This window comes from Bos mutus, chromosome 7 (genome assembly GCF_027580195.1).
Source record: "Bos mutus isolate GX-2022 chromosome 7, NWIPB_WYAK_1.1, whole genome shotgun sequence".
Classification (NCBI taxonomy): domain Eukaryota; kingdom Metazoa; phylum Chordata; class Mammalia; order Artiodactyla; family Bovidae; genus Bos; species Bos mutus.
In genome coordinates this window covers 56495947-56564308 of record NC_091623.1, presented here as the reverse complement: position 1 = coordinate 56564308, position 68362 = coordinate 56495947, and the positions used below count along the sequence as shown (strand labels likewise).

The 68362-nt window shown below is 50.5% G+C and overlaps 5 protein-coding genes across 12 annotated transcripts; 2 read left to right on the top strand and 3 right to left on the bottom strand.

Annotated features, from left to right (window-relative positions):
- Nucleotides 1-2700: 2700 nt before the first annotated feature.
- CLEC4G (C-type lectin domain family 4 member G) lies at nt 2701-6163 on the top strand. Its single transcript, XM_005890745.3, has 9 exons — nt 2701-2809; nt 3374-3475; nt 3779-3832; nt 4019-4081; nt 4234-4338; nt 4671-4760; nt 4975-5123; nt 5246-5361; nt 5620-6163. Exons 1-9 carry the CDS (start codon nt 2755-2757, stop codon nt 5756-5758), a joined length of 873 nt encoding a protein of 290 aa, XP_005890807.1. The 5' UTR covers nt 2701-2754; the 3' UTR covers nt 5759-6163.
- A 19091-nt stretch (nt 6164-25254) lies between these two features.
- Nucleotides 25255-35678, top strand: FCER2 (Fc epsilon receptor II). Of its 2 annotated transcripts, none has more exons than XM_070373756.1 (10): nt 25255-25381; nt 25994-26113; nt 26338-26391; nt 30087-30149; nt 30613-30675; nt 30792-30854; nt 30983-31072; nt 33001-33152; nt 33268-33374; nt 33639-35678. In XM_070373756.1, exons 1-10 carry the CDS (start codon nt 25324-25326, stop codon nt 33775-33777), a joined length of 909 nt encoding a protein of 302 aa, XP_070229857.1. In that variant the 5' UTR covers nt 25255-25323; the 3' UTR covers nt 33778-35678. The 2 variants fall into 2 exon arrangements, with proteins under 2 accessions (XP_070229857.1, XP_070229856.1); XM_070373755.1 differs by having other exon boundaries at nt 32743-33152.
- Nucleotides 35679-39194: 3516 nt separating this feature from the next.
- TRAPPC5 (trafficking protein particle complex subunit 5) lies at nt 39195-41450 on the bottom strand. 7 transcript variants are annotated; one of them, XM_070374830.1, is made up of 3 exons: nt 41397-41414; nt 39944-40037; nt 39195-39804 (listed from the first exon to the last, which is right to left on the bottom strand). In XM_070374830.1, exon 3 carries the CDS (start codon nt 39793-39795, stop codon nt 39229-39231), a length of 567 nt encoding a protein of 188 aa, XP_070230931.1. In that variant the 5' UTR covers nt 39796-39804; nt 39944-40037; nt 41397-41414; the 3' UTR covers nt 39195-39228. The 7 variants fall into 7 exon arrangements, with proteins under 7 accessions (XP_070230931.1, XP_070230929.1, XP_070230928.1 ...); XM_070374828.1 differs by having other exon boundaries at nt 39944-40084; nt 41397-41412; XM_070374827.1 differs by lacking the exon at nt 41397-41414 and adding an exon at nt 40123-40257.
- Nucleotides 41451-41949: 499 nt separating this feature from the next.
- MCEMP1 (mast cell expressed membrane protein 1) lies at nt 41950-45806 on the bottom strand. Its single transcript, XM_014476710.2, has 7 exons — nt 45689-45806; nt 45309-45398; nt 44613-44741; nt 44398-44448; nt 44172-44318; nt 43794-43862; nt 41950-43670 (listed from the first exon to the last, which is right to left on the bottom strand). Exons 1-7 carry the CDS (start codon nt 45804-45806, stop codon nt 43654-43656), a joined length of 621 nt encoding a protein of 206 aa, XP_014332196.2. The 3' UTR covers nt 41950-43653.
- A 6942-nt stretch (nt 45807-52748) lies between these two features.
- RETN (resistin) lies at nt 52749-54160 on the bottom strand. The gene is made up of 4 exons (XM_005890748.2): nt 54000-54160; nt 53709-53836; nt 53292-53369; nt 52749-52992 (listed from the first exon to the last, which is right to left on the bottom strand). Exons 2-4 carry the CDS (start codon nt 53824-53826, stop codon nt 52859-52861), a joined length of 330 nt encoding a protein of 109 aa, XP_005890810.1. The 5' UTR covers nt 53827-53836; nt 54000-54160; the 3' UTR covers nt 52749-52858.
- Nucleotides 54161-68362: the final 14202 nt, after the last annotated feature.

Genomic DNA, 68362 nt, shown 5'->3' with positions numbered 1-68362 from the left:
TTCTAAGACTCTTTCTCTCCCTGAATATGGGTAATCCATTTAACTAGAGTTTTCAGTTGATCTTGGATGGCCAGTTATAGAAAGATTATAATAACAGTATCAACAGCAAAAATAAAAGCAGCTGCCTCTTATGGAACCCTGCCAGGCTGAATGTGTTACTCTGCAGGTCTCTTGAAACAGCCAGGGAGTCTTTGGGTCACCCCAGAAGCAGAGCCTAAGGATTAGAGGACTTGTAGTTTACCTGGGAGGTGGTTCTAGAAGCCCCTGGAGGAATGTGAGGATAGGAGAGGGAAGGGAAAATGCTTGTATAGGATGTGCTCAGGTGCAGGTACTGCTGTGGGCACCTGGGGCTGAATCTCACTGGGGACCTTTGGGAGTTGGTGCAGAACACACGACTCCAAGTTACACTAACGAGTGTCTTCCTTAAAAAAAAATCTTGTCTTTCCATTTTATTTGATCGTGTAATTCTCTCTCATTCCTGCCTGAGACAAGGTGAGAGAATAGGAATCAGATAACAATTTTAAACAAAAAGTGGATAAGGTTTGTTATTTCTGAGGGTTGTTGAGAGGTTGTGAGAAGGTGGAGTGTGTAAACGCATCTATGCTGCTGCTGCTGCTGCTAAGTGGCTTCAGTCGTGTCCGACTCTGTGCGACCCCATAGACGGCAGCCCACCAGGCTCCCCCGTCCCTGGAATTCTCCAGGCAAGAACACTGGAGTGGGTTGCCATTTCCTTCTCCAATGCATGAAAGTGAAAAGTGAAAGTGAAAGTGAAATCGCTCAGTCATGCCCGACTCTTAGTGACCCCATGGACTGCAGCCTACGGGGCTCCTCCATCCATGGGATTTTCCAGGCAAGAGTACTGAAGTGGGGTGCCATTGCCTTCTCCGAAATGCATCTATAAGGGGGGCTAAAATGCAGGAAGTGCTCCTTACCAAAAAAAAAATTTTTTTTCCTTTTCAGCGAAGCCCACCCAGGCCACATTACTTGCTGGTCACTGCTCCAGACTGGCACTCCAGGGCTCCTTGTCCAACTTGATTGTTCTTCCTTTTCTTTTGTAATACTTGTGATTTTTTGTTTATTTCATATTTTATTTTTAAATACTTTTAAAATTTTATAGTGGAGTACAGTTGATTCACAATGTTGTGTTAGTTTCAGTCTTACAGAAAAGTGATTCAGTTATACATGTACATAAATCTATTCTTTCACAAATTCTTTCCCCAGTTAGGTTGTTACAGAGTTCCCTGTGGTGCACAGTAGGTCTTGTTGGTTCACCATGTTAAATATAGCAGTGTGTAAATAATCACAAATTCCCTAACTATCCCTTCCCCCACCCTTCCATTCTGGTAACCATAAGCTTGCTCTTTAAGACTATGAAGCCTGTTCCTGTCTTTGCTGTGGGGGGCTGTCCTGTGCATCGTAGGATGTTGAGCCCCATCTTTGGCCTCCATTCACTAGATGCCAGGAGCACCCCCACCAATTGTGACAACCACAAATGTCTCCTGACTTTGGTCCATATCAGTGGGGGAGATGAATCGCTTGGAGTTTAGAGCCACTATACTATTCAGCTTATCTTTTGATTATGTTCATTGTTGGCTGTTCCCACATCCTGAAAGTGAAAAGTGAAAGTCGCTCAGTTGTGTCCAACTCTTTGAGACCCCATGGACTGTCCATGGAATTCTCCAGGCCAGAATACTGGAGTGGGTAGCCTTTTCCCTTCTCAAGGGGATCTTCCCGACCCAGGAATTGAACCCAGGTCTCCCGAATTGCAGGTGGATTCTTTACCAACTGAGCTATCAGGGAAGCTCCTACTGGAATGCTAACTCCAAGGGAAAAGGAATTTGCTTCTTCGGGGCATTGACGTAGCTTCAGCTCCTTGGCACGTGGTAGGCATCCAATATTAGTTGAAAGAATGAGTGACATTTGGAGGGTTTTGTGCCTGGGGATGGTGTCAAGGCTTGCCACATATTACTTCATTTCTTTATCACAGCATTCCTTGGAGGGAGGCCTTGTCATTGTCCCCCTTTACACAGAGGAGAAAAACAGGCTTCTAGAAGTTGCATATGGATACCCTATACATACACACCCAATCGTAGAGTCCAGAAGCTTAGCTGACTGCCCCTCAACAATCAGCAATGTTCTCCCTTCTGGCCAAAGAGGACTGAATGAAGCTCAGGTCAGATGCAACTTCTAGCTGGCACATGCAGCAGAGCTGAAAAGGGATGAGCAGCTGGCACAGGGTGGGGTAGAGTGGGGGGCACACCTGAAGGGGCTTTCTCAGGGACCAGAAGGGAGTGGCCTTGAACTTGACTGGGTTCAACCTGTCTCTCTCTGAAGGAAGATTGGTGCCAGACCTATAAGAGATGTAGAATGGGCTGGAAAGCAAAGCCCCAGCAGACTCTGGGGACTGTCGCTGGAGTGTGTACTTGGTGATGGTCCAGCCGGGATGAGCAGCCTGGAGATGCTGCTGCTGCAACCAGGCCCACACGCACGCACGCACACACTTCACTCTCCAGCCCTCCCTCCCCACTTCTACCCCTCCACCCCCTCCAACTCCCCACTTCCCCTCCCCACCCCTCCCTTACTCCAGCCTAGCCCAGCCCAGCCCAGAAAGGGTCCATCTCTGTGATTGGTCGGTGGTTCTCGGTACCAGGAATTGAGACCAGGAAGATGGGAAGGAAGGAAGAGGGTGGGTAGGGTGGGGGGAGGGATGGGACTACTTTTGTATCTACTCCCAGAGCTAGGCGCCTGCTCACCATGGACACTGCTGGGTACAGCAAGTGGGACGGCAGGCTGGAAGAGGTCCCCGGAGGTATGAGCAACGGGGCTGCCTCAGAGGTCCCCTTGGGTCCCTCTCTGGCCAGTGGTTTGGGGTTTGATGGGGAAGGGAGGGGCTTCCCAGGTGGCAGTAGTGGTAAAGAACCCCCCTGCCAATGCAGGAGACATAAGAGACGTGGGTTCATTCCATCCCTAGGGTGGGAAGATCCCCCAGACGAGGGCATGGCAACCCACTCCAGTATTCTTGTCTGGAGAATCCCGTGGACAGAGGAGCCTGACGAGCTACCATCCATAGGGTTGCAAAGAGTCAGACAAGAGTGAAGCGATTTGGCACACACGTATGCACACGTGGGGGAAGGGAGATGCTCAGCCACGAGAGAGCTTTTGTAGTGGGTGCAGGAAAGACACCACCCATCCTAGAGTCAGCTGGACCTGGTTTCAAATTCCAACTCTGCCGCTTAGGGGCTGTGTGACCACAGGCAACTTATTGCACCTCTCTGAATCTCAGTTACCTGGGAGAAACCCAAGTGACTGGGGCTCAGTCCTGGGAGCCCAAGGATCCAGGGAAGAGCTCAGGAGTCCGTCTGTGTTATCCCAGGGCACTTGGGACGCTGGGGACGGAGACCCCTTTTCCTGCTCTTCGCTCTCGTGGTCATCACAGTCCTGTGGGCCCTCATTCTCAGCGTCCTGTTTTCCAAGGGTGAGTGACTGGACGATGGGAGATGGCGTGTGCACCGCCCCCCTCACCCCCACCCCCACCCCCACCCCCACCCTCACCCCGCAGAGAACATAGACGTTTTCTGCGCCCCAGGGCTCACCAGCCAGATCCGGAGCCTCTGCCTGGTCTGAGTGCGAGCACCCACATGTGCGAGTCTGTGCCCCGTGCATGTGCCTGTCCGCCCATGCTGCACGTCCGTCCGCCCCCTGCTGTGCACCCCATGACCCGGGTCCCCGCACTCCCAGGGGCCGAGGGGAGAGTTTTCGAGTCCTCCTCTCTCCGCAGCGTCCACCGAGCGCGGGGCGCTGCTTGACCTCCAAGACGGGCTGAGCGCAAACGGTACGGAGAGAACAGAGGCTCTTGCCAAAGTTCGGGGGCAGAAGGGTCTCGGACCCGGGTGTCGGAGTAGTGGGCGGGAGCGCGGGGATCCCACGGTCCGCGGGGCTGGCCCTGGAGTTGGGTGGGGTCCTGGGAGTCCCCGAGGATGACCTGGCGTGCGTGCGTGCGGGCGTGGAATCGTTCCAGCCTCCAAACAGACGGCGGTGCTGGGTATCTTGGAGGAGGAGGTCCGAGCGTGCAATAGCTGCTGTGAGTGAGATGGTGGTGGTGGGCGGGGGGCGAGGGGGCGGGACTTGTGGCCGGCATTGGAGGAGGCGAGTGGGAGCGGGGGCTCGCGGCGCGTAGGGGCTGGGCGGGCTGACCTCAGGTGTCCCGCTCCCATCACCTCACCCCCTCCCCAGGCCTGAGGACGCAGGCACAGCTGCAGACAGTCAGCAAGGAGCTTACAGAGGCAAGGTCGAAGTTGTTGCAGCAGGAGAGTGCCCTGAAAGAACTGAGCGAGCGCGGTGAGGGCGGGACCATCCCTAACCCCTCACCCCTGCTGTTACCCGAACCTTGATTCACTCTGGACCCTTCTGTGCACCCCCCCACACACACCTAACCTGTGATCTTGACCATTGACCCAAATAGTGTCCCCCATCCTGACCCTGACCTGTGGACTCTAACCTTAACTGCAAGTCCTAACCCTAAGCATAACGGGCGCCCTACCCAGCTCTAACAGTCCTTGACAGTAATGTCATTCGTCACCTTGGCACTGACCACGGACGTGGATGCTGACCTTAACTAATCATGATCTTACCCTTGATCCTGACCCTAGCTATAATCTTCTCCCTCTCAGTGACCCAGAACCTGGCTGAAGCGGGGAGGGACCGTGAGAACATTCGCACTGAGCTCTTCCGGGCACTGGAGCAAGCCCGGCTTGGGAACAGTGAGCAAGCAGGGAGGGCGGCAAGGGGAGAGGATCAGTGGACTCTGCCCGGGGTTCCCTGATCCGCCTGGCCCCGCCCTTTGACCTTGGCCTGGTCTCGGAGGTTCCAATCCTGGGCCCGGGATGGGGGGGTTGTCCAACACCCCCCTCTCCAATCCACTTCGTCTGCTCCACTTGGGAGCAAATCACCTCTTTGACCCTCGCCACCCTGCAGGCTCCTGCAAGGAGTGCCCCGAGTCGTGGCTGCCGTTCCAGGGTTCCTGTTACTTCTTCTCCACGCTGCGGGCCACGTGGGTGGAGGCACAGCAGCACTGCGAGCGCTCTGGCGCGCACCTGGTGATAGTCGGAGGCCTGGAAGAGCAGGTGCGAAGCCCCGGCTGCCTGGGAGCAGGGAGAGCGCTGAGTTTACCCGAGGGGGCGTGGCCCGGGGTCGTAGGGGGCGGGGCGGGACGGATGCCGCCGGCTCAGTTTTCCCCACTGCCTAGGGTTTCCTGAGTCGGAATACGCGTGGCCGCGGTTATTGGCTGGGCCTCAGGGCCGTGCGCAAGGTGCGCAGGATCCAGGGCTACCAGTGGGTGGACGGAGTCGCGCTCAGCTTCAGGTGAGAGAAGGGACCTGGGGAGGCTGACCGTTCGGATCCTAGGGGAAATGCTTCGGCCAGGTCATAGGGTCTCCTTAGGGCTGGGCGGGCCAGACCCCAGGAACTGACTAGGGTTAAATTCTGGGCTGAGAAAGTTATACACCAAGGTGCATACTCAGGTTAATTCTCAGGATGTGAGATCCAAGTACTAAACAGGCTAGAACTCGGAAAGTCCTAGCTTTTCAGCAACACCCCCTCTCCCCTGCCAAACCACTGCAGCCACTGGAATCGGGGGGAGCCCAACGACTCTATGGGGCGCGAGGATTGTATCATGATGCTCCGCACGGGGATGTGGAACGACGCGCCATGTGACAACGAGAACGACAACTGGATCTGTGAGAAGAGGCTCAGCTGCTGACCTTGTCCCTGGCCCAGAGCCGCGCCCACTGGCACTTGTCCCATCGCCTGAGCCGCTCACCTTCCTGGCTCCGCCCACCACCGTAAATCCCTTCCCCACCCAACTCTAGCAAGAACCATGGTGCCACCCACAGTCCAAGCCAGTAACTGCACGGGGAGACTTTCGCTCCAACCTCGCTGCAACCCCTCGCCCATGCACCTCACCAAGTCTGCTCCCGCTCCAAAATCTGAGTTCCTTGGACCCGTGATCTGACCCCCATCTCCCTCCCTAACCAAGGCCCCGCGACTCAGGGATGGAGCTGTTTGATTTACTTGCTTTTTTACCCCAGGTGAGCTGCCTCAAAGATAGGGGATTTTGTGAACCTTCTTGGCAGCCCCAGGGAGCATCAATAAATGAGAAAATGAATCTTGGCTCCTGCCTCTGATCTAAGCTTTATCTCAGAGACTCTGATGTAATTCATGTGAGTGACCCTGACCTCAGGGGCCCGTGTGCATGCATGTGTGTCTGACTCCCACTTCATGAACTGTGGCCCGCCAGGTTCCTGTCATGGGATTTCCCAGGCAATATACTGGAATGGGTTGCCATCTCCTTCTTCAGGAAATCTTCCCGACCCAGGGATTGAACCCACATCTCCTGTGTCTCCTGTATTGGCAGGCGGATTCTTTACCACTAGAGCCACCTGGGAAGCCTCCAGGGCCTGATGATTCCCCTCCCCCCACACCCGAAACCCAGTGTGTAAGCTGCATTGGGCCAGGGGGGTTGTAGAGCCCTGGGGACACAGGAATGAGCCAGACCCTGTCCCTACGCTCTGGGACAATGTGACCAGTGACTGGATTGAGGAATACATGGAGGAGTCTCCTGTGTCCCCAGAAGAGGGACTCTGCTGAGATGCTGCCGTGCTGGCCCAGTTCCCTGAGGACACTGTCACCCTGTTGAGATTATAGGTAGCCTGACACAGGCCCTAACACAGAGATGGGAGAGGGGCAGCTCGGATCTGATGAGCAGACTCCTTCTGTCTCGGGCACCCCAGGTCCTGTGGGGAGTTCAGGAAATATATCCAGAAAAGATGGACTTTGGAAGAACAATGGGATTTCAACTCTGGCAATGGAGCTGGGAAGGGAGGGCTTTGCAGATAGAGGGTGTTGCTGAGCCCATTTCGAGGTTGGGGGAATGTGAGGAGCACACAGCCTGAATTTATCAACTGGGGACTTTCTATCTGAATTTACCCAGCACTCCTGTCCCGGGGACCTGGAGGCTCTCCCAGGTTTTCCAGTGGAGACAAGTCCAACTGTGCAACTGAGGGGAGTGACAGGCTAGCAGCATTTAGTTCAGTGCAAAGCTGAGTCCAGAACTAAGCTGCCCAGCCCTGAGAGCATCCACTGAACAGGAAGAGGAGGGATGAGCACCGAAACTCCCTGACCAGGGGGATCTTTCATTGTTGTAACCAGGAACCCCTCAACCTGTCTCTGAATCCTCCAAACTGCAGCCCAGAGCAAGGCACTGACCTTGCCCAGGAGCTGTCTGAACTTCTGGACAGATATCGTACCTAGCGGACTGTTGGTCAGACTGATGGATTTCCGGATAGTCAGCTAGGGAGAGTGTATGAGCGTCCTACTGCTGCTGTAACAAATGTCCACCAGCTTGGTGGCTTGAAACAATATACAGCTATTTTACACTTGTGGAGGTCAAAATTAGTTTCACTGGGATGAAATCAAGGTCACCAGGATCAGGGTCCCTCCAGAAACTCCATATGACCCAGCAATTTCACTTCTGGGTAGATATTCAAAGGAATTGAAAGTGGGTTCTTTAAAAAAATTTTGGCTGGACTAGGTCTTCGTTGCTGCACACAGGCTTTCTCTAGTTACAGTGCACAGGCTTCTTATTGGGGTGGCTTCTCTTGTTGCAGAGAACAGGCTCTAGGACTCACAGGCTTCAGTAGTCATGGTGCAAGGGCTCAATTGCTCCACAGCCTGTGGAATCTTCCCAGACCAGGGATTGAACCCATGTCTCCTGTATTGGCAGTCAGATTCTTAATCACTGAACCACCGGCAAAGTCCTGAAAGCAGGCTCTTGAAAAGATATTTGCATACCCATGTTTATGGCAGCATTATTCACAATAGCCAACCGGTAGAAGCAACCCAAGTGTGCACCAATGGATGAATGGATAAACCAAACAAGCTCATCCATACAATGGAATATTATTCAGCATTGAAAAGGGAAGGAAATTCTGACACATACTATAACAGTATGCTGTGTGAAATAAACCACTCACAAAGGACAAATACTGCTGCTTAATGGATACAGAGTTTCAGTTTTGCAGGAGAAACAATTCTGAAGATCTGTTACAGAACAATGTGAATATACTTTTTTTGGCAGCACTGGGGATCTTAGGTCCTCTAACCACAGAGGCCTAACCACCAGCCCGCCAGGGAAGTCCCCAGTGTGAATATACTTAACACTCCTGAAGTGTCCACTTAAAAATGGTTAATGTGGTATGATTACAAGGAAAGAAGAAATGTTTGGATGGAGGTAGCTCTTTTTCATCACAAAATATATTCATCCTACATATAATACATTTCATAAAATTTTATGAAACATTTCATAATGTTTTTAATAAAACGCTGAAAAATGTAAAAAATAGTGGTTAACATGGTGAATTTCATCTTATGCGTATTTCTCCACTATTTCAAAATTTTTATTTTCACTTTATTTATTTTTTTTTCCACCAAGCTGCCCACCTTGTAGGATCCTAGTTCCCCAATCAGGGATTAAACTCATGCTCCCTGCAATGGAAATGAGAAATCCCAACCACTGGACCACCAGGGAATTACCCCCAATTTTTATTTTAAATGCACTTATTCGCAAGTTAACAAGTTTTGAGGACTGTATACAACTGTGTAGCCACCACTGTATTGCAGATATAGAACATCTCCATCAGCCCCTAAAATTCCTTCTTGTCCCTTCCCTGTCAGTCCTCATCCTCTTCCTTCCCCTAGGCCACCAGGACCTGCTTTCCATCAGTATTGACTAGATTTGTCTTTCCTCAAATGCCATATAAACTGAGTCATACAGTGTAGAGTGCTGTAATTTGTTTCTTTTTTTAAAAAAATATTTATTTATTTTTGGCTTCAACGGGTCTTAGTTGGGCTTGGTGTTGGGACTCTAGTTGCAGCTCATAGGCTCAGATGCCCTGAAGCATGTGGGGTCTTAGTTCCCTGACCAGGGATTGAACCCACATCCCCTGCATTGCATGCTAGATTCTTAGCCACTGGACCACCAGGGAAATCCCTGAAGTTTGTTTCTTTTCATTGCAGATCATTTAACTATTGGCTGGCTGGACTGCCTTCTGTGTATCCAGTCACCTGTTGACAGATGTTTGGCTTGTTTCCAATATGAGACTATGAATGAAGCTGCTATGAACAATGTTTTTATGGATTTAAGTTTTCACTTCTCCTGGGCAAATACCTGGGAGTAGGTCAGATAGGTGAGGATTAACTTTATAAGAAATTGCCAAACAGTTTTCCAAAGTGGTTGCACCATTTCTGCACCCCCAATGCTCAGCAATGTCTCAAGCCTGCGGTAGCTGGAAGAGGGGTATTTTTTTAAAGATATATTTATTTGATTTTTGGTTGTGCTGGGTCTTCATTGCTGCACACAGGCTTCTCTAGTTGCGGCAAGCAGGGGCTACTCTTCATTGAGGTGCTTGGACTTCTCATTGCAGAGCACAGGGTCTAGGGTGTGCGGGCTTCAGTACTTGTGGTTCCCAGGCTCTAGAGCACAGGCTCAGTAGTTGTGGCGCACAGGGGCTTAGTTGCCTCGAAGCATGTGGAGGATCTTCTTGAACCAGACATCAAACCCGTGTCCCCTGCACTTTGCAGGTGATTTCTTAACCATTGGACCACCAGGGAAGCCTGAGGGTACTTTTGACCCAACAGAGTCTTCAGCAGTTCTAGAATCAGGTGGAGGGGCTTATCTAGAGAAAAGCAGGAGGGCCGGAAATGAGGGTGGAAACTGAAGCTGATATTGTGGGAAGGCAGGAAGCACGGGTTGACACGTGCCTGATAACACGTGTTTTCACAGGAAGATGAGACTGGGGGGCTGGGAAGCAGGCAGTGGGGGAGGGGGTCTCTGCTATTTGGAATGGCACTCACCCACTCACCCAGAGACAGATAGAAGGGTGGTTACTGCACCACAAAGGGAGGTCTTCTGGGGATGACAATAGATGGTGCTTCAGCAGACCAAGGAGGAGGTTGGCCCCAGAGAGAAGCTGGAGAGAGGAGAGATGATGGAAGAGCAAGTCTCCGTGAACAAGGAGCAATTTCATTCATTAATTTAATGCAATCATTTTCTCACCCAGAAACATTTCTTGTGCACTTATAATACATCAGGCACTGGAGTTACAGTGGAAAACAAGAGGTCAGCAGCAAGGGACATGAAGGAATCTAAAAAATCTTAGGCTGAGCAGAAGCAGCCACCCACAAAATATCAATAGTATAGACTCTATGAATCCATTTATATGAAGCTCTAGAAGAGGCAGATAATCAAGCAAATCGAGACAATGTTGATTGTAGAATCTAAGGATGGGTTTTCATTCTAAAACTCAAGCTTTCTGTATGCTTAGAAATGGTCATAATGAAATGTTGGGGTTCAGGCTGTGGCTGCTGCCCTCCTGGGGCTCACAGTCTGGCCAGGAGAGGAGGAGATGGTGAGGCGAGATAGAAGGTGGTGAGTCCACATGGGGAGATTGGAGGTGGAACATTCTGGAAACACAGTCCCCTGCTCCTTGCCCTTCTAGCCTAAGGATGCGTTAGGGCTTGTGCTGGGAAGCAGGGGGTTCAGGGCAGAAGAGAACCCTTGTGGCCACCTTCTTATCCTTTCCCAGTAGGTGTCCCTACCAACGACCCCTGTGCAACCACATGACTCACTGTCCAGGGCTGAGTCAGCAAGTCAGAGGTGACCTTGCAGCCCAGCCAGAGCTTCCTGCATGGAACAGCCCTATCCATCACCCCCCTTTCCAAGGAAGTGACCTTGGGACAGAATAGCCTGTCCTTTCCAATCTCACTCCCTGAAATTCCAGGAAACCCCCAGGAATCCCTGGGGCATCTTACCAGATTGGCTGGGGTGTCCGGGGAAGCCCCCAGGCTAGGACAGAACACACACTCCTCTGGCCCCCTTGGCAGCCCCTTGCCCATCCACCTCACCTTGCCCCATGCCCAACTCTTGCCTCTCCTATGTCCCCACACCCACTCACAGATGGCTCAAATGGATGGATTTCCCAGACACAGGCAGAAAGGCCACACTGCTTGCCTCTCAGTCCCAGGGTGAGCCTACGCACGTGACACTGCCTCCCCGAGCCTCAGTTTTTGCATCTGTCAAGTGGGAACAATAATAAAAACCCTCATCTCCTTGGGTACTGTGGTCGGTACATCCCCAAAGATGTCCCCATTCTAGTCTCTGAAACTTCTGAATAAGGAACCTTACAGAGTGAAGGGGACTTTGAGGTGAGATTAAGATCTGAAGTTGGGGAGATGATCGTGGATGACCCAGATGGGCCCAGTGTCATCACAAGAGCCTTTATAAGAGGAAAGCAGGAGCATCAGTGGGGCTTCTCAGGTGGCTCAGTAGGTAAGGAATCTGCCTGCCAATGCAGGAGTCCCAGGAGACGCAGGTTTGATGCCTGGGTCAGGAAGATCTCCTGGAGGAGGAAATGGAAACCCTCTCCAGTATTCTTGTCTGGAGAATCTCATGCACAGAGGAGTCTGTTGAGCTACAGTCCACGGGGTCAGAAAGAGTCGGACATGACTGAGAACAGCAGGAGGATCAGAGTTAGAGAAGGAGATGTGACCACCAAGGCGGAGTCAGAGAATGTGGAAAGCTGCTGCACTGTTTGGTTCACAGATGGAGGGATGGACCACAAGCCGAGGAATGTGGTGGGTGGGTGGGGCACTCTAGAGGCTGGAAAAGGTTAAGAGGATGGATTCTTTCTAGAACATCAAAAAGGCAGGACTTCCCTAGTGGTTCAGTGTTTAGGACTCTGTGCTTCCACTGCAGAGGGGCCACGGGTTCCATCCTTGGCAGGGGGCGGTGGAGGGGGGGAGTGTGGGGGTGGGTGCTATGAGGACTAAGATCCCACAGGCCCCACCACGTGGCCAAAAGAAGGAGGGCCTTTCTGTGAGTGCCTTGATTTTAGCCAGTGAGACCAGTGTTAGGCTCTGACCTCCAGAACTGCACAATAATACATGTTGTTTAAAACCAAGTGGTTTACAGTAATTCTTCACAGTAGTCATAAGAAACTCGTGCAGAGGCAATGCCTGTAAAGCACCCACTGTGTGCCTAGCCTTGAGCCACAGGCTGGGGACACTGTGGTGACAACAGGCAGAGCACCTCTCCTCCTGGAACTCCTGTTCCAACAGGGCACCATGCAAGGAACAAGCAAAGGAACAAGCAAACCAGACTCATTCACATGTTTCGGGGCAGGGGTGTTGTTGTTCACTCACTGAGTCATATCCAAATCTTCGAAATCCCATGGACTGTAGCCCACCAGTCTCCCCTGTCCTTCACTATCTCTTGGAGTTTGCTCAAACTCATGTTCATTGAATCAGTGATGCCATCCAACCAGCTCATCCTCTGTTGTCTCCTTTTCCTCTTGCATGAAATCTTTCTATCAGGGTCTTTTCCAATGAGTCGGCTCTTCGCATCAGGTGGGCAAAGTATTGGAGCTTCAGCTTCAGGATCAGTGTTCCAGTGAATATCCAGGGTTGATTTCCTTTAGGATTGACTGGTTTGATCTCCCTGCAGTCCAAGGGACTCTCAAGAGTCTTCTCCAGTACCAGAGTTCGAAAGCATCAATTCTGCAGCGCTCAGTCTTTTTTATGGTTCAACTCTCACGTCTCTACAAGACTAAAAGACCATTGAAGGGCTGAGAGGCTAGGGACCGGTGTAGCCGGGACCACTTCCCTCGGAGAGCAGAGACCTGAAGGATGAGGAACGACCAGCCCAAAGGGCTCAAAAACCAGAAAAGCGTGCTGGTGTGGCTGGAGCTGAATACAGTGGGAGCGGTGCAATGGGGAAGGTGCCAGCCGCACAGGGTCCTGCTGGCTGTGGGGAGTTTGCTCTAAGAGCCTTTGCGCTTTGAGTGTGCGTGTTGGGGAGGGGAGCTATTAATAATGGGAGATACGCAACAGCAACATGTTTCAGGAAATAACGCCAACAGGGCTCCCATTTATGGCGGACTTCTCTCTATGCGGCGGAAGACACCTTTTTTTTTTTTTTACTGCGCAGGACTTAGGCACACGAAAACCTACGTGGGGGCATTGTCCGTATTCCCACTTTACAGATGAAGAAACTCAGGTCCGCAGGGATGGGTGTGGAGCTAGGACTCCAAGGCCTTCTCTCAGCAGCTGTGGGTTGTGGGGAGGCACCTAGGGGGAGGGCGCAGTGACCAGATGTATCCAGCAGAGGGCAACACTCCTACAGACAGATCTAGGGAACCAGCCTGCCGAGCCTCCAGATGGAGTGGAAAGAACTCACCATGCTAGACAAGGTTCCTAAGGGCCTGGGGGCCTGGGGACCTAGATTTCTGGGTTCCTGAAAGTCAGGATGAGGGTTGTGGAATCCTGGATCTCCTAAAGGCAAGGGGCCTGGGTCCCTGATGATAGAGCCTGGGGTTTTCTGTTTTCTCAGCTGCCTAGAGATTTCTGTATCTCTAGGCAGCTGGGCTACTTCACTTTCACGCATTGGAGAAGAAAATGGCAGCCCACTCCAGTATTCTTGCCTGAAGAATCCCAGGGACAGGGGAGCCTGGTGGGTTGCTGTCTATGGGGTCGCACAGAGTCGGACACGATTGAAGTGACTTAGCAGCAGCAGCAGGCAGCTGGGAACTATCTGTTGTCTGGTCTGGTCCCCACACAATTCCCATCCTCTCTGAGAACCATGGGCAATGTCCCAGAGCAATCCCTGAATCTCCCAGTACAAGCCCTGGAATGCTCTCAGGATTCCCAGGATGGGCTGACTCAGCCCCCTGGTCCCAGGGAGTGTGCTGGGGCCTGGAGGGGCTGAAGGGAGTGGGCCTGGGGCCTGGGAGTCTCTCCAGAAGGAAGAATGTGGACAAATCAAGCTCTGTGTCCCCCTCACCCTGAGCTCCTCTCCAACCCTTCCCTACCCTCCCAACAACATAAAAAAACAAACCCAGCTCCAGACTCCAAGGCTCCAGGAGATAAAAATGCAGAGCCAGCCCCTCCCCATGCCACTCAGGCCTGCCCTCTTCCTGCTGACCTGTTTCCCGCCCCCCACCCCGGGATAAGGAGGAGCTACATGGCTGTGAGCTCAGGGCCCCTCCAGGAAGGGTGCCTAGGTTTCATCCTCAAAAAGCTCTGGATCCCAGAAGAGCTCATGTATTGCAGATGGACTGGTGTAAGAGGGATACAGGGGCCTCAGAGGAGGCCCCCTACCTGACCTCTGCAGGCAGGGAGGCTCCTTGCAAACAGTCACTGCAGGCCAGCTTGACGCCCTAGGAGTAGGAGCTGCCAGTGCAAAGGCCCTGAAGTGTAAGTGTGTGCCTAGGGAGTAGGGGTGGGGAGAGATGGGGCTAGAGCAGGTTAAAGCCCTTGAACTCCAGGCAGGGGAGCATGGGGAGAGGTGGCTGGAAGCAGGGGGAAGATATGGTCATGTGGCTGCCAGAAGGGGGGCTGCTGCCATTTTCTAGGGGGTAGGATGGTGATCAGAGTTGAGGTCATGGAAGAGGAGAGACCCTGAAGGGGAAAATGGCAACCCACTCCAGTATTCTTGCTGGGATAATCCCATGGACAGAGGAGCCTGGTGGGCTGCAGTCCATGGGGTCACAAAGAGTTGGACACAACTGAAGCGACCAAGCACACATGCACGCCCACAAGAGGAGAGACAGATGATGAAAAGATAAGGAATGTGGATGATGGGGGTGGGGAGGAGCAGGTGATGGTGGGCAATGTTGTGCTCAGCCCAGGGCAGGGGCGGCATCTGCGCTCACTCTGCTCATCACACCAGCTGACTTGATTTGCTCCAAAACACCCTACACCATCCAGCCCAGGGGATCCCCAGGCATGGGCAGAAGGGGAAGATGGCAGTTTCACAGGGCTGTGTGGGCTCTTCTTTGGCCTTTTCACATGCTGTTCCCTCTACTGGGAACCCCTCCCCCATCCATGAAGCTGGGGATTCTTATTTCCTTCAGGGGTCCCAGCCCAACCATTACCCACTCTGAGAGCCTTCCTGGATCACTATTTAAACAGCTCCGGGGTTTCCCTGGTGGTTCAGTGGTAGAGAATCCACCTGACAACGGAGGAGACATGGGTTTGATCCCTGGTCCAGGAAGATCTCACACGCCATGGAGCAAATAAGCCACAACTATTGAGTCTGTGCTCTAGAGCCTGGGAGCGGAAAGTACTGAGCCCACATGCTGCAGCTCTGAAGCCCTTGCGCTCTGAAGCCCCTGCTCTTCAACTAGAGAAGCCACCGCAATAAGAAGCATGCCCCACAGCTACAGAGTAGCTTCCATTTGCCGCAACTGGAGAAAAGCCTGCACAGCAATGAAGACCCAGTACTGTCAAAAATAAGTACATAAATAAAATTATAATAAATAAATAAACAGCTCCTCTGACACCCCTCCTCCTGTCTCCTTTATGACTCTTCCTGGCCTTCATCACCCTCTGACATTTGTCTGTCTCCCCTGCTAGAATGTCAGCTTCAAGGGCATAAACATTTGTCCAGTTTGTTCATGACATCAGTCCTAAGGGCCCCATTATGGTGTCCAGCATCTCACTGAGTGAATAAATGAGTGAATGAATGAATGAATGAATGAGTGCATGACAGCAATGAAATAAAAATTCACATTTTAGGGCAAAACAAGACAAATTTAAACATAAAACTTTTCCTCTGCTCTTTGGCCTCCTCCCTCGTTCTCTTGTGTGCATCAGGCACCTGCATTATGTGTGAACCAGACCCCCGCAAAGGTAGAAATAACCTGCTTCACCATAAAGATCAATTTTCTCCTCCTGCACCAGTCCCCATAAATCCTTAGACGGCGACATCCCTTCCGCAGTCTGAAAGAGGTCATGATGACCACTCGCCCTGTAGGCACAGACACCTCCAGGGAACTTTATGTACGATGCCAATAAATCATTTTGCTTCAAGGTAGAGATGGATGCAGAACAGACTGGTCAGATGACCTGGGGTGAACCTGGGCTGTACCTAATGGATAATACTTTATCCATTACATGGATGATGTATCCATTACATGGTTAATGTACCTAATGGATAAATACTTAAATACCTAAGTATTTAGCTTAAATACTTACTTATGGGAGATCCAACCAGTCCATCCTAAAGGAGATCAGTCCTGGGTGTTCATTGGAAGGACTGATGTTGAAGCTGAAACTCCAATACTTTGGCCACCTGATGTGAAGAGCTGACTTATTTGAAAAGACCCTGATGCTGGAAAAGATTGAGGGCAGGAGGAGAAGGGGATGACAGAGGATGAGATGGCTGGATGGCATCACCGACTCAATGGACATGGGTTTGGGTGGACTCCGGGAGTTGGTGATGGGCAGGGAGGCCTGGCATGTTGCGGTTCATGGGGTCGCAAAGAGTTGGACACGACTGAGTGACTGAACTGACTTACTTATGACCGTATTAATGCCACTAGCTACACGACTTGTAGTCTCCCTATTTTACCAGGTTGTTTCTTGCATTACCAAATGTGTAATCAAGCCTCAGGTAAATTTAAACATGATTAGATGACTTGAAAGACTTGATTAAATGTACAGTCCTATAAGATCAATGACTGTAACAGTGTAACTCTAGCTAGGGGAAGAAGCAACAAGAGGGAACAATTTCCTGGACCATAACAGGCTCGTAGGACAGGTGGTGCAGGGGCTTTTGGCTGCTGTTTGTCTGGTCTTTTTAAAAATATTTTTAAGGAGTTTCCTTGGTGGTTCAGTGGTAAAGAATCTATCTGCCAATGCAGGAGACACAGGTTCGATCCCTGGTCTGGGAAGATCCCACATGCCGCAGAGCAGCTAAGCCTGTGCACCACAACTATTGAACCTGAGCTCTAGGGCCCAGGAGCCACAACTGCTGAGTCTTTGAGTCACAACCATTGAAACCTACACAGCCACACTCCACAAGAGAAGCCACCGCATTGAGAGGCTTGTGCGCCGCAATGACAGAGTAGCCCCCAATCTCTGCAACTAGAGAGAAGTCCATGCAGCAACAAAGACCCAACACAGCCAAAAGTAAAGAAAATTATTTTTAACTCTTTTTAAAATTTATTGTTGTGTCATGTGGGCTCAGTAGTTGCAGTGAGCAGGGTTAGTTGCCCCATGGCATGTGAAATCTTAGTTCCCAGACCAGGGATTGAACCCGTGTCCCCTGTATTGCCAAGTGGAGTCTTAACCACTGGACCACGAGGGAAGTCCCTTTTGGCCATTGTTAACAGTCCACTAATAGCACATGGAGTGGCTCTATCATGAAATCCTTGCCTGACCTGTGTGTGTGTGCTTAGTTGCTTCAGTTGTATCTGACTCTTTGCAACCCCATGGACTGTAGGCCACCAGGCTCCTCTGTCCGTGGGGATTATCCAGGCAAGAATACTGGAGTGGGTTGCCATGCCCTCCTCCAGGGGATCTTCCTGCAGACCCCGGGATGAACATTTCTAGCGCCATGGGACAAACTGGTCACAAAATACCTCCCGAACTCGGTCAAAATTGAGACCAAAAGGGAGGGGATTGTAAAACAAAGAATGTTGCACATTCTTGATTCTACAAGAAGCAAGTCATTAGCCACTGCAATCGCTGACCTATGGCAAGAAACCCAGAGTGAAAATCAGAACGAGGCACTTTGTGCTCTGGGAAAATTGACAGAACTGGCCTTCAGATAGTTAGACAGTTCAGGAGACAATGTTATGAACTCAGTTCCTTGTATTTGCCCATCCTCAGGGAAGCACTAAAACCATTAAGGAAGATACCTGTTTCTTGTGAATAGCAGCAACCTTCTATCAAGATGAGTGCTCAAATATGAAATGGGGGAAAAATATGTATAACCGAGTCATTGTGCTGTACAGCAGAATCAACACAACCTTGTAAATCAACTACACTTCAATGAAAGTTTTTTTTAAAAGGTGAGGGACTTCCCTGGTGGTCCAGTAGTTAAGATTCCAGGCTTCTAATGCAGGGCTTGGAGAAGGCAGTGGCACCCCACTCCAGTACTCTTGCCTGGAAAATCCCATAGATGGAGGAGCCTGGTAGGCTGCAGTCCATGGGGTCGCTAAGAGTCAGATATGACTGAGCGACTTCACTTTCACTTTTCACTTTCATGCATTGGAGAAGGAAATGGCAACCCACTCCAGTGTTCTTGCCTGGAGAATCCCAGGGACGGGGGAGCTGGTGGGCTGCTGTCTATGGGGTCGCACAGAGTCGGACACGACTGAAGTGACTTAGCAGTAGCAGCAATGCAGGGTTGCAAGTTTGATCCCTGGTCGGGGAACTAAGATGCCACACACCACATGGCATGACCAAAAGTAAAAATTAAAAAAAAATTTTTAAAGATGAATACTCAATTGTATGAACCCCTCTTCTCCCAAATCACATCTATACCAGCGTCCCCCTTTATTTCTTTCGAACAGCCCTCAGAGATGAGAGACTGTCTCCTGGGTTATCATCCTCAGGTTGGCTCTAATCAAATTTTCCATTTCTTTCTTAGATTGATTGTTCATGAGTGTTTTCATCGCATGAACAAATGATTCACAAGGGATGCACAGGGCTGAACAGAGAGATGGTGGAAGTAGAAAGGATGGGGAGTGATTTAAGCCAGATGTTGGTACAGAGGTGGAGGGAGAGGTCCTGAGGGTAAACTGAGCCCTGCAGCGGGGAGGAAGGCTGAGACTCGCAGAAGGGCTGCTGCTGAAAGGGCCTGCTTCTGTCCATCAAACCCTCTATTGAAACAGTTCTGCAGAAGCCCAGCAGAGGGCGCGCGCGCATGTGTATGTGGTGTGTGTGTGTGGTTTGGTGGTGTCCTGTGGTCTGTATCTTTGTGTGTGAGTTGTATAGATGCCTCTAGGCTGTGTCTGTGTGTCTGTGGTACATGTGTGGTTTTGTGTTGTGTAGGTATCTGTGGTTGGATTGTGTTGTTTGTCACTGTGTGTGAGTCTTTGTGTTTTGTTTTCGTGTTGTGTCTTATGTGTGTGTGTTGTGTGAGTGTGTTTGGTTCATTTGGGTAGTGACTGTCTGTTTTGTTTTTGTGCTGTGTCTGTGTGTGTGTTGTGTGGGTGTTTGTGGTTCATTTGCGTAGTGGCTGTCGGTCTGTGGTGTGCCTGTGTGACTCTGCAAGTGATGTTACAACACTTCATGCCTCTATGTGTCTCCATTGTTGGGGGCCCCTACACCCCACATCCCTCACCCCAGTGAGTCACTCAGAATCAACCCCAGTTCTTCAGAATTCCTACTTCCCCACAGCGCTGGGAGCCTGCCTGCAAGAGGCTATGACGAGACCTGTGGTCCTGCCAGGGAGGGGCTGATTGGTGCCCCTGGGCTTCCAGGAGTCCAGTGCCCTCCTCCGTAGGGAAAACTGAGACCTATGGGGTCTGTGTGTAAGTCACACAGCCAAGGTCAGGCGAGGCTGCAGGGCCCCTGGCCCCTCTCTGGGACCTGGGGCCTCTGGGAAAGGATGGTGTGGGTTTCCCCTGACTGCGAGAGCATCCACTCATGACTTTGAGGCGGCAAAGCCCTGGGGAGCAACTGGCAGCATGAAACATTTAGACAAAAGTCCAGCAGCAGGGTCTGCTTCTCCAGGGGTGGTCTCCTCCGAAGCCCCCTCCCTTCCCCCCAGGTTTCTGAGTCCTCCTGTCTAAACCAGCTCTTCCTCCGCCTAGCCCGCACCCTGCTCTCCACCACCTGAAATTGTCCTGTGGATTGATGAATTTTAAACTTTGTTTTTGTGCTGCAGCAGGGATGAACCTTGGGGACCTTCCACTCAGTGAAGTGAGCCAGAGGCTAAAAGAAAAATACTGATTGATTCCACTTCTAGGAGGTCCCTAGAGTAGTCAGATCCATAGAGACAGGAAGTGGAGTGGTGGGGCCAGGGGCTGGGGGAGGGGAGTTCGTGTGTAAGGGGGACAGAGTTTCAGTTTGGGAAGGTGAAAACATTCTGGGATGGATGGTGAGGATAGTTGCACCCCAGCAATGGACTTAATGCCACTGAAAATGATTAAATGGTACAATTTGTGTCAAATATATTTGTATGTGTAATATAAGCAATATAACATTTGTGTATATTGTATATACAGAATTAAAACTGAAAATCTTTGTTTTCCTCTCTCAAGAGAGCTGGGACTTAATCTTGTCTGCACTGTCGCACACAGTAGGTGCTCAGTGATTGTTGAATCAATGATTGTTGAATGAATGAAAGAGGTCAGAGTTTATCTGTCCACAGTGGATGGAGAGAGAGAGAGATGGGAGACAGGGAAATACGGAAAAGTCTGAAATCAGTACTTCTCCACTGGAAATCTGCTACGAAGCAGTAGTCCTCAACTGTGGGTGATTCTGTGCCCCTCAGGGGTCATCTGGAGAAGCCTGGACATTTTTGGAAAGGAGAGGGGAGGTGCTAAGCAAGTGGCGAGTGGAGGCCAGTGCGCATGCTCAGTCGCTAAGTCGTATCCGACTTTTTGCGACCCCATGGACTGTAGCCCGGCACGCTCCTCTGTCCATGGGATTTCCCAGGCAAGCATACTGGAGTGGGTTGCCATTTCCTCCTCCAGCGGATCTTCCCAACCCAGGGATCGAACCCGTGTCTCCTGCATTAGTAGGCAGATTCTTTAACACCGAGCCACCTGGGAAGGCCAGAGCAAAGACCAGGGACGTTGCTAAATACTGGATAATGCACAAGACCGCTCCCCCACGACGAGGAATCATCTGGGTCCAACGTCAACCAGTGCAGAGAATGAGAAACCCAGCTTTAAAGACACCTCGCCTGGAAGTCCTCCTGAAGTTGGCACGCCTACTTGCCTCCCCCCCCACACACTCACACACCCTTTGCTTGCCCCTCCTCACAACATCAGAAAAAAATGGACAGGTGGGGTGAGCCCTGAGCAGTTCCAGGACGGGGTCTGGATCAAGGCCGCGAGGTTCCTGCTTTCATCACAGCTGCTTTGAGTGTCGTGCCCTGTCCCTGGTGCTGAGAGTCCTAGTGGGCGCCGCACCCAGGACCGGTTAGTGTTGGGGATGGGAGCCTCGTGGGGGACGAATCGGGGTCCAGGGGGTCCCTGTTGCGGCTGGGATCCCGCCTGAGAATTGTTTACAGTCATTGCCTAATCTCTGACCAGTTCCTACCGGAGTCCAGATTCAGGAGTGACTGGCAGCAGTGTAGGGATTCTGACCCTGAAAGAAGAACCGACACCGTCGGGTCACAGCCCACATCCGTGTGGTTTCCTGTTTATCCTCTAACGTCAGTGAGAGACGTGGGTTGTCACTGCCGAAGGGAAGAGGGAGCAGGGTCTGTGATACGGTCCCCCGCCCCCAGAGTCGGGGGCGGGGGTGTGGTGTGCCCTTCAAACATCCTCTTGTCTAAATTGAGTCTTGGTGGGGACCCAGGACCGCAGTGAGCCCTCGAGCCCCAGTGAGAACACGGAGGACCAGTGGGCACCAGTAGAGATTGGGGCAAGGTGCATCCACCTGCAGAGCTGTCAGAAGCTGGGAAACTCCAGACTCCATCACTAGCCTCTACTCCAGCTGCAGCCTGTATCCAGGACTCCATCCTGAGGCCTAGCTACAGCCCAGCAGGACTTGTTCCCAAACTTTCTCCTCCTCTTCCGGTGTCCTCACTGCCCGCCTGTCCACCCAGACACTCTTGCCGAGACTGGTCATTTTCCATAGCATCTTCTGAGCACCCGTCCCCATCTTTTTCCTATCACCAAGACCATCTCATCTCAAACCTACCTGCTTCTCTCCATCTACATAACCACTGCCCCTGGCCACTTCCTCTGGTTCCTGGACCAGGTGACAGCCCCTACCATTGTCCCCATTGCCACCTGGCCCCCATGGACGTTCCCCAGGGTCCCCACTCCCCAGGCTTCCTGCCATCTCTGGCCACCCAGTGGCTCCCTGTGACCTCTCTCTGATGCCCAGCTGATAACTCTCTCCCCAACTTAAAGTGTTTCTCCTCTGTCACTTGGCAAACCATGCCAAGGGTTCAGGCCCCCACAGTTAGCCCGGATCAAGGTTGCAAGGGACACTTGGGGGCCCAGTATGAGCAGCCTCAGGCCACCAGGGTCATTCATTCAGTAGACAAGTGCTGAAGGCTACCCATCCCCAAGCCGGGGATACAATGACAGGTGAGCAAACACAGTGCTTGCTATCTTGCAGTCCGCCTTCCAGGGACATTCCAGCCAGCCCCTTCCTGCTTGGTGGACAGCCTGGCCTAGTCGTGGTTGGGAAGTGGAACACGGTGGGCACAGGTGGACATCTTTCTGAGAGGCAGAGCATCAGGCCTGGGGCGGGGAGACAGCCCAACCAGGAGTTCAGCACAAGACGTTTCCCCACTGAGAAGCCCTGGGTTAAGGATCAGGAGATACATTTCAGGGAGGAAGAGCAGGATGCATGCGGTGTCAGGAAGTTCCCTGTCAGTACAAAGCTAGGTGCATGGTGGGGAAGGCTGCAGACTCAGGACCCACACCACCTGGGTTCAAATCCTGGCTCTGCCATTTGTGAGCTGTGTGACCTTGGAAAGTTACTTACCCTCTCTGTGCTTCCCATCTTTCATCCGTAAGACAGCATTGGTAACAAAACGGTCTGCCTCATAAGGTTGTTGGTCAGGAATGTTACATTTGTTAATGCATAAGACACAGAGGACTGTGCCCAACATGGGTTGCTACTAAAATAAACCATATAACAAAACTCTCAGTATTTGACGGGAAGGTTATCACATTATCTCATGTATGTTTCTTTTTCATCCTTCCCTCCCTCCCTCCTTCCTTATTTTCCTCTCTCCTCCCTCCCTCTCTCTCCTTCTCTCCATCTCCTTGTCTCTCTTTCTCTCTCTCCATGTCTCTCTCTCCCTCTCTCTCTCCATCCCTCTCTCTCTCCACCCCTCTCTCTCTCCATCCCCCTCTCTCTCCATTCCTCTCTCCATCTCTCTCTGTGTGTCTCTCTCCCTCTTCCCAGCATCATGATTTAGTCATTTTGGGGTTCAAATCCTGACTCTATCACTTAGCTCCTTTGGCACTCTGGGAAGGTGACTTAGTGCCTCAGAACTCAGTTTGTTCACCTGAGAGATGGAGCTCAACATAGCAGAGACCTGGCCAGGTGGCAGGGAGCTTCAGAGGAGGCCATGCGTGGACTGGGGTTATCCGGGTGGCAAGCCCATAATTAGGTCTGTGAAAATACAAGCAGTGGGTGAATCTAGTTTCAGGAGAAAGTACCTCTCTGGGTTTAAACTCCTCACCAAGCCCGTGGCTCCTGCCTCCATTGGCCCCAGCTGACCAAGAGGACAGCAACACATTCAAAACTCATGTGAGTGCACAACACATGTGATTGTGTGTCCGTGCCTCTGAGTCTGTGACTGTGTGTGTGTGTGTGTGTGTGTGTGTGTGATGGTTGTGGAAAGTGTAAAGGCTTCCTGGAAGAAACGACCTCTGGACTGAGTCTCAGGGGATGACCAGGAGGAGGACTGACTATGAAACGGATGGTGGGCAGGGGGGCAGGTGGGGATGGAATTGCCAGGTGTGTGCAGGGGCCAGGTTCAGGGAAGTGAAACCCAGTTGATTGGCATGACTGAGCAAGAAAGATGGGCTCGGCGCGTGTATGAGGGTCTGATCTTGCCGGACCCTGGGGAGCTATGAAGGCTGTAAGCAGGGGAAGGAGTCTTGTGTTAGAAAGGTGGGCTGGCACAGGACCCTGTCACGCCAGCCCTCGGCAGCACACACACACCAGGAGGTCATGTCTCCCTGGGGTGGAGCCAATAGGCTTTGAGGTCACTCACCTGGGTCACTCACCTGGGTTCATCAGTCCCGCCGCGGTGTGAGGCGGGCAGATTCCTTCCTCTCTGGGTCCCTCAGTTCACCTACTGTGCACCAGCACCTCCAATGTGCCTCCAGGGAAGCCAGTGCTGTCGCTCGCCCCCAGCTTACAGATGGGCAAACTGAGCCGTTTGTCTAGGGAGAAGCCAGGACTCAGCCTCAGGTCTGGTCAGCACGGGCTCAGGCATGTCCGGCCACAGGATGGTGACCCCTTTGGCTTCCTCCAGGATGGCGAAAGACCCAGTTTGAGCGACAGCCTGGCTGACCCCTTCTCCGTTTCTCTGAGACTCAGAGAGGGGAAGCAACTTGCCCATCGTCACCCAGCAAGGCAGGGCAGCTGGTGGACCCCAGGCTTCTCTGATGGCAAAGCCCATGCTCTTCAGCACCTAGTAGGTACTTTAGAGTCAAGAGACTTTTAAAAATGCCTTGGGCATGTTGGAAGAGAAGGAAGCTGAGGCCTGAGTGACACAGTCTGCATTTCCCAGCAGGAATTGGCACAGAATGGATGCTTGATATAGATATTTAAGACCTGAAGACCCACTGTGTGCAGCTGTGCCACAAGCCTTAAGTCCACTGTTATCTCATTTGGTCCTACCCTGGCTCATGGGTTGCCCCATTTTACAGAGGGGAAAACTGAGGCTCAGAAAGATTGAGTCTTGGGCTGAGGTTGCACTGGCAGCAACAGTAACAATAGCTGATGGTATTTTCGGTGCTTGCTATGTCCCAAAGCACTTTACACATTCACCTAGAGCACCCTATGGAGTAGAATACCTTAATTTTGTCATGTGGTGGATGAGGAAATTGGTTTTGAGGTTAAGCCACTTGCCAAGATGACTCGGGTGCACACTGATGGAACACCTGCTCTGCGCCTTATGTGTGATGGACCCCTGGGTGCCCACCTCTGGCTTCAGGCTGCTCACCCTCCACTTCAGTTGCATCCCCCACTTAACTGCAGCATTGATTTCCAGTCATCGACTAAACAAAACCAGCCAATGGTCACTGCACTCAAGTCCCAGGTGCTGGCCTGTGTGAGTGACTAGAACCTGACATCTAACCCTCACCCCCTGTTAAAACCCAGATCCCAGCCAGAACGGCCGCCACTGTGCCCGTCAAGTGGGCTGCCTTGACAGGTAGTGAGCACCCCATCACTGGGAGAATCCAAGCAGCGCTGCCATGGAGGAAAGTTCCTGCTCAGGTGAGTGAACTCTCTGAAGCTGACCCTGGCCAAATCAAGAACTCTGACCTCCTATTTTCCACCCAGGAGAGGAGCGGGGCTCCAAGGTCCCTATTTGGAATGAAGAGTGATTTTTTAGCAAAAGCCCGGCAAGGGAAGGGAGGTGAGCCCTGACTGGGGTTCGTGGCACAGAGCCAGGCAGACAAAGGAAGTTTCAGGCCACTCCCTTCCCTGACTCAACACCCTCAAGACCAAAAAAAAAAAAAAAAAAACCCAGCTCCAGCTGGGGCACGGGGGAGCCCGATAGACCAACAACCATATGAAGGGGACTCAGAACAAGTGGAATCCAACACAATGACTCCTCACAGCCGGGCTGAGGGGAGGGGACCCGGGCCTGCAATGGGGCAGCAAGGTAGAGTTCTGGGGGAGCCCGGAGGGGGTGAGGGAAGAGTTTGGATTTGGGGAAGAACTGAGACCCAGTGTCTGGTGTTTAGGGAATAGGTCTCAGGGTGAGGGCTGGGGATGGGGGTCCGGGGGGCCCGGGAAGGAGGACCCAGTCTTCCTGAGATGGTGTGGGGAGCCAGCATTGGGGGCAGACGGGTAGCTGAACCCATACAAGGGAGAAGGGGCATAGGTCGGCCAACTGAGGAGGGGGGTCTGTGGAGGACGGGGGATCTCAGCTCCTGGCCCCCAGACCCATCTCTCTGGACAGTGACATGGCGCCACGTCAGGCTTGCTGGCTGCTGGAGTGTGGGCAGAAGGAGCAGCCGTCTTTGGGCTGGACTGGCAGAGGAAGAGATTCAGAGATGCAGAGACGGACAAAGATGGGGGGTGGTGGCGATCGCTGACGGACATGAAAGCAGCATGTGGGTAAAATGTCCGGAGGAGGCTCGGGGTCCACTGAGGCCCTCTGCTCCACTGTGGGCTCTGGACAAGCTCCTAGGACTCTGGGTGATGGGACGTCCGGCCGAGCCGGAGCCTAGCCTCACCCTTCACTCCCTGTTGCTCCCCGTGTTCCTGGCAGAATTCACGAAATTTTCCAGAAGGCGGAGGCCGTGCTGCTCTAGGGGAACGCAGCTGGCCCTGCTGGCACTGGTGACGACGGCGCTATGGGCTGGGCTGCTGACTCTGCTTCTCTTGTGGCGTGAGGACACCCCTAACCCCTGAGACCCCCATCTCATGTTCCCTCCCTGACCCCCACTCTCCGATCCTGGGGAGCCCAATTTCCCTGATCTCCCACCTTGGGACACTTCCGACCCCAAACCTCCATCTCCAGCTGGCAGGTGGGGTGTGGATGGATGGGAACACCCGAAATATATCCTTTCTCTCCTCTCCTCTCCCTCATCCACCCCCTCTCCCATGCTCCAGACTGGGAAAACGCACGAAATCTAAAACAGCTGGAGGAGACCGCTGCCCTGAACGGTATGGAGGGGCTGAGTGGGGAGGCGCGGGGGAGCAGGGGGGCAGAAACCAGGCTCTTGTCTTGCTTCTGCCACTGACTAGTGTGGGATGACAGACAAAGTCTGGGCTCCAGGGTCTCTCCCAGGATCTAAGGGTCAGTCTATGCTCGCCCGAGGAGATGGGGTGGGGGATGAAAACCCAGAGACTCTTGGAGGGGAGGGTCTGAGCTGTGCCTAATGGAACTGATACCTACCTGCTCTGTACCTCAGCTTCCACACCTGTAAAACAGGCATCGTGTTAGTGCTAAGAGGCAGGAAAAAAAAAAAAAAAAGACTTTTGAAGAGCTCAGAACTGAGTCCAGTGAGCTTTTGAGAAATGCCTGCTGCTTTTGCATCTCATTCTGGGTGGCGGAAGGGTACACAGGTTCACTGGACTCTTGCCTGCACTTTCCTGAGTACGGGCAGACCTCAGACATATCAAGGGCTTGGTTCCAGAATAAAGCCAATGTCACAATAAAGGAAGTCACAGGAATATTTTGGTTTCTCAGTATATATAGAAGTTATGATTACATGATACTGTGGTCTGTTAAATGTGTAATAACATTAGGTCTAAAAAAAAGTGTACATACCTTAATGTAAAAATACCTTCTTGCTAAAAAAATTGCTGATCATCATCTGAGCCTTCAACGAGTCGTAATGTTTTTTGCTGGTGGAAGGTTTTATTCTGAGATGGCAGCAATTTAGTCCTATCTTCAGTGAAAGTGTTAGTCACTCAGTCATGTCCAACTCTTTGCAACCCCATGGACTGTAGCCGGCCAAGCTCCTCTGTCTATGGAATTCTCCAGGTAAGAATACTGGAATGGGTTGCCATTCCCTTCTCCAGGGGATCTTCCCAACCCAGGGATTGAACCTGGGTCTCCTGCTTCTTCTGCATTGCAGACAGACTCTTTACCGTCTCTACTCTTCCCACCAGGGAAGCCCATCTTCAGGTTCCCCTTCTAATTCGAGTTCTCTCGCTGTTTCCATCACATCTGTAGTGACTTCTTCCATTGAAGTCTTGAACCCTCTTTAGGGCTGGAATCAACTCCTCCCAAATTCCCACTAACGTTGATAGCTTGACTCTTCCTATGAATCACACTTGTTCTCCGTGTCGTTTGGAGTGGCGAATCCTTTCCAGGAGGTTTTCAGCGGACTTTGCCCACATCCATCAGCGGAATCACTATCTGTGGCCGCTCGGTGTGCTTAGTCGCTCATTCACGTCTGACTCTTTGTGACCCCTTGGCCTGTAGCCCGCCAGGCTCCTCTGTCCACGGGGATGACCAGGCAAGAATACTGGAGTGGGTTACCATGCCCTCCTCCAGGGGATATTCCCAACCCTCAGGGATCGAACCTAGGTCTCCTGCAAGCGGAGGATTCTTAACCATCTGGGCCACCTAGTCTTACGAAATGGCAGCTCTAGTCTTAAGAAATGTATTTCTTAAAGAATAAGACTTGAAAGTCAAAATGCCTCCTTGATCTATAGGTCATGGCGTGGATGCTGGTTAGCAGGCATGAAAGCAACATGAATCTCCTTGTCTGTCTCCATCAGATTTCTTGCGTGGCTGGATACATTGCCAACGAGCAGTCATATTTTGAAAGGATCTTTCTTCTCTAAGCAGTAGGTCTCAACTGTGGGCTTAAAATACCCAGTAAAGCGTGTTGTAAACAGGTGTGCTGTCATCCAGGCTTTGCTCCTCCATTTATAGAACATGAGCTGAGTAGATTTAGCACAGTTCTTAACGGCCCCAGGATTTTCAGAATGTTAAATGAGTACTGGCTTCAACTGAAAGTCACCAGCTGCATTAGCCCCTAACAAGAGAGTCAACCTATCCTTGGATGCTTTTAAAAAAATTATTTATTTATTGGCTGCTCTGGGTCTTCATTGCTGCACGCAGGCTTTCTCTACTTGTGGAGAGTGGGGGCTTCTCTTGTCGTGGGGCTCAGGCTCTAAGGCGTGCAAGCTCAGTGGCTGCAGTAGCTTTGTTGCTCTGAGGCATGTGGGATCTCCCTGGACCAGGGATTGGACTCATGTCCCCTGCGTTGGCAGGCTGATTATTAACCACTGGACCACAGGGAAGTTCCATCCTCTGAAGCTTTGATGCCAGGCATTGACTTTTCCTTTCTAGCTATGAAAGATGGCATGTTCTTCCAATACAAGGCTATTTCATCTACAACAAAAATCTCTTGTTTAGTGTAGCCACCTTCATGAATTAGCTAGATCTTCTGGAGAACCAGCTGAAGCTTCTACACCAGCACTGGCTACTTTCTTCTTGCTCTTTCATGTTATGGGGGCGGCCTCTTTCCTTCAACCTCATGAACCAACTTCTGCAGGCTGAACACTTTTCTTCTGCAACTTCCTCACCTCTCTCAGCTGAGAGTTAGGGCCTTGCTCTAGAGAAGGCTTTGTTGTGGTTCAGTCACTAAGTCATGTCCAACTCTTTGCAACCTCATGGACTGCAGCACACCAGACTTCCCTGTTCTTCACTATTTCCCAGACTTTGTTCAAATTCAAGTCCATTGAGTTGGTGATGCCATCTCAACCATCTCATCCTCTGCCACCCCCTTCTCCTCTTGCCCTCAATCTTTTCCAGCATCAGGGTCTTTTACAATGAGTCGGCTGTTTGCATCAGGTGGCCAAAGTATTGGAGCTTCAGCTTCAGCATCAGTCCTTCCAATGAATATTTAGGGTTGATTTACTTAGTAAATCAACTGGTTTGACCTCCTTGCAGTCCAAGGAACTCTCAAGTCTTTTCCAGCACCACAATTCAAAAGCATCAATTCTATGGCGCTCAGGCTTCTTTGGCTTTGACTTCATCAAATGTTGTGGCTGATTTGATCTTCTCTCCAGATCACGAAAACTTTCTCAGTATTAGCTATGAGGCTGTTTCACTTCCACATCATTTGTGTCTTTATTGGAGTAGCATTCTTAATTTCCTCCAAGAACATTTCCTTTGCATTCACCACTCAGCTAACTGTTCAGCACAAAAGGCTTAGCTTTTGGTCTGCTTCAGCCTGCCAGGTGCCTTCCTCACTAAACTTCATCATTCCTAGCTTTTACTTTAAAGTGAGTGACATGTGACTCTTCCTTTCACTTGAACACTTGGAGGCTGCTGTAGGGATATTCATTGACTTCATTTCAGTATTGTTGTGTCTCAGGGGATAGGGAGGCCCCAAAAGAGGGACAGAGATGGGGGAACCGCTGGTCAGTGAAGCAGTCAGAACACACAGAGCACTCATCAATTAAGTTCACCATAATGGGTGTGGTTCCTGGTACCCTAAAACCATTATCAGAGTGACACCAAAGATCACTGACCACAGACCATCATAACAGAGACAGCCAGAATGAAGACGTTTGAAAAATTGCGAGAGTCACCAAAATGTGACACTGAAACAGGAAGGGAGCAAAAGAAGCTGGGAAAATGGCATTCACAGACTTTTTCTGTGGTCGCCACAGACCTTTGTCTTGTAAAACATGCGTTAGCTGCCAAGAGAAATAAAAGCAGATCTGCTTGTACTCGTGTCCTTGGAATTAAGAACAATTTTTAATTGCTTTTAAATTAAGCAACAGCTGCGGTCATCCAGATGATGTGTTGGGGGTCTGTGCACTTGGGATGGGGTGGGGGGTGATTCACCAGCTTGCGCTCTTAGCTCAACAGGTCTTCTCTTCCCCTGCTCCAGTCTCTCAGGTGTCCAAAGACTTGGAAAGACAAAAGGGTGACCAGATGGCCCAGAAATCCCAGGGTGAGTGAGCTGAGCTTGGGGTCTAAGGAGGATGGATGAACATGTGGACACAGGGCTCCAGCCCTCCATGAGTTGCAAAATGGGCAGGTGACTCTAAGGACTCAGGCGAAGAGACCATGCTGGTGGCGGGGTTGGGGGGTGGAGAGTGGGAGAGGAGGTGTCAGGAAGGGACTACTAAGGGGTGAGTCTGAGAATTTGCTTACCACTGCCACCTCATGCGAAGAGTTGACCTATTGGAAAAGACTCTGATGCTGGGAGGGATTGGGGGCAGGAGGAGAAGGGGATGACAGAGGATGAGATGGCTGGATGGCATCACTGACTCGATGGACGTGAGTCTGAGTGAACTCCGGGAGTTGGTGATGGACAGGGAGGCCTGGCATGCTGTGATTCATGGGGTTGCAAAGAGTCCGACACGACTGAGCGACTGATCTGATCTGATCTGAGCCCCCTCCCCTGCAACCAGCTGCCCAGATGATGCAGGACATGGAACGAATCCAAACTGAACAGAAGAGAATGGAATCTCAGGGTGAGAGCTGGGGGCGGGGTGGGGTGTGGCCTTGGGTTCTAGAGCAAAGGCGGGGCTGTACAGCTCGGGGGCATCATCCCTGACACCAGTCCTGCCCCCGCCACCACCCCCATCAGAGTCTGAGCTCTCCTGGAACCTGGATGGTCTTCGAGCTGACCTGAGTGACCTGAAGTCCCGCGGTGAGCAGCTGGGGAGGAACAGGGGGTAGGGGGCAGGGAGGTATGCCTGGATCTGTGCCCCGCCCCTCCGCAAATTAAAAACAAACACCTTGACTCCTACCCCCCTACCCCTGACCCAACCACTCAAGGCTTGAATGAGATGCGTCAGGCTTTGGATTCACTGGGAAGACTCCAAGAGGAGGTGGGAAAGTTGTGGATCGAGCTACGCGCTGCCAACGGTGAGCATGCACCTCTGTGGCGGGTCGAGGGGGGGGGGATGGGGGGGGGCTTGTTGGCTCATGCAAGAGACCTTGGGTGCGACCTGTTCCAGCCTGCAGTAGAGGTGTGAGCATGACAGTGTGGATGGGTGTGTGCTCGTGTGTGTGGCTGGACCCACATGGGGACACCAGAGAAAACCCTTTCTGATTCCAGCAGCTCCCCTCCACTGACCTGGGTGGGGGGCTTCCAAGCTTTTTCCTCCTCCAGATAAAGACATTGAGCATTCACCAAAAATGGGTTCTCTTTACTGATCTCACCTCTGCCCATCTCCACTCAGGAGAGGGTCGTGGGTAGGAGGCCCTCAGCCACAGCCCTCATGGAGGACTGTCTGACCCAGCCAGGGGGCAAAAGGGGGAGTAACCTCGCAGCAGTGCAGACCAGGGGAACCGTGGGGTCTTCCCAGGGGTGACAATGAGAGAGATGATGTTGGCAGTCCCGAGGGTCATAGGGGTGGTCCCAGCAAAGTGCAGAAAGTGTTCAATCACTGTGCCTGGAACCTGGGGTGGAAGCTGGGGGTTCCTGCCTGAAGACCCACCCCCTCGCCCCTCTGGGAAGCCCCTGCTGGGTCAGAGAAGAGGAAGGATCTCTGCTCTGTGTGGAGTCCTGTCCCCTGGGACCTGGGGTGGCTGTGGGAATCCCAGCAAGAAACCCCACCGTGCCCTCCCCCCTACACCGGAACCTGGATCTCATTCGTTTTGACCCGACTCCCTCCCCCAAAATCTGGCCCCATGGCCTGGGTTCTGAGCCCAGCTCGGTGGCTGTCTCTCCATGATCATGTGACCCAGAGCCAGGGCATCATCCCCCAAAGTTATCTTGAAGGACCAGAGATGCCCTCGTCTGTTTTAACGCTGTCCCCTCTCCCCACCCCCCGCCAGAGGGCTGACTTCTGGTTACAGTCCGATGTGTGGGAAGTCTCCCCAGGGCTCTTCAGAGTTTGGTGGACCCACGGCTCCTTAGAAGAATTCCACCCAAGCTATGGAGCCCTCCATAACTTCACTCTAAGAAAATCTCATTTAAATAAGCAGAGAGTCAGTCCAGTAAGAGTGGTTTTAACCTCCCAACTGGCAGGGCTGGTGGTGATGACTGGCTGAGAGTTTCCTTGGGGTTGGGGCAAGGAAAGAAAGACCACGGTGGTCCCTGATGGAGATCGTCAGGACCCAGCCCTCCAGTCTTTTTCCTACCCCACCCCCACCACAGACTCCCCTGACCAACTAGAAGAAAATCATCTCAGTTTCCCAGAAAGTCACCAAGAGTGCTGGTTGGGGGGTGATGGCCATGATGGTGGCAAGGGCTACTGTGGGGGGCAGCTGTTGGTGGGGATGGTAGTGGGGAAAGTGATGCTGGCAGTCTTGGCCTCCTCGTGCCGTTGGCACTGGAGACAAAGATGTGGCTGGCTTGGCACTGGCTGTGGAGTTGGTGGTGGAGAGATGCTGCTGGCCATTGTGGGTACCTGTGGTGGGGGTGCTGGTGATCATGATGTTCCTGACAGTTGGTGGGGGGGGGTGTGTGCTGATGGTGGTGGTGGCTGAGGTGCCCCTGCCGTGGAGATGGTCTCACATGTACATCAACACGGGAGCTCCAGGGAAGAAGGAGACTTTCTGTTAGGCCCTGGGGTTGATCTGCTTTTCAGCCCAGCCCCCAGGAGAGATGCTGCCACCCACTTTGTCTGTGGTACCCACGGCACCCGCCATTGCGCTCTCCATGGTACCCAACACAGCATCCACCTTGGTACCCACGACAACAACATCCACTACAGCACCCACCATGGTGCCCAGCACCACAGCAACTACGACAGCACCCACCATGGTGCCCAGCACCACAGCAACTACGACAGCAACCACCATGGTGCCCACCACAGCTGCCCCCCTCAGCCTCTCCTCCACCCCAGGCTCTGTGTGCAACACGTGCCCCGAGGCATGGATCTATTTCCAAAAGAAGTGCTACTACTTCGGGGAGGGCGCCAAGAAATGGATCCAGGCCCGGTACGCCTGTGAAAATCTGCACGGGCGGCTGGTTAGCATCCACAGCCCAGAGGAGCAGGTGGGCCTGGGTTCTGCAGGGGAGGTGGCAGATTCCCACCCCGATCTCCTGTGGGGTAAGGGCGGGGGAACCCAGGCACGTCTCCCCAGCCCTCTAGCCCTATCCTCCTCCCCAGGACTTCCTGACCAAACGTGCCAACTGGAGGGGCTCCTGGATTGGCCTTCGGGACCTGGACATTGAAGGGGAGTTTATCTGGATGGACAACCAGCCCCTGGACTATAGGTGAAGATGGGGGGAATGTAGAGGAGGGGAGGGGAGCCTTTCTGTCTTGGGAGAGGAGGGTTTTGGGGGGTATGTGCCTTGGGGAGCTTCTGGATGGAACCCAAGGGAGATGGTCAGGGTTTGGATTCAGACTAGACTCGGGGGAGGGAGGGTGGTATCTCCAGGCTGCTGGGAGTTGTGATGGGAATCCAGTGATGGGGTGGGGAGGGCCCAGGGGACCCTTCCTCCTTCCTCATCCTCTGACCTGAAGCCTTTCTGCTCCAGCAACTGGCAGCCAGGGGAGCCCAACGATGCAGGCCAGGGTGAGAACTGCGTGATGATGCTGGGCTCTGGGAAGTGGAATGACGCCTTCTGTGGAAGCGAACTTCATGGCTGGGTGTGCGACCGGCTGGCCACGTGCTGAGCGTTGGCCTGCCACCTTGGCCCTGGGTGCCCCTGCCCACCCTTCAGCTGCACCCTTCTGCATCACTCCTCCACCTTGAACACAGGAACAGCCCAACCCACAGCAAGACCCTGAGAACCCCCAGCAAGCAGAAGCAGCAGGCTCATTCCCGTGTCCCCACCAACATCCCCGAGGGCCCGTCCCTTGCCTCTCAGCCCAGCGGGCCGTCACCACTGGCCTGCCCTCAAGTGCTCAGAGTTCCCAATCTGAGAATCCCCTGCCCTCCAATTTGGAGGCTAGAAGCCCCCTTCCCTTTGGGGCACAGCGCCTGGCAGCCCAGCCTTCCAGGGAGCAGCAGGAACACCTGAGACCCCAGCGTGCTCCTCCATCCCCAGCTCACCCTCTCCTGATACAGACCCATATCCTGGCCCCAGAGGACAGAGACCTCAGCTCAGGCAGCCAATGCTCCCCTACCACCCACCTGCATCATGCCCTCTCCTCGGGGCCTTGCTGGCTCTGGTCTCCAGGTGTGGAACAGGGATGCTGGGAGTTGTAGAACTTGGTGCCCGGCGCCACCTCTGAGTACCAGGAACTGAAGTGGCATGGATAGTTCCCCTGTTTTTTTTTTTTCCTACTTCATTATAAGAAGCATTTACTAGGCAGGGCCTGAAGATGAAGACTCGGGTCTGATGGAGCAGAGAACACCCCTAGACGTCTACTCAGGAATATTGCAGGGCAAGGCAGGGGACTGCCGTGAACGTGGTTCTCAGTCCAGAATAGGGCCTAGTACACAGAAGGCTGAAGAAGCTCATGGGGGAGGTGGACAGGTCACCCGGAGGCCTTTTTGGGTCCTCAGCTGCCGGCCCCACCCCCATGCAGGGTCTAGGAGGCTGGGGTAGCACCAACCCCAGATTTGACATGGTCAGCCCCACACCTCTGGGGGGCCATGGAGGGAGGCAGACTAGGATCTTAGAATGCCCCTGGTTAAGCACCTCACCTGCCCACCCCGTTTCTCGTCTAGAAAAGGAAGAGCCAGACACGCTCATGTGATTCTCGGGCCCACTTGAGAAAGAGGAGAGACCCACAATGGGCCACCCAGAATCCTAAGAGTCAAGGGCCAGGCTAAGCCCCAGCCACACGTTTGGAGCCTATAGAGGGTTCCCTGGGGCCCAGAACAGGGTGGGGACAAAGCTGACCCCTTGAGTGACACATGGGCTAGAACCCCCACTCAGCTGTTCGCTCTCCCTGGCACCACCCCGAGATTTTTCTCTCCCTCAAACCCTTCCTCAGAACTCTGGGCCAGCGCACAGCTGCCTACCCAACCTCTCCTCATGGGAACTCAGGCTTCTGCCTCCAGGCTGCTCAGGTCGACAGGGCGTCACCCTCGCCACCTTTCTCTCACCAACCCCCTCCCAAACCCATCAGAAAGAGCCAAGGCCCCAGTCAAGCCACATTCAGAATCCCCTCACCTCTCACCCCCTCCTGCTTCAGCCTTGGTGCAGGCCCCCTCCTTGCTCACCCAGGTCTTCCTCTTCACTGCCTAAGACCCCCAGAAGTTTCCTTCCAGCTCAGGGAAAAAGCCGGAGTCCCACAGGCTTCTTTCTGATCGTGTGGACCCCTCCTGCAGGCTGTATCGCCCCAGGTTCTCCTCCGCCAGCATCCTCACTGCTCCTTCAACATTTAGGCTAACTCCCACCACAGGGCCTTTGCACATGCTCCTCCCACCTCCCTCCCATTTAAAAGGACACCTCCTGACTCCCCATCCCTTCTACCCCACTGTGTTTTTGTACCAAAGCCTCTTCTCCTTTCAGCAGGTTGTGTAAGTTACTGATCTGTTTCAGATTAGCAAGGGCCTTTGTTTTGTTCTCAGCTGTGTCCCCAGAGCCTGGCACAGAGTAGGCGCTCAATAAATATCGGTTGAATTAAATTGATATGCGACTTGCTCTCGGCACCTGCTTCAGGGGGCTGTGAAACAAAGGATGCTGCCTGCCTGCCTCACCAAGGATCGGTGCTGGGTTCATCGTCACTCCACTCCCCTCCATCTGGGGGCTTCAGTCCCGAGCATCCGAAGTCAGAGCCCCTGTGATGGGAGCCTGCAGGACTGTGGCTGCTAGTTCGTTCCCTGCATCCTTCCCTTGCCCTTAACAGGTACCTGGCCCCACAATCCTTCAGCTTGTCCCAAACCTTCTCCCTTTGTCCCGAGTCCCTACCTATCCTCTGCAGGGAGCAAAAGACCCTGGGCTCTCCTCTCCCAGCTCCCAAGCTCTCCAGCATCCTATGGGGACCAACTGTATCTCCTTCCCCCGTCCTATTTCCCTAGGGCAGGGGTCCCCAGCTTCTGAGATCTAATGGCTGATAATCTGAGGTGGAGCTGGTGTAATAATCATAAAGTGCACAGTAAATTTCATGTGCTTGAATCGTCCCCAAACTCCCCTCTCCCATCCCCCATTCATGGAAAAATTGTCTTCCACAAAACAGGTCTCTGGTGCCTAAAAGGCTGGGGACTGCTGCTCTAGGGCATCCTTCATTGCTGGGCTTCTGAATGGAGCTTGTCCCGCCACCCCCACCTCCTGCCCCTCGCTCCTGCAAGCTGGCCCCTGCCCCAGTGGGCTCAGAAGCCTCTCTCTCTAGGGTCCCTGAGGACCTCGGGTTGCTCAGCCTGAAGGTTATTCTTGCGGCTCCCTCTGAAATCCCGCTTCCCAGAGCCTCTGGCTCGCCATCCTCCAGGCACCGCCACTGCCTCCTCACCCCTGGTTCAGGCTGCCACCCCAGCTAGCCTTCTCCCAGCTGCCAGGGGCTGCCTCCCCTCCCCCCAACACCCCCGCCCCACTAGCCATTTCCTGATCATCTGTGCGCTACACAGGGTTGTTGTTTCTCCTGTTGACACCCAGTACCTCCTTGGCAATGTGCTGAGCCTCATCTCTTGCTGGGGTGACTGAAGCTGCCCCCGACCAAGCCTGGCACCCCCATCCCACCCCCATCTCCCCGTCTTGTAACCCCCTCCAGTCAGTGGAAAAGCTGCACCTGCTCTGCCCTTAAAACCCTTCTCATACGCCGTGAGGGGGACCCAAGCAAAAGTGTCTGAGATTCCCTCTCAAAACACACTTGTTCAGGTCTTGGGGCTGGGAGAGAGGGGAAGTGAAATTTTGAAGAAATTTCCCCCCCAAAAGTCCAGAAGGGCTTTCCTTGGGCGGGGGGGATGGGGGAGGAAGGAGTGATCAGGGACCAAGGGTGGTGGGCACAAGGGTGCAATTCACCTGAAGTGTACTCATCGACCTTTTTGAACCAGGAAGGTGTGTCCAGGCATGGCTCACATGTTCAGAAATTAACCGCAAGCTATTTTAAGCGCCCAGATGATTTTGCAGAGAGCCTGCCCATTTCCCCTTGAGAAGCAAGTCGCTAGGGCCAGGGTTCTCAAAATGGGTCCCCTCCCCGACACACCACCCCCTACCTCCGGAGTACCAGCAGTTCCTGGGAACTTGTTAGAGATGCAAATCCCCAGCTGGGGCCCAGATCTGCAGAACTGGAAACTCTGGGGAGTGGAGGGAGGGGGTGGCCACCCCAGTGTGCACGCAGGAATCCCCTGGGGACCTCGCTAAAATGCAGACTCTGATGGTTAGTCTGGGGTGGGCCTGAGTGTCTGCATTTCCGACAGGCTCTCAAGATGTGATAGAGAAAAGGGGCTTCCCAGGTGGCTCAGTGCGTGAAGAATCCACCTGCAATGTAAGAGAGGTGGGTTTGATCCCTGGGCTGGGAAGATCCCCTGGAGGAGGGCATGGCAACCCATTCCAGTATTCTTGCCTGGAGAATCCCAGGAGGATTCTGGAGCCTGGTAGGGCTGCGGTCCATAACGTCACAAAGAGTCAGACACAACTGAAGCGACTGAGCATGCACGCATCCAAAGAGACAAAGCAGGTCATTAGATAGCTAATCCTGCTAGGGGATTGTAAGTAGAAAGATATGGGAGACCCCTGTAAATTAATGGTTACTCAAGAAAGCAGATTTGCTTAACCACAAAACTAACCAGGCTTGCGTAGCAACATAACCATGTAACAGAGGCTCGAGACTGACCCAAAACAATAAAACAATGGTGACATGAGCCCCACCTCCTGTCCAGAGAGCTCAGGAAGTTACCGATTCCTGGGACAAGCTCACTGCACACAAGAAGAACAATACTTTGCGGCCCTAGCTTGACCACATGGGGACAAGAAAGCTCCCCTGCCCACCCTGGAGAAGGAGCTGATGATAGAAGCATGACGTCTACCCAAGAAAGACAAAGGAGGTCTTCTCCCCCTCCGCACTCTTCCTTTGATTATAAAACTGCAGCTCAGTTAAATTCTCAGGGTGTGGCATTTCTCACCCACCTGCTTGTAAAGCCTTGCTAGTGTCTTGTTCTAATCAATCATTTCTTATTTATCACTGCCCCACTCACTGAATTCTGTTCTTTGCTGAGACATAAAGGACTATGGTACCGGAGTCCTTCAGAGCCCCCAAGATGACACCCAATTGGTTTCAAATGCTGATGCCAAGGCCCAGGACCACACTGGGAGTAGCAAGGGTCTAAAAACCAGTCGGGGGGAGGGGAGTTGACAAACAACTACCTTCTGCTTGTTTTCTAGATGCACAGCTACATCCGCTCCTCAACCTACTGCTGCCTACCCCTATGGGCGCAAAGTAACCGGGAGAGGCTAGGGGGTAGGGGGGCAACTGCTCACTCTCTGATCTTTTACATAAAGCAAAGCCAGCCCCTGTCTAAAGGAATCTCCCTCAGCCCGACCCCTGCCCGAACCCTAATAACCACCTCCCCACATCTCTTCTGCAGATGGATGGCCTCCAGCTGTGATTCCAGAAAGTACCAGCATTCCCCCCACACCCCAGCCAAACCAGCAGGGGGCTTCTCTTGTGGCTCAGCTGCTAAAGAATCTGCCTGCAATGAGGGAGACCTAGGTTGATCCCTGAGTTGGAAAGATCCCCTGGAGAAGGGAAAGCTTACCCACTCCAGTATTCTGGCCTGGAGAATTCCATGGACTGTGTAGTCCATAGGGGTTACAAAGACTTTGACATGACTGAGCGACTTTCACTTTTGGAGCCAAATCAGCAGCTCCTTGGTTGGGCCTGGTTTCTCTGCCCTCTGCCCCACCCCCGGCGTCCCACCCCACTTCCCCCAACCCCCAAGCTAGGTCAAATCTGCCCCCACCCCACTTCTCCATTGTATTAGGCCTCTGGCCACCCTCAGCAGTCTGAGGCAAGGCCCTGGGTCATGGTGGGGTTTGTTTTGTTTGGCAGGGCCCTGTGTGGCTTGCAGGGCCTTAGTTCCCCAACCACACTCTCAGCAGTGAAAGTGCTGAGTCCCAACTGCTGGATTGCCAGGGAAGTCCCCAGTCGAGGTGCTGAGGGGATCTCCGAGGCCCTCAAACAAGACACAAGACACACTTGGGAAGGGGGCTGTCTGCATCCTTTATCTTGAGGGGATCAGCGGCCCTCCAGGGCCCGGTCTCGGGCTATGACCGCCTCCTCGAACTTGATCATCAGCGTGGTGCCCTTGTGCCAGTGCGCCGTGACCTTGGCGGGGAAGCCGCTGTGCGTGAGCACCGCCTCCACGATGCCCGCGGTGAAGCTGGCACAGTTGAGCGTGCTGTTCTCTTTGGGCACGGAGATGTAGGTGTTGATGAGCGGCTCGCGCTCGATGATGTAGAAGGTGCGGGCGTCGTCGTTGGCCTGCTCCAGCTTGTCGGCCTCCTTGCCGAAGAGCGCCTTCCACACGGCGCCCTTGACGAAGAGCAGGGCGCCCAGCACCTTGGTTTCGCGCCGGGCACCCTTTTCGCGAGCCACCAGCGCATCGAGGACGCGGGCGCCCACCTGGCGACCCAGCGCGGCCAGGCGCGCCTGCAACTCCGCCACTGAGAAGACGCGGCTCTGGCAGTGCTGAACCAGCTCGGAGAAGAGCAGGGCAAAGGCGCTCAGGCTCACCTCGGTGCGTGGCCGGGCCAGCGCGCGTTCCAGCAGCGCCGACTTCCCGCGCGTGAAGCGCGCCTCCATGCCGCCGCCCTGCAGGGAGAAGAAACGTGGGTGTCAGAGGCGGGAAGGAGACCCCCTCCCAACCACCCCCCGTGTGTATGCCATCGCTGATTTCCCACGTGGGAAGAGATGAGAAGAAAAGGAGAATCTACCCGCGTATAAAGCATACCTCCCTTATGAGGCTTATACCCTTGTCCCGGAGAGGGCTTGGGAGCGAGGCAAGTGGAGGGCTTCCCTGGTGGCTCAGATGGTAAAGACTCTGCCTGCAATGTGGGAGACCTGAGCTCGATCCCTGAGGAGGGAAGATTCCCTAGAAAAAGGAATGGCAACCCACTCTAGTATTCTTGCCTGGAGAATCCCAAGGACAGAGGAGCCTGGCTGGCTACCATCCATGGGGTCGCAGAGTCACGACACGACTGAGCAAGTAACACTTCCATTCTCTGATAGAGAGGAGAGGTGGGAGGAGAGACACACGGAAGGAGGCACTCGAAACCACCCCAACCCGAGTTCCAGGTGATCTTTGTGCATTAAAAGCATCGCCCTGAACCCTTCAAGCCGGTGCCAGTAATGAGATGTGTGCATGGGGAGGGGACGAGGGTGAGGGGCCGTGAGAGGACACGCTCCAGCAGCAACAGCGCTGACTTCCCAGGGTGAAGTCAGAAGAGAGAAGAAAGGGGATGTGGCGAGACTCAGGGCCAGGAGGGTCTGGGGCCTTGGGGAACAAGGAAGGCACATGGAGCGAGCCAGGAGAGGATGCTGGCAACCCTTCTAAACCCGCAGCCTCGGGCACACCGAATTTGTCAGGCACGAAGCATGCCTCTTGGAGTGGACCCGCGTTGGTAAAAAGACGGGAGGGGCAGCCAGAGAAGGCGCTGAGAGCCCCACCTCCCCACCCTCGTGCTTTCCAGAAAACTAGCTGCACTGTGGGAAGCAAGACGGAGGGGGCGGACTATCGGACCCGGGGTGTTAGCGGAGCCAGGAGGGGGCGCCGTGATCCTCCCACTCCAGAGCGAGAAGCCATCAGTGGCGGGAAAGACCCGGAAGTGGGGCTGTGGGGAGAAAATCCCTAGGGGATGCTGAGATAAACACACTGGATCTGCGACGAGAATGGCCGCGGATGGGGGATGTCAAGGGCCCGGAGTAACACACACACACACACCCACACACCGTCAGGAGGGGAGCTGAGAGCCCCGACCCCCCACTACGCAGGGACGGGACCAGAGGCCGGAAGGGTCTGGGGAGGCTGAGACAGGGCCCCAGCTAGGGTCAATGTGGAGGATGAAAAGCGGACCGGAGGGAATTTTAGGAACTCCAGGACGTCCCTGCCCCGCTGCGCAGCCGCCTACATGGAGAGGGCCCAGCGCGCGACATGCGGGGTTGGTGAGCTAAGCCACGGAACGACCGGGATCCCGTGACCTCGGCGCGGGTGTGGACCAGACAACGGAACCGGGGAGGAGCCCACCCTCCTCGCGCCCCCACCCCCGGCGGATGGGACGAGGTGGGGGATGACCGGGGATTGCGAACACCGAGACCTTGGCCCAGGACCCAAAGACCCGCGGGCAGGGGTTCGGGAAATGGACTCGGCCCGGGCCGGGGAGGGGTCACGGCGGGCGGGGTCTCACCCGAACCTGCGGCCGCCGATTTGGCCGAGCTGCTTTACGGCGTCGTAAAAGGGGGGGCGTGCGCAGGCGCAGCGACGGGCGTGTGGGCAGGGCGCGCGAGGCGATTCCGGAGAGCGGCCGCAGGGGGGCGCATGTGTCCGTGGAACCCGACTTAAGGGCGCAGGTACACGGGCAGGGGCCTCGCTGGCCTTGGTTGGCCCACAATCAAGGGGACAGGGGCATGGGTCATCCCCTGCTCAGAGTGCACGTCTGATGGTAAACATGGGTCTCTGTATCAGGCACATGTGCGTCTGCTCATCTTGGGTCACACATACGCTCACCTTCCGGACAAACATGTCCATGTGCATGCCCATGGGCACAAGTTCTCTGAGGGGACGTGCGCTCCTGAATACATGCTTTATGGACAGATAACATACCGGAGCACAGTACCGTACTCAGGGGCTCATATATCCGTGAGGCCATGCACACTTAGGGAGACATTAATGTCAATATCTTGATTCTCTGTGCACCGATGTCTAACAGAAGCACGAAGACTACGTTTGGAGGAGAAAAGAAAGAGGAGTTTTATTTTTTTGCCCGGCAAAGAGGGAACGCAGCTGCCTGGAGCCTCAAGACCATTCCCCAGCCTCCAACACCATCCCCCGCCCTGGGGAATCAGGAGAACTCTAATAGGTGGGGCTTCAAGTCCGGGGGTGCGGGTTGGTGGCAAGGATCAAAATGGTGAAGGTCTTGCGTTTTTTTCTTCTTCCTGCATTATTTCAAAACAGTCAGAGCTAGTGTCAGGTGGCTCAGAAGGTAAAGAATCCGCCTGCAATGCGGGAGACCTGGGTTCAATCTCTGGGTTGGGAAGGTTCCCCTGGAGGAGGGCACGTTAACCCACTCCAGTATTCTTGCCTGGAGAATCCTCATGGACAGAGGAGCCTAGAGGGCTACGGTCCATGGGGTCGCAAAGAGTCGGACGTGACTGAGTGACTAAGTACACAGTGTCAGGCAACCCAACAATTGGGTCCATTGCTCTCCGGGTTATTGACCCGCGACCTGCTTTCTGAAATGCAGAATGCTGCAAGCGGTGATTTGCTACAGGGGAGTGTAAAACAACAGGAACAGGATGTAATTCACAGAGTGTTAGGTGCTGGGTGTAATTCACAGATTCAGAGAGTGTTAGAGGTTAGCCTTGTGAAGGACAGAGTTACAGACACTACAGATTAGTAACATTTAAAATAAAACTAGGATTAATTAACTCTTTCAGACCCGTTTATGCTACTTTTCTAGTCTGTTCATTTTTCCCTATATTTTCCTTGTTATCAGAAGAAAACCTTCATTTCTGTTTTGGTCCAAGAGCATTGCACCTCTCAGTCCACAAACATTTAGGGGCGCAGGGATTCAGTCACCCCTGGGTACAGGTTCATGGACACACAGGGATCCACTGGGTGCATTGGTTCTCACACCCCCTCCTGCCCCCAGGGCTCCTGGCATCAGGCCCACGTGTTCCCCACATGACCTTTCCCATTCTCCAAGTCTGCACACTTATGCACCCTCCCCCACCAGGTCCCAAAGCCCCCCCAGCCGCACCAAACAGACGGGAAAGCCATGTGGTCTCCCTTTGGGCTTTATCATGGTGAATCACAAAACGTGAGTGCAGAAACAAATGGACACATGCAGGGACTGCTCTGAACCCTCGGCGGCGCAATCAGGCACACTCGTGTTGACACGCACCTGTTCACGCCGGCATAGCGTGACAGGACACTCATCCACAATTACAGTGATACCTTCCCATGCACCCCACCCCCTCACACCTGCATCACACAACATTCAGCAGGACACATGCATGTGTTTACGCTGATGGTGAAATGGGTGCCTGCGACACGTGCCACCGACACCCACACCTAGAGTGACATGCCTTTGTGGTCCCCACAGCCGCACACAGTGACACGAATTACACTCACGCCATGCCACAGCCCACACGTGTGTGCCTGTGAACAGTGACCCGGAAGCACACCACACTCACCATCAACATTCACCTATAACACCTTCCTGTGCGACACATTGAAATACCCACCCTCCTTGAAGAGCTTACGCTGACACACGCACGCACATGCACACATGCAATTCCACAACACTCATTCGCAAGACATGTGATTTTCTACATGTGGGATGAAGGGCAGCTTCAGACCAGCGTGGGTCCCCATGTTCCTTCTTCATGGAAGAAGTGCTGTCTTTCCTCCACGGTGCAGCCAGGGCTCTGAGATTTTCTCACTCACTGAGGTGTGGGACCTGCAGAGTAGGGGCGGGGGTGAAGGATGGAGACCAGAGATCAGACAGATCCCATTCTTGGAAAAGAACCTGGAGCCAAATTCGGTGGACCCCCCTCATTTGCTGCCCCTGGCCCCAGCTTACTTGGTTTTGACATCTTCAGTGTATTGAGGATTTCCTGTAATGTTTTCTTGACTTCATCTATATTTGGGACTGGAGTGGTGGAGAGACAGGAAAAAGCTGAGATGGGACACTCTTAGCTTTATTGGAAGCCTTTTCCCTGCCCGACCCCCAACCCGAAAAAGATGCCACACAATCCCAAAGTACTTGGAGTTCCCAGCAGCATATACATACTCCCTGAGTGACTCGGGGTGTGTTTGTGGGGGGGTGACATCCATCACCCCTCCAAACCTTGTGCTCAGGGAGGGCAGGACCCCTGCTGTCCCCTCCCCAGATTCCCCAGCACCCAACCCAGTACTGGGCACGGAGGTATATTTGCCCCAGGGAGGTCTGCCAGGGCACCTGTGGCCAGCTGCGTCCGTTTCGGGTTCCCTTCCTGGATTCTCGTCATGACTGTGTCAATGCTTTTCTTGGCTGCCATGACACTCTGTTTCACGTTGCCCCACTGAGTCTTCTGCTCTTCCTGGTACTCTTGCACCGAAGTGGAGACTAAGGGTGTGGATTGGAGTTGTCAGAGTCACCTTCGCTCCCCCTACTCCCCCAACCCCGACCCAACTCTTCCCCTCACCGTTCCAGAGCTCCTCTTTCAAGACCACCAGCTCCCTGGACATCTCGGAATCTGTTCAGGATGTGTGGGGCAGGGGACAAGAAAACCTTAGAAAAACTTTAGAATCACCCGAGTCCTGCAGTCGGGAGCAGCACTGGCCCTCCCCAGCTTCTGGGGACCCCTCCACACTGCCCCCAGCCCCTTCCTCCACCAACTGAAAGAAACACCCCACTCACTCTTCACCAGGACCACAGCTAAGAGGACCATGCAGGACAGAGTCAAGAAGGTGTTCAGACTCATCATGGCTTTAGGCAACCAGTGGTGTCCCTGGGCAGTGTCCAAGGGTGGCCTGGGCTCGGCTGGCACTGGGAGAGAGGTAGGACAGCTCATCTCCAGGGCCCAACACCGCTGCTCAGCCCATCGGCACTGACTCTACCACCCCACAGACAGCTCTTCACCTGCACCTACTGTTCTCAATACCATCAGCAGCTGTGCCATCGAACACCCTGCCACTAGCATGCACCCCAGCCGGCAGAACTAGCAGTTGTCCCTAGCACTGTCCCCATGATGCCCTCTTATGATCCCATCACCAGCATCAATACTTGTCCTTGCCAGCACTGTCCCTGTCAACAGGTCATCAGGACCTCATCAATACTTTCATCAGCTCTGTCTAGATGATCCCGTCCCAATCCACCAGCATCACTGACACCCAGACCTTCACCAACACCTCCACCAACACAGTCACATCATCCTCTTCATCATCACCTACACAGCTACCCCCCCCACCACTATCACACAAAGCCTCGACACCACCACACCCCACACCATTGACCCTGACCTTCACACACTGTCCTTTGTCCCTGCAGTGCCCTCCCTCAGATCTCTCCCAGGGCTGTGTGATAGGGGTTGGGGGGCAGGGGGCGGCTGCTTACCCTTATTCTTGGGTGGTGAATGACTGCCTTTTGGCCGGTTCTGGTTTTTGAAGGTAAAAGTGATGTTCTCATAGTTAGGGTCATCTGCAGCTGTGGGCAAGTCATTTAGAGGCTTGAGGAAACCTGCCCGGAGATCTGGGGCAGGGGTGAGTATGGGAGAGGGAGCTCAGACATCTTGGTTTACTGAATCCTCCACACAACAGATTTCTCGGGGCAAAGATAAGGAGTAGGGAACTCTGATCTTCATCTTAGTGCGTGTGAGCCTTTGGGTTACACACACACACACATTTTTTGGGGGGAGGGAGGAGCCCTCCAACCTTCACTTTCAGCTCCTCACTCCTCCCATCCCAACCTCTCCCCTCTCGCCCGAGATGCCTAACCTTCTTTATTGCCTGAGGATCCCCGTCTCTTGTCTTTGAAGGCTACCGGCTGCATCTTGACCTGGTTTATGTATATTTCCTCAGTCTCTATGGTCCCCGGCAGCAAATTTGTCTTCATACAGCCCCACCCACAGGAAAGTGTCTGGGGAGATGAGGAAATCTCTGCGTTGAGGTAGAGGAGAGGAAGGAAAATGTAGGCTTCCTGCTTTCAGGGATCCAGGAACCCCCCACCCTTGGGGCATCCTCACCCCAACCCCGGCTCAACAGGAGTCTTAGGCATCCACCTGCCAATGCAGGAGACACAGGTTGGATCCCTGATCCGGGAAGATCTGGCAGTTAAGCCCCTGCACCACAACTATTGAGCCTGTGCTCTAGAGCCCAGGAGCCACAACTACTGGAGCCCACAAGAGAAGCGGCCGCTATGAGAAGCTCTCCCACCGCAACTGGAGAGCAGCCGCCACTCACCAATCAGAGAACATGCACAGCAACAAAGACCCAGTGCAGCCAAAAAGAACATGTTTTAAAAAGAAGATCTTGTTTTAAAAAAAGAACAGTCACAGCTTAAAAAAAAAAAAAAAAAAAGAGTCTTAGGAGACCAGAGATCTCAGGAGGGACAAGAAGAGATTCACACAGACCCAGAAACAAGATGGTCAGCAATTTGTGGTAGAGGTGTTAACTAACGCCCTGTTGGTAGATCAGATGACAAAGATTCTGCCTGCAATGCAGGAGACCTGAGTTCCATGGGGATCGTCATATTGCAATCGAAAAATGTATCAAGTCAACATATCGTACACCGTAAACTTACACAAAGTCATGGGTCAATTATATTCAATAAAAATAATTTTGAAAATAGGATAGTCAGGAACTTTACAGGAAGCTCTCCGTGTGTGTGTATGTGTGTCCACCTGGATGAACCTCGTCCTCCCATCTCTTGCTCTCATGGGAGATACTATGGCACCCCACCTTTGGGGGCAAGATCCCTAGGTCCCCACACCTACCTTCCCTCTGCCCTAGTTCCCCCCCCTTAGCTCCACCCAGAGAAGTTCTACTTCTCCAAGGCCCTTTGGAGAAGAATGGATATGAGGCAATAGGGCTAACCACTGGAAGTCCACTCCCACATCTAGGACTGAGGCCAGATGTCACCTTGACCTAACCCAGAAGCAGTTCCCCTTCCACCTGGAGACCCCCGGCAAAGGAACACTCAGAAACACATTCACACTCATCCACACATCAGCTCACCTACCCAGACCCACACACACACTTGCACACTCACACTTCTGAATACCCCCAATTGCACATCTGTACGTGTGTACATATGGCGTGGTCATTTGCATGCTTATATATATTCATGTGTGCACACTGTCTCCACTCTGTCTAGGTATCTTTAAAGCTTTCCTTGTGTCTATCTGACCTTGAAAACTGGGGATTAAAATGAGGCTAAGTATACAAGGAATTTTCTCTTTCAGTCTAGAGCACTTGCCTTCTGTTAGAAGTAAATATGATGTGAAACACATGTGGGTTTTTGGCAGATATTTTTTCCTCCTTTTTTTTTTTTGGCTGCACTGACCTAGATCTTAGTTCCTGACCGGGGATAAAAACCCATGCTCCCTGCATTGGGAGCACAGAGTCTTAACCATTGGACCACCAGGGAAGTCCCCAGCAGGGTTCTTAAAAATTGAAATGTAGTTGACTTATAATATTATGTTAGCTCCAGGTGTATAGCATAGTGGTTCAATATTTTTGTAGATTATACTCCATTTAAAGTTATTACAAAATAATGGATATATTTCCGTGTACTGTAAAATATATCCTTGTTGCTAATCTACTATATACATATTAGTTTGTATCTCTTAATCTCTTGCCCTTATATTGCCCTTCTTCTCTCGCCTCTCTCCACCGGTAACCACTAGTTTGTCCTGTCCGTGAATCTGTATCCATTTGGTTACGTACATTCCTTTAAAAATTGTTTTTAGATTCCACACACAAGTGATAACATACACTAACATGACATACAACTATTTGTATCTCTATCTGAGTTACTTCACTAAGCATGTGCCTGTGTACCTGCTCAGGTGCTTCAGCCATGTCCTATTCTTTGTGTCCCTATGGATTGTAGCACACCAAGCTCCTCTATCCACGGGATTCTCCAGGCAAGAATACTGGAGAGGGTTGCCATGCCTTCTTCCAGGGGATCTTCCTGATCCAGGGATCAAACCCATGTCTCCTGCACTGTGGGTGGATACTTTACCCACTGAGCCACCTGGGAATCCCACACTAAGCATAATACCCTCTGAGTCCATCCATGTTGCTGCAAATGGCAGAACTTTATCCTTTTTGATGGCTGAGTAATATTCCATTTTGTGTGTGTGTGTGTGTGTGTGTGTGTGTGTGTGTGTGTGTAGATACCTGAATACTTCCAGTTGCACGTCTGCTCATGTGTACATATGGCATGTCCAAAAGTCATCTCCCAGCTGTTGATCAGGGGGCAAGAGCTTTAAGGGGAATTTTAGGAGTGTATAGGTGGAGGGAGGGGGCTGTGTACAGAAACAGTACCTCAGCTCTGACAATCATCCTGAAGTTGCTTATGCAGTGGTCTGATCAGTGTCATCTTGATTGTTTTAAGTGCACTTAATCTTCAGTTCCAGGGTTGGATTGTTCCCATTTCCTTGAGGCCAGTTCTTGAAATTGTGTAAGATGTGGCAGCTTATGTCATGGCTACAGTCTGGTCATCATGTAGTTAGTTCCCCCCACCTGGGGGGTTTGGTATCGGCGAAACAGCTCCAAGCATATGACACAGTATTATCTATAGCCCTTGAGGAGGGACTAAATGTCCTTGACTTAGTTTAATGGTTTATTATTATTTTATTCTGTTTGATCATTTTTCTTTGTTTCTGCACTTTTAAATTTTCTTTGATTAAATTTATTCTTGGATAAAATTTTTCTGTAGACAAGAGACAAGCAGAGGACATGGGGGGAGGTGGCGTCTGTCCTGGGAAGGCCCATAGGGTCCCACTCTGTTACACTCCCTTTGGAAAAAATTAGATTAAAACTTTCTATGTGTGAGAAGTGAGTATGTTTTAGGTTTAAAATATGTGATTAAATTTTAAGTAACTTTGGGCTTCCCAGGTGGCGCTTGTGGTAAAGAACCTGCTTGCTAACATAGGAGATGTAAGACACACGTGTTCAACCCCTGGGTCAGGAAGATCCCCTGGAGAAGGGCATGGCAACCCATTTCAGTACTCTTGCCTGGAGAATCCCATGGACAGAGGAGCGTGGCAGGCTACAGTCCACAGGGTCACAAAGAGTAGGACACAATTGAAGTGACTTAGCATGCATGCAAGTTTGGAATTACCCCCAAGAACTGGCTGGTGAGGACAATGTTCTCTTTCCTGAAGTATTACCAATCTTGGGACTTCCTCACAGTCAAGTGATTAAGACTCTGACCTTCCACTGCAGGGGCTGTAGTAGATCCCTAGTTGGTGAACTAAAATCCCACATGCCACACAGTGCAGTATAAATAAACAAATAAATTACTGCCGGTCTTGTCTGCTCAAGGAAGATCAGTTTAACAATAATTAGATGCCAGCTCTTCTATCTCCTCTTACAAAGAAGTCAGTCGTTGAGAGACGTGGCCTCACCTCCACTGATGATACAATAGCTGAAAAAAGATGGACCAATGGGGAACTGACTCTGCTCTGATGGACAGGCATAGGGGGCGGGTCTGCAGCATTGCACATTTCCCTGACTAAAATGAGGCCAAAACCAGGGTACAGCCCTCTGGACTTGGAGAAAAAGGTAGCCCCAGAACTGAAGACCCACAAGCAACGGTGTCATGGTGGCCTAAGAGGACTCCATGGGGTTGGCTGACCCGATGCTTTCATGGGGCAACAGTCTGAATTTTCTTTAAATAATGATCTAGGTCCAGCCAATCAAAGACCAAGATGTGGCGCAGAGCGGGTGGGCAAAGGAGCCAGACTCAACCAATGAAACCCAGGCCTGGGGCTTTTGTTGGGTTAACCAGGTGAAGGGGCATTCTCTCTTTCCCACTTCTGTCAGACTGCCGGGATATAAGCCTGGAGCCTCGGCAGGGAAGAACTTGCCTAAAAGTGAGGTCAACAGTAAGGAAAGCAGACATGACAAGGAGTCGAGTCCCGGAGACATTGTCTGAAACCCTGGATTCAGTCATTCCTGAGTCTGTTGTTCTGAACCCGAGCCTCTCATTTAGGTAATCCAGAAAATGTCCTTTCATTTTAGCTCGAGAGATATATATATATATATATATATATATATATATGATAAAACTTTTAGATGAACTCTATTAAAAATAATTATATTTTAATAGAATATTATTATAATCTGTTATTATAATCTAAAATAATCTCTTAGAATTGGAATAACTTAAATTTCTAGAGTTGTACTAAACTAAATAATAAAAGTTTGTTAAATAGCTAGGTCATTTCTAAATAAAATAAGATTTTAAAACATTAATTACTAAACATTAACCTCCTCTCATTTAAAAGTTTTTTCTTACAGAAAAACTGAAGAGATTTTAAACTATTAATAAATGTATAATGTATAATATATTTATGGTATATAAATATATATTTATATATCATAAATATATATTATGATATGATATAATAAATATGGGAGAAGGCAATGGCAACCCACCCCAGTACTCTTGCCTGGCAAATCCCATAGACAGAGGAGCCTGGTGGGCTGCAGTCCATGGGGTCCCTAGGAGTCGGACATGACTGAGCGACTTCACTTTCACTTTTCACTTTCATGCACTGGAGAAGGAAATGGCAACCCACTCCAGTGTTCTTGCCTGGAGAATCCCAGGGACGGGGGAGCCTGGTGGGCTGCCATCTATGGGGTCACACAGAGTCAGACACAACTGAAGTGACTTAGCAGTAGCAGCAGATTGAGGTGGGGTCTGGGGGGCTGGCAACCAACAATCTTGGCTACTATAGGGGGCTGTTGTTCAGTCACTCAGTCGTGGCCGACTCTGCAACCCCAGGGACTGCAGCATGCCAGGCTTCCCTGTCCTTCCCTATCTCCGGGAGTTTGCTTAAACTCATATCCATTGAGTCCATGATGCCATCCAACAATCTCATCCTCTTTCGCCCCCTTCTCCTCCTGCCCTCAATCCTTCCTGGCATCAGGGTCTTTTCTAATGAGTTAGTTCTTCACATCAGGAGGCCAAAGGATTGGAGCTTCAGCTTCAGCATCAGTCCTTCCAATGAATATTCAGGGTTGATTTCCTTTAGGATTGATTGGTTTGAGATCCTTGCTGTCCAAGGGACTCTCAAGAATATTCTCCAGCACCAAAGTTCAACTCTCACAGGGGGCTGGGCAGTTAGCAAATGAGGAAAGAGACTTTTGAAGTCTACACTCTGGGACAGGAGGAAGACTGTGTTGGAACTGAGAGCTCAGAAGAGGCCCTTCTTGGGGTCCAGATACAAGGGGACAATTGTAGGTCTTAAAGACAGAGGCATTCACATGAGAGTCTGGGGACAGTGAGGGGCAGGATGGGCAAGGAACTATGCTTGCCCTCTCTGGTCCTTAACACATTTCTGACTCTGTGATCCCACTCCAACCCAAGGCCAAAGTGTTTTAAGGGGGAGGACCTAGGAGGGGAATCCCTGGATTGGCATGTAGTGGATTCCATGGGCACCAGGAGTGTTCGTGATCTCAGTTCTCGATCATTGCAACCAGTGGGGGTGGGGTGGTGTACCACCATGGGGGGTGGTTGTCAGTGGGAAAAGTCTAAATCATCCTGAAAACCAGAAACCCACCCTGTCACGCATTCTTCAGCCTCTGGAGTGTGCTGCTGGGGACTGTGCTATTTAAGTCTGGGGTCCCTCTTAAACCTGGGCACCAAGTGTTCTGAAGTCTCTGTCTGCATCTCTCAGGGACTGGATTTTAAGACTCCTGGGTTAGGGTTCTCAGGAAACTGGACCTTGAATCACCTGGATTTGTGCCCCCAGTGGTGCTGAGTATTTCTCTTCTGGGGCATTGACTCCAGACTGAGACCAACGTCATCCAGGCTGGGATGGGGACTTGATGTTGAAAGCACGAGAGTCCATCCAAGGCACACAAGAGTTCCTGTGTCCCTAGTTCCCTCCCCACAGTTGGCATGTGTGTGTCTATAGGGCGTGGCATCCTTGTGTGACCATGGTAACTGGGTTGTGTATTTTGTGTGCACAAGGCATGTGTCACTGTGTATATAGGTGTAGCATGTGTACCTAGGTGGTGTATTCACCTGTGTGTCTGGTTATTTATTCAATGGACATTTCCTGAACACCTTCAATGTGCCATTCTCTCTTCTAAGCAGGATATACCAAAGAGCCAACAAGTCCCCTACCAGTGTTGTCACATTTGAATGTTCATGAGGAATAGGAACGAATGTCCCTGTTGCAGGTGGGGAGTGAGGGATGGAGCTCAGGTCTCTGGGTACAGCGATGAATAGGGATGCACCCTGACCCTGAGGCTGCTCATGACTTGAGGCTCTGGAGCATATGTGGGGTAGGGGTTGGTGGGGGTGGGGTGGTTCCTGTCCTGTCCAGACCCAGATCCCCAAAGAGGCATCATTGTGGGGGAGAATAACCCAGCAACTTCCCAGGAGGCCTAGGACCCTCGTGTGGCCGTCAAGGTGGCCTCAAAGGTAATACTACGGGACTTCCCTGACGGTCCAGTGGTTAAGACTCCCCAGCTTCCACTGCAAAAGGCACGGGTTCCATAACTGGTTAGTCAGGGAACTAAGATCCCACATGCCGTGCAGAGAGGCCCCCCACAAAAATAGTCTAACACTGTCTTCTCCTTTGATGAAGACCATGAGCCTTGAGTGTGGATGTCATTAAAGGAAGTTAGGGCCCCATTTTCAAAAATAGAAGTTGCGGACAACAAGGGAGGAGGGCGGAACGGGGAGAAGAAAAGTTGCGGTTGCTCCCCCACCCTCTCCGGTGCTGATGCACCTTGCTCTTTTTGGAGACGCCAGCTCAGTCACCCACACCCCACAGAAGACACAGCTCAGGGCCCGGGCCCTCCCCATCATCTCAAAGAGGTTTATTTCCAGCCGGGGCCTGGCCCGGCCCCTCAGAGATATGACCCGCCCCCAAATGCCTGGCCACGCCCCCCAGACCTGCACCGCGCAAGCGCAGTCTTAGGCTACTGGATATGCAGGCGGCAGCAGCGAGCTCCAGTCCAGTCCATGCCTGCGCACTGGCAGTGGCACGTGGTCTCAGCACGTACGTCCCACGAGCCACAGGCGGAGCCACACGTGCAGCCAGTGACGGCGAAGCCTGCGAGGGGGAGCAAGGAGGAGAGAGCTTGGACCCCGAGCCAGAAGCTTTGAGTTTGGGCTTCCAGGGGGCTGGCAGCGTGGGTGGCAGGGATGCTGGGGGCCTGGACACCAGTGTCCTGAGGAAATGGGGCCTGGGAGTTGGGGGAAGGGACAAGGCCGGGAGTGCAGACCAGGATATTAAGGAATTAGAGGCTGGGACTCCGTGGTTCTAGAGAAATGGAACCTAAACACAGTGGAGCGGGGTATGGGGTGCTGAGAATAGAGCCGGGAGACTGGACAACGGAGTTCTGTACCTACCTGAAGGGCAGGTGACCAGGGACCCCCTAGAGGTGACACTCCGGCAGTCCAGGCCAATGATCCTTACTGCCCCAGGAACTGCGGGAAGGGGTGATGCAAAGTAACTGTGAGACCAAGCTGCCCCAACCCCCTTCTCATGCTGCCTAGGCCCTGGTGGTTTGGAGATGGGCAGAGGGTCAAGAAAACGCCCCTGGGGAAGGCCCAGTAGGTGGGGAACTCCCCACCTCCAAGGATTCTGTCCTGAGTGGGCGTTTTTGAGGGAGGAGGGTTTTGAGCTGTAGTTAGAGGGAGATTGGCGTTGGGTTGGGTTTGGGGTTGAGATTTGGTTGGGGTTGGGGCTGGCCTGATGTTCACTCCATGTCAGGAATCAGAGGGGCCCCTGAGGGCCTGGCTGAGGTTGGATGGGAGGGTTCTCACCTAGGGAGGTGGTGACCTCCTGGATCTTCTCACTGATGGCTTTATCTATGGGGCACAGCGACTGGCCACACACCAGCAGCCCCAGGACTGGGATGAAGAGGAAGGAGAGAGCCTTCATCCTGCGGATGCTGCAAGAAAAAAAACCAAGAAACCCCCAGCTGGGTCTACCCCTCCCCATCCTGGGGAAGCTCAGACCCACAGAGCATGTGGAATTGGGAGCTGTGGGTCTCAACTGAGGATGGGGCTGGAGACCCAGCTTTGCCCCTACAGGCAGGAGCAGCTGTCACTTACCCTCTCTGTGGACTCAGCAGGCCAAATTTTGAACACTAATTCCGTGCCCCTGCCTCCGCTCCCTCTTTAAGGCTGCCGGCTGTACAGCTTCCTGTCTTGGCTAAGACCCTTGGCATCCTGGGCCTCCCTTTCCACATCCGGGGCTAAGAGGAAGCCCCCGGGGTAGAGTCCAGGGACCTAGTAATGCCACAGACTCCGCCTACCAGAGCCTTCCCTGCCCTCATCTAGGCTGTGGGCTGGTCCGGAAGATAGTACCTGGTGGAATAACCATAGTCAGAAGAGCAGAGAGAGAAACCAGCTTATGTGGAGCGGTGGGAGGGCACACACGTGACCAGAGCCATGTCCTTGTGTAAGAAGTGCATGCTGGGCTTCCCTGGTGGTCCAATCGTTAAGGATCTGCCTTGCAATGCAGGAAACACCAGATCGATCGCTGGTCCTGGAAGATCCCACATGCCTCAAAGCAACTATGCCCGTGTGCCACAACCCCAGAACTCACATTCTGCAAATACTGAGCCCTCGAACTTAGAGCCTGTGCTCTGCAACGAGAAGCCACTCTAATGAGAAGCCCAAGCACTGCAACCAGAAAGTAACTCCCACCTCACTGCAACTAGAGAAAGTCCAAGTGCAGCAATGAAGACCCAGCCCAGCCAATAGACAAATAAATAAATGTTTTAAAAAAAAGAATTACATGCCATGTTCATTCCCAAATGCCTATCACAATAGAAAATAAAACCATGATTTATTTCTTCAAAGGAATAATGGACAACTGAAGTTGTCAAACTATGGCCCATGGGCTAGATCTAGCCCACCATCTTTCTTTTTGGCTACACCATGCATCATGTAGGGCGTAGTTCCCCAACCAGGGATGGAATACCGGTACCCTCTGCAGTGGAAGCTCGGACTCTTAATCACTGGACCACCAGGGAGCTTTGCCCACCATCTATTTTTGTACAACCCATGAGCTAAGAATGGTTTTTACATTGTTTTGGTTTGTTTTTGTTTCCAACATGGATTTTTTAAATACTGTGGTAAAACACACATAACATAAAATGTACCATTTTCAAGTGTACGGTTCATCGGCACTAAGATGGAGCAACCACCGAGGCAGACACGGGACTGTTGTGGCCAAAAGCAAAAGGATGCCAGCAGCCACGAGAAGCTGGAAGAACTCCAGAACTGATTCTTTCCTAGAGCCTTTAAAGGGAGTGTGGCTTGATTTCAGTCACACACGGTGTTGTGTAATCATCACTTCTGTCCATTTCCACAATTTTTTTTTTAATCATTCTACACTGACTTTACCCATAAACACTAACTCCCACTTCCTCTTCCTGAAGTCCCTGGTAACCTCTAATCTACTTTCTGTTCCTATGAATTTGCCTATTTATACCACAGATAAGTGGAATCCTAGGATAGTTACCCTTTTGTGCCTGACTTATTTCACTAGCATAACATTTAAACATTCATCCATGTTGTAGCATGGATCAAAACCTCATTCCTTTTTCAGGCTAATATTCAATTTTATGTACACACTGGATTTTGTGTGTCATCCATTTGTTGATGGACAGTTAGGTTGTTTCCACCTTTAAAAAAAAATGTTTCTTTTCAATGAATTTTTTTTTTTTTTGGCTGCATTGGATCTTTGTTGCTGCACACAGGCTTTCTCTAGTTTTGGTGAGCGGGGGCTACTCTCCAGTTGCGGTGAGTGGGCTTCTCACTGCAGTGGCTTCTCTTGTGGAGCATGGGCTCTAGGCACGTGGGCTTCAGTACTTGCGGCACATGGACTTCACTGCTCCATGGCATGTGGGATCTTCCCCGACCAGGGATCAAACCTGTGTCACCTGCATTAGCAGGCAGATGCTTAACCACTGGACCACTAGGGAAGTCCTGTTTCTACTTTCTGGCTATTGCCAAGGATATTGCTCTGAACTTGGGACCACAAGTTTCCTTCAAGTGACTGCTTTCAATTATTTTAGGCTTAAACCCAGGAGTGGAATTGCTGGGTCCTTAAACCCAGGAGTGGCATTGCTGGGTCCTTAAACCCAGGAGTGGAATTGCTGAGCTTCCCTGGTGGCTCAGAGGTTAAAGCGTCTGCCTGGAATGTGGGAGACCTGGGTTCAATCCCTGGGTTGGGAAGATCCCCTGGAGAAGGAAATGGCAATCCACTCTAGTACTCTTGCTTGGAAAATCCCATGGAGGGAGGAGCCTGATAGGCTACAGTCCATGGGGTTGCAAAGAGTCGGACAGGACTGAGCGACTTCACTATGGTGACTATAGCAATTCTATGTTTAACTTTTTGAGGGACTGCCAAACAGTGTTTACATTTTTAAATCATTGACAGAAACTTAATATTTAGTCCAGAGTGCACATCAAATTTTCTCAAATCACAGGCATGCCCACTTTTGAAGATACCATCTATGGCTGCTTTTACGAAGTCACTCACAGAGTTGAGACGTCATGGCAGTGTCCATAATGACCCACAAAGCCGACCGCATTTGCTGTCTGGCCCTTTACAGAGAGGGCTTCCCAGGTGGCACTAGTGGTAAAGAATCGGCCTGCCAATGCAGGAGACACAAGAGACGTGGTTTCGATCACTGGATGGAGAAGGTCCCCTGCAGTAGGAAATGGTGACCCACTCCAGTATTCTTGCCTGGAAAAGTTCCATGGACAGAAGAGCTTGGCAGGCTATGGTCCACCGGGTCACAAAGAATTGGATGTGACTGAGCACAGAAAAAAACTTTTGCCCACCCAATAGCCATGAGTGTGAATACATAATGGACATATGAATTTCAGGCAGCTACATGCAACAATCTGGGTGATTTCCACCAACCTAGTGGTGAGCAAAGGAACCCAGAGATAAAAGAGGACATATTACATCAATCCATCTATTTTAAAGGCCCAAAACTAGGACTTCCCTGCTGGTCCAGTGGTTAAGACTCACTGCTTCCAATGCAGGGGCTGTGGTTTCAATTCCTGGTCAGGTAACTAAGATCCTGCATGCTGGGATGTGCTGCCAAATAAATAAAAAGTTAAAGAACGCAAACCAAAACAAACAAACAAAAAAAACCACTAAAGCACAACTGGTCTGTGCTGTTGGGAATAAGAATGAAATTTTCCTGGAAGTAATGAATAGAGATGAGAAAGGAGCAGAAGGAAGGCTTCTGGAAAACTCGTGAAAATTTTCAGCTGTACATGTGTATTTGCACATTTTTCTTTATGCATATTATATCTCAATAAAAGTGTTGTTTTGTTTAGTTTCCAAGTCCTGTGGGACTCTTTTGTGACCCCATGAACTGTAGCCCACCAGGCTCCTCTGCCCATGGGATTTCCCAGGCAAGAATACTGGAGTGAGTTGCCATTTCCTTCTCCAGGGGATCTTTCTGACCCAGGGATCGAGCCTGAGTCTCTTGCATTGGCAGGTGGATTCTTTACCACTGAGCCACCAGTGTGTAAAATGGCTGTGTAAATACAACAGTGTTCACATGGCCAAAGTGTAGACAGTATTTATTGAGCACTTACTAGTGTGGCAAAGATGCTAAACATTGGGCATCCAGTAAGGATCAAAGGGACACTCCTGCCCTCTCAAAGTCTGCCCTGTCACAGAAAGACAGACACCAAGAGAGCACTCAGTCAGCCTCAACCTCCACCTGTCCTTTTCTCCCTGAAGCAGAGAAACCCAATTCTAGGAGGATTTCTGACACAAGAATAGAAGAATAGACCTGAATAGACATTCCTCCAAATAAGACATACAGATGGCCAATAGGTACATGAAAACATGCTCAACATCGCTATTAGAGAAACGCAAATCAGAACTACAGTGAGATATCAACTCACACCTGTCAGGATGGCCATCTTCAAAAAGACTGCAGATAAAACTTGTTGATGAGAATGTAGAGAAAAAAGACACTGTGTACACATTCGTGCAGTCACAATGCAGAACAGTGTGAAGGTGCCTCAAAAAACTAAAAGTAGAACTACTACATGATCCAGCAATTCCACTCCTGAGTATATATCAGAAGACAATGAAAACACTAGTTTGAAAGGATACGTGCACTCCTTGCTGTTCATTGTGGCATTATTTATGATAGCCCAGATATGGAAGCAACCTAAGTGCCCATCAACAGATAAGTGGATAAAGATGTGGCATATATATACACACATATATACACATATATGGCGATGGCACCCCACTCCAGTGTTCTTGCCTGGAGAATCCCAGGGACGGGGGAGCCTGGTGGGCGGCCATCTCTGGGGTCGCACAGAGTCAGACACGACTGAAGCGACTTAGCAGCAGGAGCAGCATACACATATATATGTATGATGGTATATTACTCAGCCTAGAAAATATTATGCTTAGTGAACTAAGACAGAGAGGGACAAATACTGTATGTTATCAGGACATATGCAGAATCTAAAAAATACAACATAGTAGTAAATATAACAAAAAACAAAGAGAACAAACTAGTGGTTGCCAGTGGGGAGAGGGAAGGAGGAGGGGCAAAAGAGGAGTAGGAGATTAAGGGGTACAAACTACAGTGTATAAAATAAATAAGCTACCAAGATACATATTGTACAGCAAGGGAATACAGGTGACTTCATAATAATTATAAAGGAGTATAATCTATAAAAATTTCAATTTTTTGAAATTTTACAATTTAAACTTTTTATTTACAATTTAATTTTACAATTTTACATATTTAAATTTTACAATTTACAACCATGTTGTACACCTGAAACTAAGGCAAAAGTCATTTTTTGAGTGCTCTGATTTTTTCAAACCCTTTAGTCTCAGAACTTTTCAGATAAGAGCTTTTGAAGGAAGCAAAAGAAGTGGGCAGCTCTAACTACAGGAGAGGTGAAAAACAAGGACAGTGGGTAGAAGCCCCTGGGATTCCCTGGGGACTCAGTTGAAAACCCCTAGCTCAGTAGCAGGAAAGAGGTATACATGCCCTGATAAAAGAAAGGTTCACATACGGAGGTCTGGAGAAGTCATTCTGGCTTCTACATAAGTTAGCTTGAATTTTATCCTAGCTAAAATAGCCTGCTTGTGACCTATCAAACCTACATTATATACTTGCTTTAATTATTAAAGAAACAGGCACACTGACCAGAAGTCAAGAATGTCCATGTTCAAAATAAAGATTAAATGCCTCCCTTCCTGGGACATCAATGCTGGTCCTCCTTTGGTGATAAGACTCCCTTCCCAAGCTCCAAGGCCATACTGGCTGACTATGCACATTCTGGTCTTGTTTCTTTGAAACTTTGAAGGAGTGTCTCTCTGACTTGTCTGACATTCTTTGCTCTGACAAGACACAAAGTGAAAGTCATTCAGTCGTGTCCGACTCTGCAACCCCATGGACTGTATCAGTTCAGTTCACTTCAGTCACTCTCTGACTCTTTGAAACCCCATGAACCACAGCACGCCAGGCCTCCCTGTCCATCACCAACTCCCGGAGTTCACCCAAACCCATGTACACTGAGTCGGTGATGCCATCCAGCCATCTCATCCTCTGTCGTCCCCTTCTCCTCCTGCCCTCAATCTTTCCCAGCATCAGAGTCTTTTCAAATGAGTCAGCTCTTCGCATCAGGTGGCCAAAGTATTGGAATTTCAGCTTCAACATCAGTCCTTCCAATGAACATCCAGGACTGATCTCCTTTAGGATAGACTCGTTGGATCTCTTTGCAGTCCAAGGGACTCTCAAGAGTCTTCTCCAACACCACAGTTCAAAAGCATCAATCCTTTGGCACTCAGCCTTCTTTATAGTCCAACTCTCACATCCATACATGATCACTGGAAAAACCATAGCCTTGATAGACAGACCTTTGTTGGCAAAGTAATGTCTCTGCTTTTCAATATGCTGTCTAGGTTGGTCATAACTTTCCTTCCAAGAAATAAGCATCTTTTAATTTCATGGCTGCAATCACCATCTACCATGATTTTGGAGCCCAGAAAAATAAAGTCTGACACTGTTTCCACTGTTTCCCCATCTATTTCCCATGAAATGATGGGACCAGATGCCATGATCTTCATTTTCTGAATGTTGAGCTTTAAGCCAACTTTTCCACTCTCTTTCACCTTCATCAAGAGGCTCTTTAGTTCACTTTCTGCCATAAGGGTGATGTCATCTGCATATCTGAGGTTATTGATATTTCTCCTGGCAATCTTGAGTCCAGCTTGTGCTTCCTCCAGCCCAGCGTTTCTCATGATGTTCTCTGCATATAAGTTAAATAAGCAGAGTGACGATATACAGCCTTGACGTACTCCTTTTCCTATTTGGAACCAGTCTGTTGTTCCATGTCCAGTTCTAACTGTTGCTTCCTGACCTGCGTATAGGTTTCTCAAGAGGCAGGTCAGGTGGTCTGGTATTCCCATCTTTTTCAGAATTTTCCACAGTTTATTGTGATCCACACAGTCAAAGGCTTTGGCATAGTCAATAAAACAGAAATAGATGTTTTTCTGGAATTCTCTTGCTTTTTCTATGATCCAGCGGATTTTGGCAATTTGATCTCTGGTTGCTCTGCCTTTTCTAAAACCAGCTTGAACATCTGGAAGTTCACGGTTCACATATTGCTGAAGCCTGGCTTGGAGAATTTAAAGCATTACTTTACTAGCGTGTGAGATGAGTGCAATTGTGCGGTAGTTTGAGCATTCTTTGGCACTGCCTTTCTTTGGGATTGGAATGAAAACTGACCTTTTCCAGTCCTGTGGCCACTGCTGAGTTTTCCAAATTTGCTGGCATATTGAGTGCAGCACTTTCACAGCATCATCTTTCAGGATTTGAAATAGCTCAACTCAATTCCATCACCTCCACTAGCTTTGTTCATAGTGATGCTTCCTAAGGCCCATTTGACTTCACATTCCAGGATGTCTGGCTCTAGTTGAGTGATCACACCATCGTGATTATCTGGGCCATGAAGATCTTTTTTGTACAGTTTTTCTGTGTATTCTTGCCACCTCTTCTTAATATCTTCTGCTTCTGTTAGGTCCCTACCATTTCTGTCCTTTATTGAGCCCATCTTTGCATGAAATGTTCCCTTGGTATCTCTAATTTTCTTGAAGAGATCTCTAGTCTTTCCCATTCTATTGTTTTCCTCTATTTCTTTGCATTGATTGCTGAGGAAGACTTTCTTATCTCTCCTTGCTATTCTTTGGAACCTTGCATTCACATGGGTATATCTTTCCTTTTCTCCTTTGCTTTTTGCTTCCCTTAATTTCACAGCTATTTGTAAGGCCTCCTTAGACAGCCATTTTGGTTTTTTCATTTCTTTTTCTTGGGGATGGTCTTGATTCCTGCCTCTTGTACAATGTCACGAACCTCCGTCCATAATTCATCAGGCACTCTGTCTATCAGATCTAGCCCCTTAAATCTATTTCTCATGTCCACTGTACAGTCATAAAGGATTTGATTTAGGTCATACCTGAATGGTCTAGCGGTTTTCTCCACTTTCTTCAACTTCATGGAATTCTCCAGGCCAGAATACTGGAGTGAGTATCCTTTCCCTTCTCCAGGGGGTCTTCCCAACCCAGGAACCAAACCCAGGTCTCCCTCATTGCAGGTGGATTCTTACCAGCTGAGTCACAAGGGAAGCCCAAGAATACTGGAGTGGGTGGCTTATCCCTTCTCCAGTGGATCTTCCCAACCCAGGAATTGAACGAGGGTCTCCTGCATTGCAGGTGGATTCTTTACCAACTGAGCTATGAGGGAAGCCCTGACAAGACATAAAACTGCACTGAAAAGCCATACCTCTCCGGAGCACTTCCTCAGAGTAATCTGAGAGGCTGTCTTCTGAGTTATAGTCCTCAGTTTGGCTCTAGTAAAGCCCTATTCTATTCTTATTATAGATGTTTATTGATTATTGTCATCAACAGTCCCTTAATTATCTTCTATGAAAAAATATATTTTATTTATTTATTTTATTTGGCTGCACTGGGTCTTAGTTGCAGCGTGCAGGATCTTTAGTTAGGGCACGCTAACTCTTAGTTATGGCTTATGGGATCTAATTCCCTGACTAGGGATCAAAGCCCAGCCTCCTAAATTCACAGGGGGTCTAAGCCGCTGGACCACCAGGGAAGTCCCACTTAATTCTCTTTTTAAAAAATCCTTTCATTCTCCCTGATTTCTGCCAACAAAACTGAGCTCTAGTGGCTGTAATTTTACATCTAATACTACCGAATAAAATTCTAGAACCAGGTCTTTTAAAAGCACAATAGGGCAATCACCCACCTATAATTTTTAAAAATAGATTTTGTGTGTAATTTCATAAAATAAAATATGTCTATCTTAAATGTTCAGTTGGATGCATTTTGACAAGTCTATATACCTGCATACTGCATCAATGTTTTGTTTTTCCCAAGTATTGGGTTTTATTTTTAATTGTGTGTAATTGACATACTGCAAAATTCACTCTTTTTACTGAGTTCTATGAGTTTTGACAAATGTGTACAGTTGTGTAACCATCATTACAGTTGTGTAAACCAAATATTTATAATTCAAATTATAATTGGAAAAAAAGGAGTCTCCCAAAGAGCTGAAGGTAATATGTGTCCTGAAGTCACAGAAAGGAAGGATTTTTCTGCCCCAAACGACTGTTTTTTTTTTTTGTGCTCTGCAGATCCCCTGAATATTTGCAAGTGTTACCAGCTTGTTCTTGCCTCTGTTAATATACATCTGCCCTTGAAGTAGTTTTGAACAAAGAGGCCTGTATCACTTGGAAGACTGGAAACTGTTGCCACTTCTTGTGAAACTGACTTGCATAGGCAACCCACGATTCTGACTGGTTACTCCCTTCCCGCGATTCTGACTGGTTACTGCCTTGCTACATAACTTGGCTAATGTATGTAGCAATGACAGGTAGCCCTGCCAATCAGAAATGAATCATTGACACTTGCTTCCTGTCCCACATGAATGACAGAAGATAAAAGTAAAAGTCTTGATAATTACTAGAGAAATGCAAATCAAAACCATAGTGAGATACCTCATACTGGTCAGAATGGCCATCATCAAAAAGTCTACAAACAATAAATGCTGGAGAGAGTGTGGAGAAAAGGGAGCCCCCCTATACTATTGGTGGGAATGTAAACTGGTACAGTTCCTATGGAGAACAGGATGGAGCTTCCTCAAAAAACTAAAAATAGAGTTGCCATAACAATCCAGAAATCCCAGTCCTGGGCATATATCTGGAGAAAACTAGAATTCAGAAGGATACATGCACCCCTATGTTCACAGAAACACTATTCACAATACTCCAGAAACAATCTCAATGTCTATCCATCAACAGATGACGGATAAAGAAGATGTGGAATATATATTCTGTTGACATATATATGTCAATTGAATATTACTCAGGGATAAAAAAAGGATGAAATAATGCCATTTGCAGCAACAGGGATGGACCTAGAGATTCTCATAATAGATGAAGTAAGTCAGACAAAGCAAGACAAATACTATATGATACGGCTTATACATGGAATCTTAAAAAAGATACAAATGAACTTGTTTACAAAACAGAAACAGATCCACAGACACAGAAGACAAAATTATGGCTACCAAAGGGGAAATTAGGGAAGGATAAATTAGGAGGTTAGACTTAATATACACACAGTACTATTATAAACTAGATGACCAGCAAGGACCTCCTGTATAGCACAGGGAACTGTACTCAATATTTTATAATAAGTTATAAGGTAAATGAATCTGAAATATATATGTGTGTATATACATATGTTTGGAGAAGGCAGTGGCACCTCACTCCAGTACTCTTGCCTGGAAAATCCCATGGATGGAGGAGCCTGGTAGGCTGCAGTCCATGAGGTCGCTAAGAGTTGGACACGACTGAGTGACTTCACTTTGACTTTTCACTTTCATGCATTGGAGAAGGAAATGGCAACCCACTAGTGTTCTTGCCTGGAGAATCCCAGGGACCGGGGAGCCTGGTGGGCTGCCATCTATGGGGTCACACAGAGTCAGACACGACTGAAACGACTTAGCAGCAGCAGCAGCATATACATATGTTATATATCTAACTGAATCTCTGTTCTGTACACCTGAAACTAACACAACATTGTAAATCAACTGTACTTGAATAATAAAAAATAATATAATTTTCAAAGAATAAAAGATAATGGTGTGGGGGCAGAACAGAAAGCCTGGCCAAAGCTTTCTCAGAGCCCCCACCACGTGCCCCATTTCACAGATGGGAAAACTGATGTTGGGTGAGACTGAGTCACTTTCAAAGGGAAGGTTTCAGACGCAGATTTGTTAGGTGCCAAGGTACTTAGTCTGTTTTTTGGCTGCAGCGTGGGTCTTGCAGGATCTTAGTTCCCAGACCAAGGATTGAACTCATGCCCCCTGCAGTGGAAGCGTCTTAACCACTGAACCGCCAGGGAGAACCCTCAAAGTCCTTACTTTTAACCAAGGCATTTTCCCCCCATACCATGAGGTGGGGGGAACACATGGAGGACAAAGTAAGGGGCAGCCTAGCTCTTGGGGCCCTGCTGGCCCAGGATGAGCTGTCTCTCCAGCCCCTTTGTGCTGGGCTCCCCACCCCTGCACCCACCCTGCCCAGCATATCCAAACAAGAGCAGATGCCAAGGAGTTTTAAGGATGCTGGGGTGGTGATGTCCAGCCCCCTTCCTGGGAACCCCAGCTCAGCCACTGACTAGCTGCATAGCTTTGAGAAAGTTGCTAAAACACCTCTGGGCCTCTGTTTTCCATTTTGTAAAATGGAAGTATTCTCAGTGACTACCTTACACGGCCCGGGTGATGATTGACTACTCCTCCTCCCGCAGCTTTACCAAGATAAAACTGACATGTAGCATTGCCTGGGTTTAAGGTGTATAACGTGATGATGTGACATGTGTATGTTGCAAAATGACTACCACATAAGGTTAGTTAACACCTCCATCGTCTCCCATAATTATCTTTTTGTGTGTGTGGTGAGAACACTTAAGACCTACTCTCTTAGCAACTTTCCAGTACACATACAGTGTCACTTGTAATCACCGTGCTGTATGTTAGGTCCCCAGAATTTATTAATCTTCTAACTGAAAGTCTGTCCCCTTCGAGAAACGTCTCCCCATGTCCCCATCCACCCAGCCCTTGGTCACCACTATCCTGTTCTCTGTTGCTCTGGCTCAGCTTTCTTAGATTTCACAAATAAATCTTTAAAAACAAAATCAAACTCATAGAAAGAGATTGGCGTTTGCCAGGGCCTGGGAAGTAAGAGAAATGGGTTAAGGCTTGTTGAAAGGTACAAACTTCCAGTTATAAGAGGAGTAAATTCTGTCTGGGGGTGTAATGTACAACATACGGATGATGGTTAACAATATTGCATATTGTGTATTGAAAGGTCGCTAAGAAAGGAGAATTGAAAAGCTCTTGGAAATTCCCTGGCAGTCCAGTGGTTAGGGCTCCACCCTTTTACTGCCAAAGATACTGATTCAATCCCTGATCCGGGAACTAAGATCCCAGGAGCTGGGCAGTGTGGCCAAAAAAAGACATAAAACTAAAAATTTCTCACAACACACAGGACAACTATGTGAAGAGTTGGATATACTACCTAACCTTATTGTAGTTATCGTTTTGCAAAGTATTGTCAACACAAATAATCAATAAATCATCTGTGTGCATGCCAAGTCACTTCAGTTGTACCTGACTCTTTGCAACTCTGTGGACTATAGTCTGCTGGGTTCCTCTCTCCATGGGATTCTCCAGAAAGAATACTGGAGTGGGTTTCCTACTCCAGGAATCTTCTTCACCCAGGGATCAAACCTCCATCTCTTACATCTCCTGCATTGGCAGGCAGGTTCTTTAACCACTAGTGCCACCTGGGAAGCCCAAAGCATCTCTAATAGAAATAGAAGAGGTTTTTTTTTTTTTTTTTTTTTTGCTAATGCCACCCAGCTTTTGGGATCTTAGTTCCCTGACCAGGAATCAAACTCAGGCCCATAGCTGTGAGAGTGCAGACTCCTCACTACTTGACTGGTACGGAAGTCCGAGAGAAGAGTTTTATTTGCGCCAAACGGAGGAATATAGCCCAGAAGACAGCCTCTCTGATGACTCCGAGGAACTGCCTCAGAGAAGCATGATTTTAGCTCTGTTGTATGTCTTGTTAAAATAAAGAACATCAAACAAGTCAGGGAGACACTCCTTCAAAGTTTCAAAGAAACAGACCGGCACATGCACAGCAAGTCAGTATGACCTTGGCACCTGGGAAAGGAGTCTTATTACTGAAGGAAGACCAGCGCTGGTGTCCCAGGAAGTGAAGCATTTAATTTTTATTTTGAATATGGACATTCTTGACTTCTGGTCAATGTGCCCTTTTCTTTAATAATTAAAGCCGAAGTACAATGTAGCTTTGGTAGGCTACGAACAGGCTGTTCTAGTTAGCATCAAGTTCAAGTTAACCCAGGTGGCCCAGTGGTAAAGAATTCCGCCGGCCAATATAGGAGACACAAGTTCAATCCCTGGGTCAGGAAGATCCCCTGGAGAAGGAAATGGCAACCTGCTCCAGTATTCTTTGCCTGGAAATTTTCTTGGATAGAGGAGCCTGACAGGCTACAGCCCATGGGGTCGCAAAGAGTTGCACATGACTGAGCACACATGTAGAAGCCAGAACGACTTCCCTAAACCTCAATAATGGGAAGATTTCTTTTATCCGTATATATGTATTAAATCACTACTTTGTACATCGTAAGCTTATCTCAACACAGCTAGGGGAAAAAAGTAGATTCTACAGTTACGTAAGGTCAGACAGTATTTGTCTGCTCCCTCTGACTTATTTCATCCAGTGTGTAATTTATGTGAATCTACGTAGGCAATGCATGATGAATGTTTTATAAACATCTTTTTTGTTCATTACTTCCCCAGAATTTCCCCAACTGCTGACAGGAATCAAAGCTCCGAGTGGTCACTGAAGGTGGAGGGGTCCCCAACCCAGACTTCCTCTTCCTGTCCCAACCCCTCAACACCTCAGCCCTGGGGACTCCATCTTGGCCCCACAGGAATGGAACTTTCCCACTCTTGGGGCTATTTCCACACCCCTAGGAGCCTTTTCACAATATTCTTAGCAGGGCCTGTTGGTTAATTTCTGTTTTCAGATTTTGAGCAACTTTACAGAAAAAAAAATAAGGAAGCTTGCTTTGCTTCCTTGATGTCTACTGGGTTCCTCAGAAACCCTCAGCTCCTCCCCTGAAGGCCTAGGGCACTTCTTGCTCTGCCAGTGTCCCTGGCAGGGGGCAGAGGGTCACCATCCCACCTCCACCATCCTTGCTCAGCTGGCAGCTCCAGACCCTCATTTTTTTGTTCTTTTTAAAAGCAGCTTTTGTTGTTCAGTCACTAAGTCATGTCTGACTCTTTGCCACACCATGGACTGCAGCCCACGAGGCTCCCTTGTCCTTCACTATCTCCCAGAGTTTGCACAAACTCATGTCCATTGAGTTGGTGATGCCATCCAACCATCTCACCGTCTGCTGCTCCCTTCTCCTGCCCTCAATCTTTCCCAGCATTAGGGTCTTTTACAATGAGTCGGCTCTTCACATCAGGTGGCCAAAGTATGGGAGCTTCAGCTTCAGCATCAGTCCTTCCAATGAATATTCAGGATTGATTTCCTTTAGGATTGACTGGTTTGATCTCCTTGCTGTCCAAAGGATTCTCAAGAGTCTTCTCCCAATACCACAGTTGGAAAGCATCAATTCTTCAGCACTCAGCCTTCTTTATGGTCGAACTCTTACATCCCTATATGACTACTGGAAAAAAACATAGCTTTGAGAAGCAGCTTTATTGAAGTATAATTTACACGCTACAACATTTATCCATTTCAAGTACAGGACTCGATGGTCTGCAGTAAAATTTCATAGGGGTGCGCAGCCATCACTGCAATCCAGTTCTGGAACATTTCCATTGCCCTTAAAAGGAATTCTGTGCTGCTTTTCAGTCCCTGTCTATTCCCAATCCCATCCCTAGGCAACCACTTTCTGTCTGTGAATTTGCTTATTCTGGACATTCCATATAAATAGAATCATACACTATGTGGTGTTTTTTTTTTTTTTTAGGATTTTTTGATGTGGACCATTTTGAAAGTTTTTATTGAATTTGTTACAATATTACTTCTGTTTTTCATGTCTTTGTTTTTTTGACCTCGAGGCAAATGGGATCTTAGCTTCCTGACCAGGGATGGAACTGTCACCCCTGAATTAGAAAGCAAAGTCTTAACCACTGGACCACCAGGCAAGTCCCCCAATATGTGTTCTTTTGCATCAAGCTTCTTTCACTTAGCATAGTGTGTTTGAGGTTTATTCATGTTGTAACAAGTATTTTGGGCTTCTCTGGTGGCTCAGACGGTAAAGAATCTGCCTGCAACGCTGG

Bases quoted from the DNA above. Each gene is read 5' to 3' on its own strand.
- TRAPPC5 (XM_070374827.1), bottom strand. From the start codon at position 40,211: ATGGAAGTGTTACTTGCTCAGTCGTGTCGTGACTCTGCGACCCCATGG. The intron at 40,038-40,122 runs GCAAGAATACTA...CCCACATTGCAG, and splicing joins CTGTCCTTGGGATTCTCCAG to GCAGAGTCTTTACCATCTGA. The intron at 39,805-39,943 runs GTATGCTTTATA...TTCTCCCTGCAG, and splicing joins GTATAAGCCTCATAAGGGAG to GGCGGCGGCATGGAGGCGCG.
- CLEC4G (XM_005890745.3), top strand. From the start codon at position 2,755: ATGGACACTGCTGGGTACAGCAAGTGGGACGGCAGGCTGGAAGAGGTC. The intron at 3,476-3,778 runs GTGAGTGACTGG...CTCTCTCCGCAG, and splicing joins CAGCGTCCTGTTTTCCAAGG to CGTCCACCGAGCGCGGGGCG. The intron at 4,082-4,233 runs GTGAGTGAGATG...CCCCCTCCCCAG, and splicing joins CCGAGCGTGCAATAGCTGCT to GCCTGAGGACGCAGGCACAG.
- MCEMP1 (XM_014476710.2), bottom strand. From the start codon at position 45,806: ATGAAGACAAATTTGCTGCCGGGGACCATAGAGACTGAGGAAATATAC. The intron at 44,742-45,308 runs GTAAGCAGCCGC...CCTCTCTCCCAG, and splicing joins TTCACCACCCAAGAATAAGG to TGCCAGCCGAGCCCAGGCCA. The intron at 44,319-44,397 runs GTGAGGGGAAGA...CCACACCCTTAG, and splicing joins GAAAGAGGAGCTCTGGAACG to TCTCCACTTCGGTGCAAGAG.
- FCER2 (XM_070373755.1), top strand. From the start codon at position 25,324: ATGACTCCTCACAGCCGGGCTGAGGGGAGGGGACCCGGGCCTGCAATG. The intron at 30,676-30,791 runs GTGAGAGCTGGG...CACCCCCATCAG, and splicing joins GAAGAGAATGGAATCTCAGG to AGTCTGAGCTCTCCTGGAAC. The intron at 33,153-33,267 runs GTGGGCCTGGGT...CCTCCTCCCCAG, and splicing joins TCCACAGCCCAGAGGAGCAG to GACTTCCTGACCAAACGTGC.
- RETN (XM_005890748.2), bottom strand. From the start codon at position 53,826: ATGAAGGCTCTCTCCTTCCTCTTCATCCCAGTCCTGGGGCTGCTGGTG. The intron at 53,370-53,708 runs GTGAGAACCCTC...CCCTTCCCGCAG, and splicing joins GGAGGTCACCACCTCCCTAG to TTCCTGGGGCAGTAAGGATC. The intron at 52,993-53,291 runs GTAGGTACAGAA...TCCCCCTCGCAG, and splicing joins CCTGGTCACCTGCCCTTCAG to GCTTCGCCGTCACTGGCTGC.